This window comes from Curcuma longa, chromosome 15 (assembly GCF_044706935.1).
Source record: "Curcuma longa cultivar G26 ecotype Majalengka, Jawa Barat chromosome 15, ITB_CL_G26_1.1, whole genome shotgun sequence".
Classification (NCBI taxonomy): Eukaryota; Viridiplantae; Streptophyta; class Magnoliopsida; order Zingiberales; family Zingiberaceae; genus Curcuma; species Curcuma longa.
Window position 1 is genome coordinate 4123732 of NC_133875.1, and position 68906 is coordinate 4192637.

The window sequence follows — 68906 nt, forward strand, 5'->3', positions numbered from 1 at the left end:
AGCAGAGCTCTGCAGTGGAGCTGTGACACAGCTGGACTGGGACCCAGGACTCATGGACAAGCTCAAGGGCTGCAGATTCCCATACCCAATTGCTCCGACAGGGTCAGATCCAAGAGCAGTTTCCTCGCAATACCCATTGCTGCCGCCATTGTAGTGCCTATCCACCCAAGACTTGAGGCTGGAAATTCCTTCACCATTGGTTGACCCTTCCTCCATTGCAACATCATACATATCATGGCATAACCCTTCATGCATTGGTTGGAAATAAAATTGATGTTGCCTGTGGAGAAGGCCCAGAGAATGGTTTCTGTTGGCTTGGCTATCAGATTCTTTGCTGCAGTCCAAGCTTAAGGCCATTGCTGCCGCGCTATCGTTGTTCACGAACTGGTGATGGATTCCCATGTGTGGTGCACCGCCAAGGAAGTCTTCTAGCATAGGTGACGGAGATGGCGCCATTCCTGCAACTGCAGTATCGAAATGTGCATTAGAACAATGAGGAACATGTTTGAAATGGAAGATATAAGCAGCTAACCTTGCTGCTGCGATCTGCTAAGAGCTTCTATGATGCAGAGTGATCCATCGGACTTCAACGGCATCACAGATAACTGAGGGTAAAGTATTGCTTCATTATCAGCTCCTTCCATGCCGTAGCAAATACCGGAGTTGGTGGCCTGTGGAGAATGGAAGATGCTGCATGGCACTGCAGTCGTAGTGGCAAATGAGGGTAGAGTTTGTTGGTGATGATGATTTATATGATCTTGGCAATGGTGTGGATCGGAAGATGCATCCATGTTTATGGGAGAGGAAAGGGAGAAGCCCAACCAGTTGTCGTTCATGGATTTCATGTTCCTAATTATTAGCACTACTAGAAACTCTAGGAATACTCCCTAAAATGAAGCTAAAAGAATTAAGATGTAGCATATGGTTATACCATTCATGGAGGACAAACAAGATCATATGAGCTAACCAAAAAATAAAAAAAAACAAAGAAAGAAAAAAAAAACTGAGAAGCTTTGCACAACAAATGTTCTTATCTCTTGCCCTTATCCAAAGCTTTGTTGAAGCACTTTCAAAGCGCTGAAGATTTATGGTGAGGTTGGCATTTCGAAAGAGATGCGCTCTTTCCTTGTCTAATATCTCGTGCAAGCTATCAAATATCGAGCTAGGTGGTGGGGAGACAACCAAACAAGGCTGCTGGTTTCAGTGAACAGGCCATGAGATAGAGTTGACAGAAACGACGACTGTGCAAGTAGTCACTTCGCAACAGTACTTTCTGTACTATAATGCAGGGCAATCCAAGGAGATTGGATTTAATATTTGTCCTCTATTTGTTCCTATCCAAGCATTTAATATATATATATATATATATATCCGTGAATTGAATTGCATTGTAATAGACATTGAAAAAAGTATTAAACACATATCAAACTAACAGGCATAAAGTAGGATCCTTGGTGGGTAGGAGAGAAATTAACTTTGCTATAAACTTGCATGTTCATATATATATATATATATGATATTCCGTGGATTGCATTGTAATAGACATGAAAAAGGTATTAAACAAATATCAAACTAACAGGCATAAAGTAGAAGCCTTGGTGGGTAGGGAGAGAAATTGACTTTGCTATAAACTTGCATGTTCATATTAACTTCTTGTCCTTTTTAGGATTGAAGCACTCAACAATTACTTAAATACGGTAGTAAGAAATGTCTGCAAGATAAATATGATATTGCATCACAAAAATTTGAGCTCCTTTTGTTTAGATGTTAATTCCTACCGAGCTCGTTGCTAGTTCAACTGATGTAAGGGAGAATCAAATCAATAAACCCAGCATATTCAGATTAATCAAATCCGATTCTAAAAAATGGAAAAAGAGACCAAGCTCGACCTCTTTTTTTTTTAATCTTTAAATTGATTTGAATGATATAGGTGGACCAGTGAAGGCTATGAATTTATGGCAATCTTACTGTTTGATGGACCTCCACCTTCTAGTAAAGCTTGACTCAAATCAAATGATAAAGTGCTTGTTTTATTTATGACGGTCCTACAAACATCATTCCATCGTTGCTTTTGTATAGGCTGGAGAATATATTAGAGAGATACCTTGTATTAAAGCAGATTCGTTAATGCATGCATAATCACCTATGCTTCAAATTAAGGGACAATTTCAATGCAGAATGATTTGTCAAGAGTCCCTGAAAAGCATAAAGGCAATCAGGTGATGTGAGGTGGGAAGGGTGGTTGAAAGGCAATATGGGAGAAGGAGAGATGCCCCAACCTACAAGCACCCACAAACATGTATCCTTATACCCGTCTGCTTTCTGATTATTGCAATGATGATTCATGGGGGTATCACCAACTGGCAACTACGTAACATGCGAGGGAATCATTCACCTAGACTGCTAAAACAAAAGTAATAAGTGAAAACAAATATAAGAAAAACATCAATAAATTTAGAGTTCTGAAACTTTTGAAGGATGGACCTGAATATTGAATACATTTATACAAGGCTGTATAGAAGAAATATAAGTTACCTGTGATTATATCTAAAAAGACGTATAAGGAATGAATTCCACCCGCAAGTCCGTTTGCAAACTGCTACCGGTAATCCTGCATTCCTGCTGCAAAAGCACTTGCGTCTACATGAATTTGTATCATCTCTCAGAGATGGAAAGTGCCTATGCTTAGGGAGCAGGAAATCGTAAATAAGCTAGAGTTTATATATTAACAAGGACAAAATAATGAAAAGCTATTGCAGCTAAAACAAAACAAACCTTCATACTGGAGCATTCCATCAATAGAATACAATAGATTATTCCAGCGTTGATTGCATTCTGATTATTCCATACATAATGAACATCACAATTACTCGCCCCACCAGCTAGCTCAACCAATAATAATGTATTTCAAACGTATTTCCCAGTTAGAATGCAATAGATAGCACACCAACAAGTTCAGCAAACCTGAGGTCACTTACTTTCTGGAGTGTAAAGTTGGATGTTTAACTCATTATGATTTACTATGGAAAAATGTGGCATTCTAACAGATGGATTGGAAGCAGCAATATACTTTTGTTAATTGTAGTGATAATTGCAGGTTTAAAACAAGATGATACTGCATTTTAATTCTGTGAAAATAATTTTACATAATGAAGCTTAAGGGTATATTACGTGAATAAAGAATAAAGATAGATTCTAGCTAGGGAAGAATTACAGACTAATGGGGATAGAATTATCAATTCATACCATCAAGTATAATAAGTTTCATGAAAAGTTGGCAACCAGCTACAAAAACATAATGGACAGTCTATGGAATATGAATATTTAAATGCATACATTACCTTCCACACATGTCATATGTGTTTCATATACCAAAACAACAACTAAAGTAGAAAGTATCTGTAGACATATTTGTGATAGTGTGATATATATATATATATATTCTTCCTTGGCTCACAAAGGAATATTTATGCTTCTCTTTTGTCATATCCTTTAATTTAGAAAAAGATACAAGGCATAACCTTTTGGCATGCCCTTTCACAAAAGATGCCAAATATGATCTCTATCCACAAATTAAATGCAACACCAAATTGTGTCGCAAGTTCAACACTCTAACTCAAAGGACGACCATTCACACTAAAATATAATATTTTGATCCAAGAGGCAGACAACAAATGCACGAAACTCCATGAAACTTTGTCAATCTATAGCGCTGGTTATTCTCTTTTAATCAATCTCACTTCTTCAAACCACAAATCCAAGAAATTAAAAGTCTTTCATGAGTCATCTGTAGACAAATTTGTATCTTGATGTATCTTCTTTCATTTTATTATTCGGAAATAGACAGATGCTTACAGATAGTAATTCTTATTTTACCATTTTTATAAAATTTTAAAGAAAATTCCTAACGTTCTCTTCTCTACAACAATTTTCTGAGTTATTTTTTAATTGTCGAACACTTCGACCCATAACCCACGGCTGGTTATAGCACACTTTTATATTAAAAAAGAAAGAAAAACCAGTTCTTTCAACTTAAGGAGTACGCAGACCTTTAGAAATTTCTTTCTATTTCTACCATTTATCAATTTCTACATGACTTTGATAATTGATCCAACATATCTAAAACTCATTGCAATAATTTGCTATCCATCCATCTCAACTAATTATGACTTCTTTTCTTACTGTTTCAACATATTTAAAATTATATTTATACTCTAATTAATTAACATAATATTATTATTTAAGACTAGTTAATTCATGTGGTAATTAAAAATAACAATTAGAACAAACAAATTGCAGTTATAAGAAAAAACATTTAATGCACTCTCAATCGCTCTAATATTAGTAACTAAATTATCATTTATTTGTATCCTTCATCACATTAGCATAGTAAATAACAATCTAAAGAGTAAGTGGCAAATATTTCTTCTTTTTCTACTACTATTCTTGTCTCTATATTTTCTTTTATCTGTTTCATTATCCATTGATCTTCCAGACAATAAAATCATAACTATTTTTTTAATTACAATTTATTCTTCATTCTATCACCTTTACCTAAGGTATTTTTAAAACACTTGATCCCATTAAATTAAAGCAACATTATGTCCTTTTTATTCTCATGCTTCCCTACACAAATTAAATACCTTCCACAAATTAATTTGAATCCATGGATTCGCTCCTTGCTAAATATTTCTTGTAAAGAATTTAATACTAAACCAGTTCATAAATTCAAGTTTTGATCTATAAAAGGCTCTCTCTCACTTTGTTAAAGTATTAGGTACGTCAACTTTTGGCACTGTTCCAGTGCATGCGTAAACCAGTGGGGCACTGAGAGAGTCTTCTAGCATTCACTTTAGGGTGGTACAACATTCTTTAGCTTTCTGTCTGCAAAATAATAAAGAAGGAAAGAAAGGCAGATATCCATTTTTTTCATTTCGAATAATAGAAACAACAGTGACCTGAGTTCACAAGTCCGTCCTTTTCCATAGTACCCCGTGGCTATGGTCCTAAGGTTATGAGAATAGATACAGTTGGTAAGATTAACAAGAGGAGAAATAATGAAACTCAAGTGAAACAACTGAGTTTAGCAGAAAGAGTAAGACGAATGTAATGCCTCTTTTATATGAAACAAATGAAATAAGTAGGGATATACCCGATCAGGGAGTTGCATGTGTGGTACCCACTTCACTTCAAATCTATCTGACTCGAGTCCTGAAGCCAAATATATAAGAAATGTGATTCTGGAAAAAAAATAAATAAAGGTGATCGCCTTTGTCATTGTGGCAACTTGACCACACTAAGCAAACTACTTGACAAGTCATATGTCTGGTACTTGATAAGGCTATTCAAAAGATCAGTATAATTTGCTGCAAAGAATAAGTTTTATAGAAAAGTTGCTAACGTAGATCCTCCAGTACTTAGCAAAGGACATGAAGAAACAGAGGACATAAAGAACACAAAACAAAATTGCAACATTTTGATATGAGAAACTACAGCATAGCTTAGATAAAAGGAATGCCAAGATACTCATTCAGCCAATCATACATTGTCCTCGGTAAATTTCAAGGAGATTTCGGGAAAGGAGTCAGAACCAAAACTTTCAATGATGATTACAAATAACTAATCTAGGGATTGGACAATTTTTCAATTAAACTGAATTCGATGTTAAGTTAATGTCAGACGGTGTCATTAAGATCACTTTAAACTCGAAAGGTAAAGTAAATCAATAAGCTGTCGATTGAAAAGAGCTGTTTTTAGACTGAATAAAGACTACAGCTACTAAGTTAATGCAACTCTTTCGGCATCTTATTTACCACTCCAACTCCATGTTTTTTCATAAAGAATCTTCGTAGTCCATGTTACAGAAACTATATTGATGTAAAATTGAAAAGAGTGAAAGCCCACGTCATGAAGGTTTCTGCCATTTTTCATAATATCGTCAATTATGTTTGGTGCTTGTCTTTCACCAGAGAAGCACAAAATCCAAGCCAAATCCAAGCAAGATCCGCTACATAACAGTTCAGGTAGCCTAAAGGTAAAGTAGCAAGGATCCCTATTTGGCAGCTGGCGAACGAGAGCAACCAGGGCAGTACACAACACCACAGTTGCGTAAGCTACAGAGATAGAGAGCTGCTGCAGCGCGCAGCTGAAGAATTCCACTTTACTGAGAGGCTCCAACTCTCGATTAAAGTCGCCATTAAAGTCTCTCCCTCCTCCTCCCTTGTGTCACTCCTGCCGAGCCACGAGTTTATTTTTTCTCTTTACTATTTTCTTGTCATCTCCCTTTCTCTCTCTCTTTCTTTGCATCTTTGCCTGACTAGTTGAAGGGTCAACATCCAAACCCCAATCATCCGTCCTAATCTTCTCCCTTCCTGCTTGTCTTGAGGAAAGATGTTAAATAAATAAACCACGATGGATTCATTATCCTAATGTCCTTGTTCCCCTGCTCACTCTCCTGCTTCCACTAACAGGTGGAGGATGGAAAAGAGGAGACAGTGGAGGACCTCAAGGAGAGCCCCCACTACTGATGACACCGACATCATGGAAAATGACTGGTGCGACGGAGAAAGCACAGCTAAGGGAAAAAAAGCCAATTGCTAGGGAGGGAAGGGTGCAGCATTAGGACAAATCACATAAATAACTACGCCTAGTAGCAGCCTACAGCACCAGAGGAGGACTCTTTCCATCCATGGTAGGGTCCTTGTCAAAGTGAAGAACCAAGTGGATGGTGAAGGGCATGTTGCAACATTCCCATCTGTAGGCATGTGATTAAAGAAGCCTGGAACTCGGTCAGTGGCTTCAATGCTAAAGTTGTCTTAAAGGGCCAAAGCTGTCTCCTGTTAAAGCTGAAAAGAATACTGTTTTGCTACTTTCCCTTGCTTTTATATATGCATTCTCGGAGGAGAAAATAGGTGATTGATGCAGGAAATGTTAAAGCCAAGTGGGATAGTCATTACAACAAAAAGTAAAATCCGTCACTATAACTCTCGATCATATGTAAAGAGATAAATAGAAAAACTAAAATTGACCACTATCTGTGTTGGGGTTGCATGCGGGCGTTATTGACTCAGCTTTTTTGGTCACCAATCAATTAGATTGCATGGATCATTAAAAGATGGAAACTTTTGATTATATTAGTAAGTAAAGGTATCCCATGGTTTTGAATGGCCTAGTGAAAGTTCATCGTGCATGGGGCCGAAGCCTAAGCATGCTTGCATGGATGCCCTTTCTCTGTTGATGTTTGAATTATGTGATAGAACACAAAGAATAAGGTAGCAAAATTATTCTGATGGATACCTGAATAGTGAATACTTCACCAGTGTGTCCGATGCTTTCTGGCGACCTTGCAGAGAGTTGGAAGATCATGCATAATGCATGCAAGATAAGGTACTGCAGAGACCTAGCCTGCTGTAGCTGGAAGCAACAGCAGCAGCAGCAACTGATACAGATGCCCTGGCAAGAATTTATTGAGTAAAGACAGCAAACAAACGGCGTTCGTTTGGGGTTGTATGTAACAAAATGGCATGCTTGTGTCTGGAATTATATACATGTAATGAGTAAAGAAATACAACGAGACAACTTTTTTGAAATATAATAATACCATCAGGCATAACTCAAATCGTAGTGGTGGACTGCATAATTGTAAGAGGTTTTCTGACTCTTGATCATTGCAGCAGCTCAAAGAGAGGTCCAAAAAGATCAAAAATAGACCTCAAAATCCTTACCTCATATTCCTCAAAGCTTGTCGTTTAAATTTTTTTTAATGTCCTAGAACAAAGAGATTTTGGTCATCACAAAGAAATACACAAACCAGACCCATCATGGCTGTACAATTTTTAAATATCTACTTAAGCAATATAGATCTATACTCTATACTGCTCCAACCAAAAAATATCGGATAATCTACAGACCATAGTCTGAGCGCAAAAATGCCTTTGAAAGGTCTAAAAGACCCAAAACTGAAGGAAAAAAATAGTAAACCACAGATAAAAGGATCCATATTCTCAGAAAAAATGCTTTCCTAAAAGATCCATGATGCTTGAAACGGTATTAGTAGCATAATAGCATTAAAGCAACAGCAACAAGTGGAACTTAACATAATTTCCTGACCACTACACAAAATGGAGCACTATTTTGATGGGAAAAATTCGTAGAGCAAACGATGGTCTTGCAACTATTGTTGAAGCGTGAAGTACCTATGGATAAGAAGAAGACATGTAACTAATAGTAGCCAATATAATGTCACAGGCTCAGTCAAACAGTCATGCATGTATCCACCAAATATGAAATTCTGATAAACAAAAAATCTACGTTTCCCAACGAGTCTGAGACTTCCAATTTTGATCTGGATCTGGGTATATAATATTTTGAATGATTTTGACATCGAATGAGTTCACGAATCAAAAAGGAAAATGTTTTTTTTCCAATAACTAATCAAGTACTATAATTCAATAATCTTCATTGTTCATACAAAAAAACCTTATACAATCTACACACAACTGTCTAAGAAACAAAAAAAAAACATTGGCAAGATCTGAACTATTCGAAGATTTTTATTATTATTTTTGATAATTTTTATTTTTAATAATTTTCAAATTTTTTAATATTTTATAGTAGTTTTGAAATTTTTTATTTTTATTTTATATTTTAAGATTTTTAAATCCATTTAGGATTTTTAAAATTTCGAATCTGTTGAAAAAAAAAAACCACAGAAAAAGGGAGTCATATTAAGCGATGACAAGTGTATATATTCTTTCCTGTAATAATAAGTCTCTTAGTTATCTTCTAGCTATAATATGTTAATATGTAACTTAATGTTAATTAATAATGATATTTATTCATTTAAGAAATTTGAATACTTGTGACGAAATTGGGTACTGTTTAGGTAAACGGATGAATAAAAACATGGTAAATATGAATTGAATACCTATTTAATCAAACAGGTAAAAATTCAATAAGTATGGTAAATCACAGATATCCGCTGCCATGCCTAGCCATATTCTCAAAAAATATTCAAATTTACCTAAAAGATTCATGATAAAGTACAAGAAAAGTAGCATAAGTAGTTGAAAAATAACATAACTTACTGACACTAACGCACGGTGGAGCCCTATTTTGATATGAAAAAATAGCGCCTCACCTAAACTATAAGCTAATAATTATAGCAAAATACGATCTTACTACTGTTTTGTGGTCTTACATGGATGGCTGAAGTATGTAAAGAAGAAAAAAAAGAAAACAAATGCTGGTACTACTGTTTTGTGGTCTTAAAGTAGCCAGTATCACAGGCTCGATGTCATGCATATAACCACTAAAAATGAGATTCCGAGAGACAACACAGAATCCTACCAACAGGCTTGAGGCATTACAATTAGGACTTCTCCCATGCCGGTTCAACGGGTAGTGTCTCCAGTTAGAAACTTGAGGAATTTCAGGCCTCTGTAAAATATGCTTCCCGGTCCACAACTCCATCTTAAGTTGCATAGAAACCATGGTGACAGACTAAACACTAACAATTCAACATGACAACAACATTCCAGAACCAACTTACAGATGCTCGAGTTTCTTCTTTCCTGATCGGTCATTTCTTGATTTCATCCTAAGCCCTGCAAGGTTTGACAACCAGAAACGTGCTTTGATGATAACAATTAACCAGCCACAAAAAAACCCTCAAATTTAAATGCCCTAAAAACAATATATGAGAGAAATGCCCATCAATATGATGTAAAACTGTAAGGTCAGACCTAGTGCTCCTTGCACCAACATATGAAACCAATTCTCCCCTACCAAACAGTGACGGCATTACACATTTAGTTTTGCAAATTCACAGGAGAAAAGACAGTTAAGTTATTATTACATATTTCAGATTGACCCTTCAGGTTTGGCCACTCACTTACATTGCAAAATTAAAATGCATAGAAAATATCAAATGATAGAGCTAAGACAGAGCACAATGTTGACAGTAAGGAAAAAAAGATTTTCAGCAATTCTCTCATCGCAACTAACTCACAAGCTCTTCTAGTGAAAATTTGTTATCTGTGTGATTGCTATTGCACTTAAGCTTAACAGGAATAGAGGAAGGACTCTTCTACATATCTCTATTTAGCATGGCTATTTGGTGTCTAATGCCAACAAATAACAAAAGAATCTGAAGGTATCTCGGAGGCCCAAGGGATCTCGATAAATTCATGAAGGCTTACATGATGCATTCTTCATCTATTCTTTTATAGCAAAGAATATTCATTTCACAATCTATCCTTAGGGTGTCGGGTCCTACTTGGTTTCTTGTAAATCAAGTCTAGTCTTGTTCAATCAAAGCAAACCTCTTCCTAGATTACATACATATCTCATCAAAATCAGCTCCTAAAGTGTGATTTTCTTGCTCCTATTGTTGGACCTTCGTTTAAAAATAGTAAGGATACCAAGACAAAGCAGGCAATGATATTTTGAATTAGATCCATTTCTGCATCAAGTAACATAAAAGGCAGCAGACAATGTGAATATTAGAAACCACAAGAGAGGCAGTAAACATAAACATAAAAGATCATTTAACTAGTTGTCACAGATCACAGAAAACCATTTGTCTATCAAATCCAAAATGAAGCTACTTCTCGAACATATTTATTCATTCTTTTATTAGGAAGGTCTCAAATTATGAGGCAAAAAATAGGTAGTGCTAAAGTAGTAGAATGATGGCTAAGATAGTGGAACATCAACATGAGAATGATGACCAAGATAGGGCAATTCTGTGTTCCATAGATTAGTTGAAACTGCTTCTAGGAAACAAATCACATGAGCATTTTGTTTTGTACAAGGAGGTTCAGTATCTTGGTTCATGAGCATATGGGTGAGCAAATCCATACAACAGCAAGTTATATAATTTTGTGAAAGGTGTAAAAAAGGGTGGTTTTTCAAACATCTATTAAGTTTAAGATAAACAATATAACCAATGAAACGTGGAAAAAAGACTGAGGAATACAAGTACACAGCATAACCTAACAGATTGATCCCATCAAAGCTCCAGAAAGGTGTGCTCAAAGGTAACTTTGCTCCATTCCACCCAGAAATGATTGATATACTGAAATTTTGCTTCATGCCATTCAGAATGAAGAGTGATTGATATATTGACATGAACTCTTAGAAGTCAGGGCGTGACGATCTCTGCTGATCAACCATGACATCTACTTAGAATATGCCTATGCAACTAAAGATAGGAATCATAGGATTCCTTCACCTCCAAAGAAATCTTGTTAATTGCTTGAACCCTCCACATCCTCATAGTATGATCCCAATTACGTAGCAAAGTCTACACAGTCTCCGCAGCCTCCACCTAAGGTGACATTTTACAAAGGATGATAATCTTCATCAATCTCAGGCGCATTGGCAGACACTACGCATCTCAAATTTTATGCAAATTTTTAGGTCATTTCTGTTCTAAGTGCCTTTTACAAAGAAGGTTCGGAATGAAGCATAAACAATTTTCTATTCCGCCGTTTCTGCCTCTGCAGAGTGAAGAAACCATCCTGTATTAGACCAGAGTGACCAGAATCCAACTCTAGTGGGATTACTTGTTCCATCTGAAAGGATTTTTTACCTTACGCTTATCCAATCTAAATGTATCCAAATTCCATATTTAACGGTGCTTCCTTTAGAACTCATTCCATACAATCGAACCGTATCCATTTCAACCATGGCGATTACTCCAACCAAACACACTTAAAACAAAGATCTACCGAAACAAAAACAGAAATAAACATCAGATAGAAAATGAGGAGCGGATCGAGAGAAGCCAAGAGTAGGAGAAGCAAGAAAACCCTTGATTCGAAGAGAACCAAACGCCGGCGACGAGCGACGGTGTTTTCCGCCGCGAGGAGGTGTGCAATTCGAGTTCAGTTTTGCAATAAAGCCCTTGGAATCCTCTTATTACGCCAAGTTCTGCCTGCCTTCTACTGGGCCAATCTGGGCCTGATGTTTTAGGCCGCTGCCATTCACTATGAGCCCATCGGTGAGTCAACTGCGTCTTATTAACACAATTCACTAAAAGTGCACGCACCAAAAGGTCCTATTTATGCATGCCCTCTCCACTGACCACTCCACCTTCCAAATCCATCCTATTCTTCTCTTCTCTCTCTCTCTCTCTCTCTCTGCGTCTCCCTTGCTCCATCCATCGACTCCGATCCTTCATCTTCCATCTCCACGAGGCATGGCAAAGCATCACGCAACCACCTTCCTCCTCTCCCTTCTGCTCCTCTCTGTCTCTCTCAGTTGCCATGCAGCAAGGCATGAACCAGCTGCTGCAGATCATCTGCCGACCACTCAGCCAAAGGTACGCTAATTCTATACGATATATATAGTCCAGATAATTAAACTATTATTTTTTTAAGTTAATTATTTGAGTTTGATCTTTTTATATATTTTCTATTGAACTCAGAGCCTAGATGAAGGCAGCAGTGGCATCGATGAAAGCTTCTGCGGAAGAGAAGAAGAAGAGTGCTTGATGAGGAGAACTCTTGTGGCTCACACCGACTACATTTATACCCAAGGCAACAACAACTAATTAACTAATTAACATGTGCTAACAAATTTTACATGTCTAACTAATTAAGGAGATAGATATTGATTAATTAATTATGTAATCACTGCTACTGTCTGTCCTATGATTAATATTAGAAATTAATCTCATCGAAATATATATGCCTCGCTACGTTTGTTCTTATCTGTTGTGTGAATTATTTAATTTCTGTATATATATATAAGTAATATAAATCAAGAAATAACAAAGCAATGAAAATTAAAGGATCATCTTCAATAGTATAATGTGATGCTTCTAATTAATATTATGCGATGCTATCTATTGATTACAGCACATTTCTGGAGGTCTATATCATCTTGAGTTGCTTAATTTAAAGTAATTGTATGATCTTTTACAGAATTTTCCTCTTAAAAAAGGAAACGTCGACGGAGTTGACTTTTCAATCTCCGGCAGGTCAAGGACATAAAATTAAGTGGGCACGTGCATTCGTAAATCAATAAGAGGATCCAATTTCTACGTCCTTTCTTCCCTTCCAAGACATTAAAAAAGAACTAATTAAAATGGTCAACAGCAGATATTTACTCCTTTTACTCGTGGCACTGATTTAATTGGAAAACACAACAAAATCTTCATTAATGGCTCGTGAGCATGCCGATCGAGTCCTAGATTGCAGCAATCTCACCTTAAGTCAAAGATGAGAGGAAGAAGTTGGAATCGAAGAACTAAACTAGTGTTTTAAAAAAAACTTCTGTTTGAGTTTAAATAGATCTAATAGTTATAAAAATTAGATCAATAACCCAAACCAGTCTTGGTTTTCATTTTATTTTTACTTACTCAGTCAATACGAAGTCCCAGTTTACTTGGTATTTGATGAAGGATGCATGCCTTCACCATCTACATTAATCTAATAAAATATTTAAGTCTTCTATTTTAAGATTCCCGCAGAACAGATATGTGAACAAGACACCCAACTTTTGTCTAGAGTCCACTATAATAATCGACTAAAGCTAAAAGGAGGCTCACGGGATAGATGCTAATAATTTAATCTTGCAAACAGTAAGTATATGGTGCCATGATATGAAGTAGTATGGAATTCCTTTCATCCTGATCCTGTAATCCCACGAAGCTGCAGGATGCAAAGTGCATTAATTAACAATGCACGAGAGAAAAGCCATCGAGGAATGGATAATTGCATTAATGAATGATCGATGTATTAATTAGTTGGTACCCATGCAGCTAGCTGTGTAGTGGCGATGGTGGATCTCCAATGGCAACCAGAGGAAGCAATTTGCTTTCTGGAAAGTAGCATGTTGAGTTGACCTTGTTCTTCTGGCAGATCATATCGATCTTGGTGGAGTACGCACGACAGAGCCAGCTGCAATTAAATAAAAAAATGCGTCTCGATCGCAAGTGGGCAAGTGAGCAAGAATAAAAAAAATTCTAAGTGGCGAGCAAAAGAAGCATGCATCTTGTTTTAAAGAACTACGACACTGCTCATAAGGACTACTCAAGACAATAAAAAATAAAGAACCAAGAATGATAAGAATGATAATTTCAATAGATAGATGGTTAATTTGTACTATTGTATACCTACATATGACACACAATCATTCGCGATGGCACTGACGATTTTCCATATTTCTCTTATATTGCCAAACGTTATTGCTAATACTAATAGAATACTTCGGCATTGCATCGACAGTCCATCCTCTTTAAACAAACTGAGTAAAAACTCCCCCTCAAATATGTAGCACGAAAATATATGGAAATGCCAACAAAGAGAATTAGACAAAAAGACGGTGGTGAACACGATTATGGCAGCTATCCCGACAAAGACGGCGGTGAACACAATCACTGCAACGTGAAGCGATGAAAAAGAAAGGCTGTGGATCGATAAATTTGGACTATCGATCGATCAGGAGGGATTCAGCTGCATAAGCTTTGACAAGGCGAGGATGAGGAGGAAGAAAAGGGAAGGAAGGAAGGCGAGAAGGTGTCCAAGTCTGGAGGCGAAAACATGCACAAATTAACCAAAGCCACACAATTTTACACTACAAGATTCTCCAGTTACAACATTTGCTAATAAGCAAGCAAAAACAGTGTAAAGGCCTGCCAGTGTCACTGCAAAGGCCACAAAATTAGCTAATCGTCTTATCAACTACTTCAACTACCTAATATCCTAGTTGAGCAACAATGCCTGCAAAATACCAGATCAGGTAAAATCATGTTCAGGTTTTGTTCCGCTTTCTTAACCTGCTCGCAATGCTATCAGTGACTGGATTTACATCTTTGGGCGAGTTGTTTACTATCTTAGCCGCGGCATTTTGGGCATTGTTCTCAGGTGAGCTAATTACACCAGCTTCAGCTTCAGTAGAAGACTCGTTTTCATTAGCAATCTTACCATTTTCCATCTCGCTCTTCTTTATATCCAGATCATCGTTTGTGTCGTCGGCTAACACCTCGCCATTATCAATGCAGGAAGAATCTTCTGCAGAAGGTGAGTCGGAAGAATTTAGATCACCAGAACTTGGCTGCTGACGTCGTGTCTGAATAAGATAATGTGCTACGGACTTGTATCCCAAATTGACAACCTGTACTTAAAACAAATTATCAACTTTCCAATGGCATTTAAACTGTTTAAGAAACTTCAACTACATATTTGAATCCTTGAAAATGTTAAAAGCTACTAGACATCAATGGTTTTTCTTGATGCCTGCAGTTTGCTCTAAAAGAACAAAAGTTTTTGCCCCAAAGTTTGTGTTTGCAAACCACTATCACAATACTCCCAAACACATTTTTGTTAACATTACAAAAAAGAACATCTATTGCACAAACAAACTATATTTACTTTTATTTTTCATTACAAAATGTGACAAATTGGCATCATCAACTTTGGAAGAAAAATGTAAATTGGAGCAGACTTGAGGCGATCGATAACATTTACCTTTTTATATAGCATGCCAGTGGGGGCCCATCCTTTCTTGATTCTACACAAGCTACAATTGCAGATGCCTCGACATACTGGACAAATCCAATTGGGATTCTTGTTGGCTTCCAGAACATTTTCACCATATCTAGAGATGGACAAGTAGAACTTAGAACTGATTAACATATGAACATAAATGGGAGGCATAGGCCTTGTTTGGTAAAACTTTTCTATTTTAAGTTTGGAGTTTTTAAAAATAAAACCATTGAAAGTTAGAGACCAAAAAATAAATATGTATTCTACATTTCCATTTAGCTTTTCCATTTTATTTTTTAAAAATAAAACTAAAAACAGAAAAATTTCCTTGAACAAAGAAGGCCTTGAGTATGGAAGTGTTGCAACTACTACGAACTATGATAGGATGGCCAACCATCAACTAATTGGTACACGGTAAGAAGTTGATATCATTCAACCAGAATGGTGTAGCACCTAGAGTGACAAAGATCACATCATGAAACATGGAACAAAGTAAGAAGTTGAAATCATTCGTCCAGAATAGTGTAGCACCTAGAGTAAGATCACATCATTAAACATGAAAACTTAAAAATGATACCTAGAAGAGTATTCTTCCAAGGCAAAAGAATAAACAGGAAAAAATAAATTACTAGAAGCTTAAAACTTTCCACTTCATTTTATAGATAAAAAATACCTCATAAACAAACAATCTCCACAGAATTGTCCTTCAACTAGCTGACACTCAATACAGTGTGTACGGTGACCAAGAGTTTTTTGCCTGCAAAAATCTCATACCACAATCTGTGACTTTAAATGATAATTTGAAATGCATTCTCAATGTTAAATATGCAACTTCATCGTATTGCAATAGAATGAGTATCACCTAATGTTAAATGCACAGCTACTGGTAAAAGATCAACTCCACTTTGAAATCATCCATGGAAGTGTGAACAATTAATATGATTGTACTTGTTTGTTTTGGGATTAGAGTGACTGAAGTAATAAGAGTTCGACCTCAAAATGTATTTGGACAAACAGAGCCTATCTAGAATATATAGAACTCCAGCAATTAGGCGTAATTTCATTAAACTAGACAAAGAAAAGGATTAGGCAGAGCTAATGATAACTGTGCACAAATTCATAACTAGTATGTCTACTTAAGATATAGATGGGAGAAAGCAATTATTGGCGAAATGAAAATGACCGTTGGAGTATGCTAATTAATCAAAAGGCAGTTCCTTCTTCCTGAAATTACAATTATGAATATAACTAACTTTGTTGTGGGTGGATGTGTTAGTTAACTACCGAGTGACTTAAATCATGCAACCCAATCAAATTCTGCATGAAGCAAAAGAAATAGAGGAGTGACAGAAATCCTTGATTACCTGCACTGGTGGCACGTTTTCCCTTTTACACAGTCATATATGCGTTTTCCATCTGTACCAAATCCATCCACAAACAGTGTCCAATCCGTCACATATGTGCCTAGTAACTTCTCATGCTCATCTGTATAAACCTCTTCCTTTGCACCTACTTCAATTGAGATCGAGTGATTCTTCCTAGCATTCACCTCTTTGCTCGGATTGATTTCCACATAGCTAACTGGGGCTACATTTTGCAACCTAGTTGATAACAAATTATCAAAGGCAACCAATACATAAATAGCAATTAAGTCTCTAAAGTTCAGACATATGTTCCGAACAAAGGTCCAAATTATTAACAAAACAAGAATAGCAACACAAACTACACAAATCTAATTCTTCCAAGTATAAATCCCGAACTGTGCACAAAACAAGAATTTCTGGAGGACGGTGTTCTATTAGAATCTAAACAATCAAAATAGTTACGGACAATGCAGACAAAAACCTCGAGATTCAAAATACAGAAGAATAATCTGTACGAACTGGGTCGGAGAGTAGGAAAAAAAAACGTAGATTCGTCCAGAGGAATAACAAAGGGAAGAAAAAAAGGAAGCACCTTGAGGACCGCCTTTTAGGCGCCGATGAATGTAGCAGTTTCTTCCCGCCAGTGTTGCAGGCAACGTCTTCCCTCTTCCTCCGACGTTGGGGGGAGGGACCGGGCGGGAGATGAGATTTGAGTTGGAGGGAAAGGTCGAGTATGCCGAAACTTCTCAACCTCTCCATGTTCTCCTTGATCCTCTCTCCCCGCAGCCTCTCGTAGTCCGCCGGACTGGCGGCATTCGCCGTCGGAACCGCCGCCTGACGGAGAGGAGGGGAGGGGCTGCGCAGCCGCCCATCCATCTCCTCTTTCACGGAGCTCACCGGCGCCGCTACAGTCAGCGCCATGCGTCGGGTGGTCACCATCGCTCTTCTCTCTCCACCTCTCGCTCGCTCGCTCGGCGTCGGCGATCGCCCTCAACTTGACCTAGAGAAGCGGCTATCTATCAAGGGCCAACGGTCGAAAGACGGGGGAAAATCGGGAAAGGAAACACGGAAAGGACGGAACGACTTCTCCCACCTCACCTCAAGTGCTTAGCACGTGCCCTTTTTGTAATTGGCCGCCACAATAATCATGATCATATGAACAGTGGACCACGTGGCAAAATCTGGACCTTCGTAGTCTTCTGATGGTATGTTGCATAAGGCGGGAACAGAAATTTAACATCCACACCCCCTAAATTTCCGAAAATATCAAGAAATAACCAAAATATCATATTGTTAACAAAATATATATTCTCTCTCTCTCTTCGCTTAGAATATATGATTATATTATAATCATGTTTATGGAAATTGTACTCTAACGAATTTTTTATTAAAATAATTATTTTAATAAATTATTTTATTAATATATATATATATATTAAATTTAAAAAAAAAATTAATGAATCATATTTATTAATATAATAAATTATTTTGTTAAAATAATTATTTTAATGAATTATTTAATTACAAATATATAAATTTATTTTAAATTTAAAAATTATAAATAAATTATATTTATTTTTTATATATTATCATCATTAATATTATTAATTTAATTTAATTTAGTTTAAAAATTAATTGAATAAAGGGTAATATAGTAAATATAAAATTGATTATATTTTATTCTCTTCAAATAAATAAATTGAATCAAATAATATTAGATTATGTTTATTATTCTATAACCTTGATTATTGATTATGTAATTATCTGATAATTAGATAATTAAGATTATATATAATAACTTAAATCAAACGCATTTTTAAAACTTGATGAAGAGTTAACAACTGTGTTTTAATTTGAACACATCCCGTCCACTCGATTAATCCAACAGTTTGAACGACTATACGGTTTTATGGGTCGTGCTTGTTGAAATAGTGGGCCGATAGATCCGTATTTGGCCCATGATACAAAAGCCTAGTAAATTATATGTGAAGAGTGTTCAGGTAGTCTTCAATGTAGCCATGCATGCAGCAACCTCCTAATGCATATACCTTGACTAAGTAACTCTAGAAGGCAAGGCATAGGCTACAGTGCAGTGGATCATGAACAAAAATATTCTCTCGGTAAAAAATGACAAATACTCTGCCAACAATTCCAACTTAATTTATGCAATCTCTGAAATCATGTCACTGGCCACACTTTTCCTATCATACACAAAAACAGGCATGCATATCCCTAGCTTGTGAAAACAACTTGGAGTCACTAGCTAGCTCACTCTCTCCGCTTGATCCAAGGCCGGGGAGGCTAGCTATCTATGTTTCGCCTTGCTCGATATCGAATCAAATCAAATCAAAGCCGACATATCGGTTTCCAGTTGACTCAGAGACTTGCCTGGTTGGTTCTTAGTGCGCTAGCTATAGCGGCTTTCCACTAAACAGAAAATACAAAATAGGTCGAGGATGATGTGAAATGGAAGAAGCACAAGGTTGTTTAATTTGTAAGACTAATTAAGAACCCTAGTGCTAGCTATGATGGATACTTAATTGAGAACACTGGTGCATCCTCTTTTTCTTTCAATGATTGAATTTGATAAAGGTTGGTGGAGCCAAAGCATCAGATTTGATTGGACAAAACATGGGTTCGTTGAAAATATATATTAACGTGAAAAGCATTCATTATATCCATCCAAATATATTAATTCTTAAGCTCTAAGGCTTGTAAGAAAACTATCTTATATATGTGATAATTATGCGATCTATTTGAGCCACAAACTGTTGTATCATTCTTTTATTGTAATTAAGGAATAAATACTCTCTTAATTTGAAAGATAAATTGTTTTACCCAAAAAGCTTAGTGAGCTAGTAAAAAAGAAATAATTGTCTACAGATAAACTCAATTTTTGCATAACTAAGATAAAAAATATAGATCATTTTATATTTTCAAGTTAAACAATTTGTTCTAGCGAAGAGGATGCTTTAATAATAAATTAAACTCCTTCATAATAATAATGATAGACACGACTTTTTAAAATTCTTTGACGTATATTACAATTTGTTTAGAATTATATTAGAAGCTCCAAAATACTATTTAATTACAAGAAATAGAATTATCTAAAAATATGAAACTTGTCCTCGTTTGCCTTCTTCTATATAGCAACCTAATTGCCCTTGCTGCTGCAGATCTACAAGCTGCATCAAGTAAAGTCATCACACGCCTGCCATCATCAGATAGATATGTCGGCATTAGACCAAGTTTGCTACATCAACTGCAACTTCTGCAACGCCATTCTTGTGGTAAACAATATATCTTCTTCTACTTCATATTTAGCGTACTGCAACTGTAGTGTCTGTAATTGCGCCATCTCCCTCTCTATCGCTCTCGAAGAATAAATATTTAGAGGATTTTATTGATAGGATTAATTTGAACAATTTATCAGCTAATTATGTATAGGACAATTGCAACGTTTTAAAGAATTCTAAGACCAAGAAGACTATGATCGTCATGAAGATGAAGAAGAAGAAATACTAGCTTGTATGATTAATTTGGAGGAGGAGAAGAAATATATGAAGGATTTAGACAAGTGTATTTATAGGAACAGAAGAAGAAGAAGAAGAAGTAGGGATTGAATTATTAAAAGAAGAAGAAGAAGATTCGAAGAGGAATTTTATTTATGGGATTAATTAAAAGAAGATGAAGAAGAAGTAATCAATAGGAACAAATTACCGGAAAGCAGAAATATTTATAGGATTCATTTGTGTAATTTACCGGAAATTAAAATAATTTAGAAAACAAATGCATTTTTTTTGTTTAATAGTTATAGGATTAATTTGGGGCATTTGATCAGCTAATAATTTAACAAACAAATGCATAACTGCCTAATGATTCTATAAGAATACACGCATCAATCAAATAATATAATTTCTTAAATTGATAACAGAGCATATCAGGAGTGTACTCGAGATCCATAGGCTTCTAGTTCCTGCTGAAAACCCTAATTCATAGTACTGACATCATTAAGAACCCTAATTCAAGATCATGTATATGTATGCATGACATGAAAACACTCATTTTTATTCATTTGTATGTGAAATATATAGCTCACAGTAGGATCGTACTGAATAGCCCTAATTTTAAACCAGCTGATCTTTCATTGTCAGAGATGCAAGATGCACAACAATCTTCTGAAACCATATTCTTTCTTCTAAGGATCATCCTACCTTGTTATGTATAATCAATTAGCTAGCTGATAATTTTCCTTAATAATCAATTAAAGGACCACTGCATGCTTAGTTATATATAAACTTAATTAAGTTCTCTAAATGTAAATATTTATTGATATTGTGCAGGTTAATGTGGCAAACAACAATATGTTTAATGCTATGGCAGTAACATGTGGACTGTGTGCCAATGTGTCGTCACTCAATCTCCAAACTTTTATTGGAAAAAATGTAAGCCCAAGTACTACTTCAAAATATGAAGGTTAGAGCTAGCATTAATGCCTTGTCTTTTTTCTTCTCTTCTCTTTTCTCTTTATTTATATTTATGATTTATGCACCTAGAAATTAAATTTACAATTATTATCATATGTTCTTCTAATACATATTGTTTGATATTAAAATTCATTAAATGCAGAGCCAAAACCTTGAAGCTCAATTTGTCCACATGGATTGCGGTTCTTCGTCTAAACGTGCCAAGCTGTCTGTAATTAACCCAATGGACTGCGTTCCTCGTCCAGTGCAACTCATTCAATATCGTAAGCTTAATCTCTTACCTGTGTTATCACTAATACACTGAATCTGATTAGAACTCTAAAGTTAACTTGATGAAGTGCTCTTAAACACAGTATTAAACATACATAATTTGTGATTAAATTCTGAGAAATAGTAGTATTAAGCTGTTTGCAATGACCATTTGCATGATGCTCTTAGTTTAAACGAGAATATCTTAATGTAAGAATTTTGTAATAGATTGTTTTTATCTAATCTTCTCCTTGAATTAAGCTGCATCTACAGATCAAAAGCGACGCGTTCCTTCTGCATATAACAGGTTCATAAAGTAAGCGATTCCAATATCAATTAAAGGTTAATTAATTGATAATTAATTACTTTATTTAATTTTTTAAAGATTGTACTTACTTTTGGCATTAATTATTAAAATAACAAATAGCATATATTTGACATTTAATTTCTCTTCGGGAAAATAGGGAGGAAATCCTGCGTCTGAAGATGGAAAATCCCAAGATTAGTCACAAGGAAGCCTTCAGTGCAGCTGCAAAAAACGTAATGAATTAATTACGTATAATTATTATTTTTTAAATCATTTATTTATTTATATGCAAAACTAACAAATGTTATTTATCAATATTAATTATGCAGTGGGCAGGCTTCCCTGAGACCCATTTGGGGCTCTCCATCAAAGGCAAAAAACAAGTTTAATCAATTAATTAGCCACCTTCATGGTCAATTAATATAATGAATTAAATAAATGCAACTGCTTAGCTTTAACAGTATGATTAATCTCTACGTAATGTGCCTTCAAATTATGCTCCAAGCTACTATTAATTATTAGCATTCAGTAGACCATTTTAATATAAATGTTTAAGTAATTGGAAGTGTGTTGGCCTTCATGCATGCATTTGCTGGATTATATTCTCTAAAATACAGATAATATTGTTCATATCTTTATCTTGTGTGTGTATATACATACAGATATTAGGCACGCATGCAAACATGTATGAATAAATCATATAATTAACAAATATCTGATATCTTAATCATTTTTGTTTTACAAATAAATAACTAAATGGACATTTCAAATAAATATATAATGATGATTTTAAATTTAATATTATGGAATGCCATGTCAAGTATAAAGAATGAAGTCAACCTTATTACACTACCACAAGAGTGGAAAACTCATTGTTAAGTGCAAATGTTTACCTTAAAGAATGAAGATATACAGAAAGAAGACCCACAAAAGAAATAATAAAAGAGATAAATTATGTTCTAATTAATTTCCTCCATCCTCGACTTCCTATAACCCTTTGTTTGAGGGAGGTAAGAGAAGGGGAACTTTGAACTTTGTTTGAGGGAGGTAAAAGAAAAGAAAGATAGGGATGGACTCATGAAAACGAAGATTTTTTTAGAAGAAGGAATCCAAAATATTTTTTGTTCCAAGTTTATCTATGTTTAAAAATAAAATCAATATCTAATATACTTTAATACGTATATTTATATGAATGAACTTTTTCCTCTTCTCAAATACAGAAAAATATAAATATTTTTCTTGTCCTCCCTTTCTCATTAATAACCCTCCCTTCATCCAGTCCAGACAAAACGTTTGTCTTCACTCCAATCAAAATATCATAGTCCACCAAACATTCAACAACGCCGAAAGAAACTAATTAAATCGGCTCATTCTTAATTAATTCTTCTCCAAACAACTTTAATTAACTTGTTCATGCAGTGTCGACGTCGATAACGACAACAAATATCATATATAGTCCAAATTAAATGCATGTTGATCAATGAATAATCATCGATTACAACAACCTTATCTCAATTATGAGGCGCCCAGAATTGAATTAAATCGATCGAGATGAGATGATCGATGAGCTATAGCCGAATATCCAATCGAGATTCAACACATTTCATTGATATTTTTGACCAGAAAACTACTTCAAATCCCACACGAAACCGCTTGCCACCTCGTCCACAGGGCCATTGGCCATGACCCATTCGTCCGCATGCGACTGCTGGATTTCCACTGCCGAACCCCACTCCCCATAATAACTCTACGTGTTCGCACCCGAGGCATGACAAGTCTGAGTCCCATCGCCGACCCTTGCCGGCTCAAATCATTCGACCACAAAATTATGGGGCCCAATGAATTGTTTATGCATCCTTACATGACACCTATTTCCCCTTTTTTAATTTTAATTTTAATTTTTATCCAATTAAATTAATCATGATAATTAATTAATAAATAAACTTTATTGGTGTACATATTTAGCATGTAAGCTTGCCCAACCCACGTCTATTTATATACCCACAATGGCATCAATACATCATATATAATTCTTCATCATCTTGCTAATCCAATTATTCCAAGTTCTGGATGCGATCATGTTTGCTTGGTATGTAATCTAATCCTCAAATTATAGATTCTACATTCTTATTCTTAATCATATTCATAATTTTAGGGTTAATTCTCCTATATATCCAAACTCATTTGGAGCTAGGAATAGGATGATGATGATGGGTTAATTGTAATTTAAAAGCGGCATCATTAATTATTCATGGCTTAATGATCTCCAATATTCTTTATACGAAGTTTATTGAATAGATGAGATGATATGATTTCAAAATTTGATGACTAGTGTGTAAATAAATCAAACTAATTGTTGAATTAGCTAGTAGCTGCAAAAAAAAAAAAAAAAACTTTTGAGCGGTGATTTACTAATTTTCAAACTATAGAGAGCATTTTGTTAAAAAAATAAATTGATGGATCAAAATGAAAGTTTTCCCTTAATTAACGACATTACAACAACCCGTTGGGACTACAAAAGACAATTAGTTGACACACGTACTAATTTCCCGGAATCTTTTCCGGATTACTTGGAAACGACCACCGCATAACTTGTTGACATTTCTACCCTTCTCTTAACAACTAATTTACACTTTCTGTTGCAATATAAATTCATATTAGGGGTAGTATCGTCATAACGCATGCCCCGTTCCGTTGCCCTCCGTCCCGTTTCTGACACACTTCCGGTTCTCGCTCGCACCTTTTTTTGAGACAGCGAGCGAGGGCGAATGAGATTGGAGATCGAAGAAAAGGATCGCGATCGAGTCCGAGGAGTGGGAAGCGTGAGACAATTCGAGGGATTTGACCTCGGATTCTTCTTCAATCCTTCAGCTAGCTTTCTCAAATTGCTTCGTCTTTTGGTTCGTTTCATTTTGTCCTTCCTTGTGGCATCTCCTTTTGAATCGTGTCTGTCGATCTTTTGCTGCCGTGCATCTTATTGATTTTGATGGTCGAGGGAGTTTTTTTTCTCTCCCTGCATCTGTCTGTCTTTGCTTTGCGGATGGGGGATTCGTGATTTGCGTTTTTGTTTTTTCTTTTCTTTTAGGGTTACTAATTTGAACGTATGATGGAAGACGGATGTCTTTGATTCTCTTGCTTTTATTTTAGATGTATTAGCGTTTTCTTAAAAAAAAAAATCTTGTTATTGGACTTCCGAAGACTATTCTTTTCTCCGCATTTTATGGTTTGCTTGTGGAATTGTGTTTGAGCGTGCATATTGAGCAGTAGAATCAAGTTTTCATATCGGGGTTAAATTAATTCATATTTGGTTTTGAGTTTCCCTTTTAGCCATGATCATACAGATAATACTGATAGAAGTTTGTATAAGGTAGTCGGATTAATGCTAGTTTCTATATTCCAATCATGTTTCAGAATTATGACTACACATGTTTCTTAATCGATTATCCCTTGGCATTATGGATCCAATTTGATAGTTGATAGTTTTAACTAACATATGTGCACATTTATGGGTGTGACTAAGAAGTAAGAACAAGAGTTTTAGGAAGAAGAGAAATCAAACAGTCATATTAAGTTCTAGTTATTCAATCAATTTTTGAAGTCTCATGCAATGTAGTAATTGAATCTTTTATCCTTTCATTTTCTGCATGCCAACACTTTGGTAACGTCAAGGAACACAAGGAAGTAAAATCAGGATTATGATAGTTTTTAATGGATAGAAACAGTTTCAATCTTTCTGGCATTGCTTTCTATTCCCTTTAAGGAGGGTTATATTGGTGTCATCCAAAGGTTGCTCCTTTGCATCTTTTAGACTAGTTAGGTCACTAGAACAATCCCTTTTTGGTCCAACAGTATAGCTGCATAGGGTGATCCCATGTCTCTGTCTTGATCATTATCATTTATGAGTTGTGCATTGGTTTCAACCATAACCAGTCATAACTGCTAGTAATTTAAGTTGAGTACATGGATCATTTTTGCCATTGAGATCTATATAATGTTAAAGTTCATTGGTCAATCATTTATCCCAAAAGCTCCAGTTGTTGGGGAACATACCAATCTATACATTTATATCCTTGATACTTCCCCTTCATGTGTGGGTGGATTCACTTGGTTGCCCTTAATACATGAATTAATGATAAAATAGCAGTCTCGTAGATAAGATTTGAACTTGGTACCATGTTAATGATGATTTATTGATCATTTATCCCAAAATCTTGAATTGGTATGAAAGGCAATTAATTTATACCTTTGGTGATATTTGTAAAGATCATTTATATTTCTTAAGTGTGTTGAGAATGATAGTGAGAGTTTCCATTCCTAGTAAACAAGCATACGTCACAAGGCAAATAGATTTAAAAAGATGAACCAAGCATATTACTAGTGGATTCATAGTATGCTATGAAAACCCAAGCATAGATACTTCCTGTTGGCCTTTTCCTTGTGGACTCTTATTTACTTAATGGATTGGTACTTTATTTTTTTTCTTTAAATATGACCCACATGACAGATTTAGATAACTTCTTGTTCTACTTTGATTCATGAAAAGATAAAGCAGTAGATCCAGATACTATATGCATGAGAACCATTTTCATGAGGATTGTTAGATTGGATGATATCTAACCATTTTGTTGATATTATCCTGGAGCAACAGCTCCACAACCAAACTAGCCAACCTTCACAAAGTACAGTTTCACATTTAATTGTTATTCTTATTACAGAATGCCATCCTACTATTTGTTTCTTGATATACTATTTTTTTATTCAATGTGCAGAACATTTTAATAGGTACTGGCTAAAATTTGTGCAGGTCATGTGATGATGAAATTTACTTTTGGTCTGTCTGAGCATAGTTAAAATATAATTAAAGTGGGGATTTTTCTTCAGTAATCCAACAAGATGACCAACTTTTTGCTGGGAAAGAAGCAAACATTTGCAAGCTCATCCTGCACTGTTCAGCCTATAATTATGGATGAACCATCCTCTCCTCCACCTATGAACCTCAAGTCTCTCAAGCCAAAGGAACAGGTTCGACCTCAGTCTGCAGTGAATTCACCACATGGAAAATCTTCATTTATGCTTCCAAACAGTGACATCGACAAACTATTAGAGTGCTCTGTCTGCAGAAACACAATGTTTCCACCAATTCAGCAGGTTTGTTGAGTATCAGCAGGAGTACTATTTTTGCACCGAAATTTTTTACTTACTCTTCAAAAAAACAGATCAACCAACACTGTATTTTACTTCAAAATGTACTGCAAGGATGCTAATCTGTCTAGCGTTCATAGTTTATGCTAATTTGAGGATTCTTGGTTTCAAGTATGGATTGCTTATTCATATCCTATTTTTTGAGCAACCAGATCCAGTTTAGTTTTTAATCTCTGATTACAGTAAATGTTAGACACTACAAAACATAAGAGATTAGTATTGCTAAGATATGATCAGTCATAGAACTCAGTTATAGGGTAAGAAGATCTATGGGACTGATCTCAAATAGTTGGATCAAACAGTTTGTTGCAGTATATGCTTGTACTATTTTTTTGTGTAATTTTAAATTTAATTTCTATGACAAGTTTTATTTCTTGCATATTGTGCATGGGCAGACTTATAATGGAGAAGTTGCCTCACTTATATCATTAATCTACATGTGCTGAACACAATGAGTGTGTTTTTATTTCTGATCATATGTTATTTAGAATTCATACCGATATGCTTACCTTTGGTTTACGTTCTTTCAGTGTCCAAGTGGGCACACTTTGTGCTTTTCCTGCAAAAACAAAGTGAACAAGTGCTCCATCTGCCGAAAGGAAATTGGCCAAATTCGTTGTTTAGCACTGGAAAAACTTGCTGCTTCACTCCATTTACCTTGTTCATACCATCATCTTGGTTGCACAGATATGATGCCCTATTACAGCAAGTTGCAGCACGAAACACGTTGCGTTTACCGGCCTTATGCATGCCCTCATCCTGGTTCAGATTGTCCCTTCACCGGAGACATTCATCAACTTCTGTCACATCTGAGACAATGCCACAAATTGGATCTTCAAGCAGGAAGCACTTTCAATCACCGTTATGTGAAACAGGATCCTCATTCTGTTGACAATTGCTCATGGACTCTAACTGTAAGCAAAGCCTTTCCTGAGACATACTGCATTTTTTCTGTGGTTACTTAGGAAGTTACTTGTTAATACACATGGATTATTTCTTGTCTTTTTGACACATTTTGATTGTTATCTCTTTCCATTTGATCATTGCTCCCAGCTATTCAACTGCTTCGACTGCTACTTTTGCCTTCATTTCGAAGCGTTTGTGCTCGGTTGCGAGCCAGTTTATATGGCCTTCATCCGTTTCTTGGGCGAAGAGTCTGAGGCAAGGAAGTTCAACTATTGCCTTGAAATCGGAGGCCAGGGGCGCAAGATGAAATGGCAGGGTGTGCCTCGAAGCATCAGGACTCACCACAGGATGGTGCGAGACAGCCACGATGGGCTCATAGTTCACCGGAACATCGCCCTTTATTTCTCCGGCAGCGATCAGAAGGTGCTGAAGCTGAGAGTTTTGGGCAGGATTTGGAAGGAGACTGGAGGAATATGAATATATACGATCAGATATGGGGTTATGAAAAGCATCTCATCTGCTGTACAGGGTTCAATTTTTTCAGTCCCACTGGGAGTTGCAGTCCGGGATCTGATCGAGCCCATCGGTGTATTTAATCCTGTGGACTGGTGTAGTTTTGCAGAAATATGTTCACTGCAACGCTAAAATCTTAGCATATAATTGCAGGTCGATTTGGCAAATCATATGCCGGTGAATGGTTTTTTTAGACCATGAATTGAAAATCAAACTAAGTGGGTTGGCTCAAGCAGTTTGATGATGAAACATTGCTCAAGTTCAAGTCTGAATATGAATACACTTCTTTGGGCTTTGGAGAGTAATAGCAGAAGAAAATATCTGAACTCGAGGTGTCATGAATGAGGCTGATAAATGTAGTGTGTGCAATTATAGTGAATCATGTACCTGTGTGAATTTATTGAAAAATCTTTCGGAACTCCATCCATGTGTACATTTCCATTTGAATTAAGATATTTTTTTATCTTCAATTAGTAAAATTTTGTGTAAAAAGTTCGATTTTTGATTGATCAAAGATGGGCGAGAGATGTTCTAGTGATAATAGTGAAAATTGGAAATATGTTTGGTGATTTTAAGAATAAAAGCGCTACTCTGATTTTGCTCAATATTTATATATATTATGTGTGTATTGAATGGATTTGATAAAGAAATAAAATTAAACTAAATTCTTTTGCTAGTAAACGGAGGCTACCCACTCGGTCAAACACGGGCATGGGCCCCGCTACCTACAGGACGAATGACTCGACGTCATCAAATCCAGGTTGAAGAAGCTTCGTACCGTCGTCTTCCGCTTTGCAAGGTGGTTCTTCTTCTTGCTTTATATATTCCGCTTCTTCCAGAAACCGAAAGGGAACACCAAAAGGGTACGGAGATGGAGGAAACGCCCCGACACGCGGCGCCCCTGCCCGAGCGCCGGAGGCCTCCGATCGCGTCAGCGACACCGCGCAGGGGAGACCGGTTACGGGCAGGCGCCGGGGAGACCGCGGCGGAGTGCGCGGCGGTTCTCTGTTGCTTTCCCTGCTGCCTGGCGAGCCTGGTCGTCGTTTCTGCCGTCAAGCTTCCGTCCGCGATCGTCCAGCGCGCGCGGCGGAGACGGAGAAGACAGGTCCGCCTGAAGGAGAAGAGAACAAAAGCCAACGAGTACAAAGTCGGCGCTTTTCACGACGACGAGAACAACATCCTCGGCGGGTTCATCTTGGAGGCGGCGGAGTCTTTACCGGCGAATACGACGTCGGAGGAGGTGGTGAAGCTGGAGAAGGACATGATCGCGAAGTTCTACGGCGCCGGGTTCTGGCGGAGTCCTTCGCAGAGGGAGACGTAAAAAAAAGCTCAAAAAAGACAAACTTTGCCTCTGATCGTTCGAAAACAAAGGAGAAGACCATCAAGATAGAATTTCCAATTGACGATGTCCTGCTTTTGGATCAATTCCACTTGAACCACTTGAATTTGAGATTCCTCTCGTTGTGGATGATAGAGGAACTGGAACTTGGGGGAGGAATCAAGTCTTTGTTCTTGATTAATACAAATATATATTTTATTTGGATGCCTTGGTGCTGATCCTTTTGTCTATTGACCAGTTGCCAAGTGCTTCTGCAGGTCTAAGCTGATGGAATTCGATCACTTCCAATCTGCTTGTCTTTATTCCTGTATTGCCTAATTTTTAATGGTTTTAACATAATTAAATCTAAGGCATGAGGCATCCATCAACTCAATCAAACGAGGCATAGCTTAAACGCATTAACATAAATCAAACAACAGAATATATAAACGATTTACATGGTCTAACAGATATTGTCGTGCAGCATTAGCTACTAATTGGAAACAATAAAATTTGCAGTTGCAGCAAAAGATCCGAATCATACCTTTCAAGCAGCACACAACCTCTGTATTCACAAATGGCCACAAAATTAATATACTTACGAGCAAGAAGCGTTCGGCAACTACTTACCCAAGCACAGAAACTTGCTGGGGCACTACTTCAGATTCAGCGAGGTTGGCCACTGCCTTATCTCCCTCAGTTTTGTCCTCAGGAGATGATGCGACTGCGTGGTTGTCCATCTGAAATACCTCGACCATAGGCTTTGGGTTCGATGCATGTTTGTCTGCAGTGCTAGATTTTACGTCGGGCTTTGTGGTAGTTGACTTGAGAGATGGAAACTTGGCCAGTGTCTTCGGCTTTGGGTTTTTGGGAGCCGTGGCATTTGCATTCCCCTTGCTGGTTGTGGAGATGTCATTCGATTTGGCTGAGTTCTCACTTGAGTTGATAGCTTCCAAAGAAGTGTCAGTGGCTGTAGCAGATGATTTGCGACGCCCAAGTTTAGGCGACCTGGGCCGAGTGGGAGGGATCTGTAGATGAGCAAGGTTAACGACACAAGTATACACCCGGAACAAACTGCTTAATTGAAGCATAGCCATTATTCTTGGTCATGTAGAACTAGCTATGTAGAACTAAAGGTCTAAGGAGACATTTTGTCAATTTGCTAGATCCATGATTAAGGAAAGCTGCTGCAGATATATTCCCTCTATTTCTAGTGAAGGTTTATGAATGAGCTTACAAATGTGTAATGAAGGTTGTGAAAGCTAAGATGGTAACTTTACCTTCTTCAGTTCGACTTTTGGAGGACTAGGTTCTTGATAAAAGCTTGGCATTGGAGTAGCTTTGAAGTTCAAGCTCTTCCTCAATCGTCTGATCTCAGCCTCTTGATTTTCCTGTAAGTTAGATATTTTTCCTAACTTTAATTTGACATTCCCTCTGTAGGACAGCATACATTTCAAACACAAAGAGCACCTGAGATTTTGCATCCAAGTTGGTCTTTTCAAGTTCTTTTGCATGATTCTTCTCTTCAAGCTTCATGAAAAACTGGGAAAACAATAAAACATTAGTTAAATTTGTATTTATACTCTATAAAATATGTCAAAAAATAAAATCCATATGTTCACCTCTTTGCGTTTCTCAGCACGCTCATCCAACCTAAAATTAAAACCACAACCAGTACTCTTTCTTCCACGTGGTGTTGTACTTCTGGAATAAGCATAACAAAATCCTCAAACAAAGTCTAAGGAGGTAAAAACATGAAGAATATTGGATAAGCATGAAATTACGAGGCATTGGAGTGGGCATCGTCGTCGTTTTTGGTTGACAACGAGCTATCTGAGAGTTTTTCCTTGGTATCAGAGGACCTGCATCAGATGAACATAAACCTCATTTCGAAAGAATAGATAACATTTTACATGGTTAAGCCATTTTTAAGAAAATATGCACTGTCTTCAATTGTGCATCAGGTTCTTGGACAAGTATAGTATGCAAATGTTGCAACACTTGCACTAACAGGAAAGGATATGTTCATTTTATTTAGATGTGGATTTATCTATCCTCTGATGTTTTCTAATTTATTTCCTGAAGTGTATCCAAAGTTGTCCCAAATAACAGACTATCCAATGATTAAGAAACTAGGGAAGACCATAACTAATAATGGATAAAAATAGTTCCTAAGCACTTGGATGACGGAATGCATTTCTCACAGAAGGTACTTACTTTCCATCTTCCATAGAAGTACCATTCGTAGCAGATTTGTCACTAATAATCACCTCTCCTGAGCCTTTGTTCACAGCCTGGAGTGAGCAAAACTAGTGTTAAAGGTTTGCCCAAAGTAAATCACAGCAAATGATCACCCATGCAGGATTACTAAAATAATCTTGTTCTCATATTGTAGAAAAAGAAAAGTAAAACCACCGATGTCTAGACTTACCAATGTTTTCTGAACACTTGATGCGGTAGTCTTAGCAGTAAGGTGCCCTGCAAATTTGCAAGATCAACCAAGCAAAACACAATTCATTCCTAAATGAACGGAGTAGGAGAAGATCAAACCATTTGTTTTGGATGATGCAATTCTAGTCTGCCTTGTTAAAGTGGTGGTGTTAAGTGACCCTTTAGATGGAAAGGACGAGCTCTGTGAAAGAGCCTTCCTTTTCTCGTTCAGTTCACCTACAGAACCATTCAGAAGTCCCAAATTTTTCTTTGTCTTCTTGAATTGATTACATTCGTCAGATCCACCTTTCTGCACAAGAAATTGTCGAAATCACATCTTCTACAGAACATAATTCTCCATGTTTGTGGAAATAGACAACAGGAAACGACCAATTACCTTGATGAGATTTGATGATGCGTTGTTCTCTCTAGCAGATTCAGAAACTTCGTGGCTGTCTCTAGAAAACTCAGGGACTTCGACTTTTGAGGTGTCCTCGGAGCCACTGCTTGCATGAACAGCATCAGCACCGTTTTCGACAATTTCATTCTCCTTATTTATCTGAGAACTAAATCCATTGGCTTCTGGAGATGTTTCCGGAGTTCCTTTACTAAGCTCCATTTCAACTCCATCACCAGATTCCATCTCCGCAAGGTATTCTGCCACACCACAGCAACTGTGACTTTGCAAAATTTCATTACAAGATCATACTTTTATGCAATAATTGTATGAAAATTTACATATCCTGAATTAAACAATGGTAATCTGGTCCAATTCTACTTCAGCCTCAATTCCGTCGCCCCACATATCTCCCTAAACATAAATAAGAGAAACGAACTTTGATCTGTGGCTAATTCAACTGAATAACCAACATTATCAAGCAGCGATACCCAAAACTAGAGATCCAAATTCGAAAAATCTCATCTGACACTGACCGATCCGCACTGTCACCAATCAAGCGAACCACACTAGAGATCATCATTAATAATAGGAATAGAAAGAGATCGCATCGTACCTAACTGATTGCGCGAAGAGAAAAAAAGGGGATCCGAAGGAACGCAAACTGATCCGCGAGAGAATAGAAGCGATCCGCCCTTAACGTTGCGAGATCGAAGCGCCCGGGAATTCAAGTCCGAACTCTCTTAAACCGACGCCCGCTCGAAGAACGACATGTCCCCTCACCGCGACACCTAAATCTCCGTCCTCTCCACACAGCCCTAGCTTCTCCGACGGCGATCTCTACTCGGATTCGTAGCCACTACTTCCTCGCTCTCCTATCGTTCCATAGCAGAAAAGCTCGGCCATTTTTTCGTAGTACATGTAGACCCAGCGTTATTTACTAAAATGCCACCATAGTTTACTATAATAGCCCCCTTTCTTTACCGAAAGAACGTGGGAGACGGAGGGGTGTCTTGGTCTATTAAGCCTTCGGGAGGTAGAACGTGGGCGGTCGCTGACGTGGCGTCGCTCGAGCAGCGCTACTGGAACGAGAACTCCCTCCCCGGGGTACCCGATGAAATTTCTGTGCTGGAGATCAATCGGACGGCGGCCTTATGGTTCGTGTAGCCGATCGTGCGGTCGTGAAGTGCAGAGCAAGGAGACGCGACGCACTCGGTGGTGCGGCGTCGGGGGGAGAGGAAGTTTACGAGTGAGCTGGAGGCAACGTGGGTGGGCGGGTGGGCGGGTCAGATCGGACGGCTGCGGTCGTGCAATGGGAAGATCTGAGCCGTGCGATGGGCCCCAATCATGGCGCCGCTCCCAGCAGGCCGGTGATGCGTTGCCGTCTGTGCTGGCGACGGGTGAGGATCCGATGCTCTGGTAGGAACAGGCAACGCCCTAATTTCGTCTCAGATCTCCACCAGCATCATGATTGGCAGCACGTGCAGGGTCCTCAAGGCCAGGTGAACTTTTATCCAATAGGCAACGCCCTAAGTGACGTAGATATCTCGCGTTAAACTTACGAAGTCGTCGTACTGCGAGGTTAGGTGCGACGTCTCGTCGTATTCCCTTCACAAATAGGAACACTAATCTTCTTCATTGACCTGAAGAGGTGAGGTGCTTTTAGGGGGAAAACATTTTACATACACAGAAGGATTCTTGAAACCTAATTAATTAAACGATTTAAAAATTGTCTATCATTTGATTTTACTTAAATCGTGACCATTAAAACAGTGTGGTACAAACTAAATATGTTAAATAAATTAAAATATGTTTTTAGTACGAAAGAGGCTTTGTGAAAGTCAATTAAACAATTTAAAAAGGTTATATTCTATTTGATTTTGATCATATCATACACATTCTTATCAAATCACATCTCAATCACATTTGAATTTTGCGAGTAATTTAAACCCAAAAGCTATCAGGAAACAATTTATGATTGTAGCATCGCATGATTCAATGAAACAATCAAGAGAGCGTGACTTGGTCAGGACCATACAGAACGGTCTTAATGATTTAGCCCGACACGATCCGATCAAGTGACATATAAGACATAGGTGATAATGCATACATAATGATTGCGAATTGCGATATGAAAGGGGATGCTAATACAGATCAGAAAGATGGAGCACAAATCAAAGGGCCCTCTATGCGACCTTTTTCGACCATCCGATTTAGTCATATTTCATCCGAGCCGCTGATGGTAAGTAATTGTCAATGGCTGGGATAAAATTCCAGTTAAACCGGACGGTACTATTGTGTACCTCTAACGATAGAGCTGCCAACGTGAGTAATATGTGCTGTGCTACAAGAATGGGTGCGTACAATAATAAGTTTGAATACAAATATACAACAGGATGGAGGTTGAAACTAGATCTTTCTTCTTGCCGAGTCTCAATGAAAAGAATACATTTCTGAAAGCAAACCTGAGAACGAGAACCGCAAGATGGATAGTGTTAGGTTGTGAGCACCCGATGCTTAGGACTCAGTCCTGAGCCCTGCGCTTTTGTGAGGAACCTCTTGTGCCTCAAACGGGGAGAAGACTTTTCCAGCAGTAGTACTAATCCAGCATTGTTGGATGATAACCCAAACGTAAATCTAGTAGAATAGAAAACGATATGTTAAGCGTTTATTGGCTTGAAATGGAAATTAGCAGATTAGTAGGTCAATTAGATGATGGGAACTTACTTGACGCGAGATGACCTTTTCCTCCACAAAACAATTGAGATGACATTCTGTAAAAAGAACAGAAATCAAAAGAAGAGAAGGCATGACACATGTTATTGAGAAATTAGGATTACCTGCAAGTGACACTAGGACATCTAGCATTTCCAGGTGAAATAAGAATGCAATAACTCGGAACCAATTTAACTTGTCGCTCGTGGAAATGAAGTGTTTCAGATGGCACTTTTTCAGCCACATAGTTCACAAACAATTCTTGCTTGTTTGCTTGTATTTTTAACATAGAAACATGGCACCGTCACCAGTATCTAAGTTGAAGCTAAGGCGCTATACATCCATTAACCATAGATGGATAAGTGAGATGGCCTATTAAGTCTATATACTAGAAAAGTTTCTCTCTTTTGAGAGAGATCATTTTGGGAAGAAATGGACTTCACTCTAATTTAATATGGTAGCCAAATTAGGAGTACCTCAGAGACATACATTGTCGAGTGTAGTGATCCAATATGTTCATAAATTAAAAAAGTTTCCCTATGCCAAGTGACTAATCAATTTAGGATGAAACAATTCCACCTAATTCAACATGATATGAAAGGTAGGCCAGTATGTATGATTCATGCATTGACAAATATGATAATTCATTATATTAAATGAGTTTTCCTCTCTCAAGTAACTAATATTTTGAGATGCAATGAGCTTCGCCAATATATTAGAAGTGTTTCTTCTCTTAATTGGCACACATTATTTTGGGATGAAACGAAGTCTGCCCTAATTTAATATGGTCTCAAATTTAGGCCAGTACCTCTAAGTCATGATACAGGAAACATGTTAAAACTAGGTTACATGATGCAATTATATCTATATTACAAGGATTTCACTGTCTCAATTGATTGATCATTTAGGGATTGAATTGTGCTATATTCTAAATCAAGATACTTGATGCATAAGCTAAAGTCTTACAACAAGCTCTCTGTTTCGCACACAAACACTCCTTCTCGGACAGAGGAAATGAGAATAAGGAACCAGGAAAAGTATTGTGAATTTTTTTTTCTACAGGATCAAGATAATTATCTGGTCAATAATTTAAGTTGGATTCTTGTAGAACTATTCATCAATTCGGTCATTTCCATTATATATAATCAAAAGATCTCATACTTGTAACCGTTTTGCCAAGTAATAGATATGAAAGGTTTTGCCAAGTAAAAGGCATGCAATTTTTTTCTCATCCCATCAAAAAAGAAGTAATAAACTGTTTAGCACAATAAACTGAAAAAAAAGGAAAAATTGGTATGATCAATCCTGTGCAAAATTTTGACTACTAGAAGCAGTTCCTTAGGAAAGACTCCCTTGTCTGAAGGGGTTTATTTCAAATGTAACCTATGGTACTAGTCTATTTTCAGTTTTGATGTCTCTAGAAAATAGGCTTTCTTCAGTGAATCAAATGTAGCCTTATTGTCTAATTTTTTCCCAATAAATATACCTGCATTGCACTTGAAAGTAGAAGTTTAAAAAGATAAACTAGCACCTTAACCGTTGACATAAGTGAAGGAGACTTCTTGATGGAAGACGACCTCTTCACCACCTTTCTTTCAGTTGCCACTTCTTTGCACATTTGTTGTGCGATCTCTTTCAGAAGTGTAATTTGAGCTTTGTCCGTGCCTATGGAGATCAAACTCTGCCGCATCGACTCCCTATCCGCCTCGAGGAACTGCAGCCTCGACTGAAGTCTCTTAAATTCCGCTTCTTGCGTTTCATCCTCGATTCCTCTTTTTCCATTGAGCTCCCTCGGCGTGCTCACGTAGTCCTCTGTCGCTCCGTGCACAGCGTCCACGGTGTAGACTCTGTCGCTAATGTCGTCTCTCGCGCCGCAGTCGGATGCGTCGTCAGCTGGGAATTCAAGGCCAGAGCTGAAGCTTCCGTAAGAGAAGCTCCTGAGATGTCTCGACCACCGACGCGGGGACTGCCTCACCACGATGCCTTTGTCCTTGAAACTGCGAAAGCTGCCGCTTCGCACCCGCTCGAACTGGTGAATGCGCGGGCGAAACGGCCCACGGGGTGAATCAGCGGCGCGGGGGGTCTCTCCAGAGTGGTACTTGTCGAGGTCAGCGGCGGAATCATCGGCGCACCGCAATGCCGGATAGTCACAAGGGAAGGCATCGAATTGGGAGCCGGCAGCATCGCGGGTGGGTGTTGCGGTGGCCGTGTCAGGGGTCTGCGGCTCAGAGGGAGGCGCGTCGCCGTCGTCGACGCCGATGCCGTAGCTGAGGAGGCGATGGCGGTATGCCTGGACCTCACAGGTTAGGGCTTCCACGGTCTGCTCGCGCTTGAAGAGGAGATCCTGGAGGGCGGTGATCTCCTGTTGGTCATGGGCCATCTTCTCATCGGCGAGGCGGCGGAACTGGCGCGCCTCCATCTGCGCCTCCGCCTTCTCGCGTTGGAGCCGGATAATCATTGACATCGCCTCGGTGGCAGCAGACGATGAGGCGTTCCGCTCCTCCTCCAGCTCTAAGAGGAGCTTCTCAACGGACTGCTTGTGGCTGGCGAGGGCCTCCCTCAGGGCCGTCGCTTCGTTCTCGATGTCAACCCTAGCAAATCCATTCTCGCCGCCACCGTCTTCTCCGGTGAAGCAAGAGAGGCAACGGGCACCTGAGTCCCTCTCGTGCAGCTTCCGCTTGAGGCAGCGATGCCACGAGACGGTGAGCGGGATGGAGCATCGGAATACGTCAACATCAACGCTTCCTCCGTCTGGAATCGTCATGGATTCGGAGGGGGTGTTGAGGCGATCACAGAGGGCGATTGCGGGGCGCCGCCGCCGCATGAATTCTGGGACGATGAAGAAGGAATCCTCCTCCGCCGAAGCCGAGGAGGTTCGAAACAGGGGCCAGCGATAAAATCGGAAAGTTAGGTTTTGAGATGGAAATTTGGTAGAGCAGCGGTGGAGATGGGAAGGGAAGGGGAGGAGGAGGAGCAAGAGGTTCAGAAGAATAAGTTACGGAGATGACAACGAGGCGCCTAAATTAAGAATTGAATTTTGAGAATTAATAAAAAAAATTAAATTCACTGTATGCCCTGTTAATTTTTTAAAAGTATTATAGAGGCCATAATCAATTTTTGTAAATTAAACTTTTGATTTTGAAATGATAGTTCAATCTTAATTTAAATTTTTTATATTTATTTAATTAGTTAATAAGTTTAATATTATAATTTTTTATTATTTATAACAAAATTAATGAATTAATTTAAGTTAATTTAATTTATTTAATGAATTGTTCAAATATATTTATTTGACTTATATTAAATAAATACAAATAAATTTTTATTAAATTTATCATTAAACAAAATAGTGCATGTGAACTGAATATATATTCATGTACAACATTAAATATTGATTGAACCTGTTTAAATATTTTAAAAATTATGTTTAAATATTTTTTAAGCAACAATATTTATTTATTTAAAAAAAATATCGACGAATATTTACAATGTGCTTCAATGGCTAATGGCTTTGGGTTTTGGAATCGGTTTAACCATACAACACCTGTTTTATCTAATATTTACATAAAAGAAACCGATGCAAATAAAACTACCTACCGTCCAGGGGCCCAAATGAAAATATCACCATATCCAAGTTCATTTTATATTAAAGACATATACTAGCAAATCATTAATATCCCATCGCTGCCATTCCCCACGCCACTTCGCCGCACGTTTCAATTCCGAGATCCATCCATCCAATTCCGCTTCTGTTCTTTTCAAGCAATCCCCCACTCCACTTCTTCGATTCTGCCACACAAACCGAATTGAAACAGACCATCGATCGAGCTTCCATGGATCACTTCCTCCGCCACCATCGTCGCCGCCTCATGCTCTTCCTCATCCTGGCCGGAGTTCTTTGTAAGTACATCATCAACGACAACAGCATGCAACAACTCTATATTTCTTCATCGAATTCTTGATTATTCTGACCTCCTAAATCGCCCCGCGCGCGCGCAGTGGTCGGGACGATGGCGAAAGAAAGGAGAAACCTCGCCGCCGCCGGCGTCCTACCTTCTTCCCGAAAGAGGCTGCTGCTCGCCGGTTCCTCCCCTCCGGCGTGCCGCGGCCGGTGCGGGGGCTGTGCTCCGTGCCGCGCGGTGCTCGTCGTGATTCACCCCGGCAGCGTTCCGCCGGAGAACTACTACCCGCAGGCCTGGCGATGCGAGTGCCACAACAAGCTCTTCCAACCGTAAACACCAACCTCTCTTCTTCAATCACTCAGTTTTTCCATTTATTTCAAAAAAAAAAAAAAATCAAGAATTTATTTCTTTCTCCCTTTATTGTTGTTCTTGTATCTATTAATTAAACAGTTCTAGGAATTATTAGCACAGTGGTGTTATGATCATCATCAAGAAGTCACTTTCTTATCACTAGTTAAACAGTTCTGTATTTGTTATCCTTGTTTGTATAGCCTTTTGTTAATTATCGAACACAAACTCTTCTTGTTTGTATAGCCTTTTGTTTGCCTCCTTCATGGCTTCACTATTGAAGTATGCACGTACGTCGAATTGTCATATTGATTCGACAAGTTCAGGACCCACAAAGAACATGGAGTGCCCCAAGGCCCCCAACATTTTGAGACAAATAGTCAACCTGGTGGACTTTGATGTGCATGGTGATGTAATATAGGACCATTCTTTCTGAGGGGACCGGGGTTGGCATGATCATGCATGGCAGAGGAGGACAAGCAAACTCGAAAGCAAAGCATGCATCATAGTCGACTCCACTCGTGCCCATGCATAAAGATGAAATCACTTATTTCATGCTCACCAGTTGACATCGATCGGGCAAACTGGTTTCAGTTCAGCAAACATCATTTGGCATGGTCCAACTCTGTCTAGTCATATTCTATATTGAGGTTAGAGTCGATTGACGTACGTTGCTCGAGAGGCCTAACTCGACTTGTGCCACTCGCCTCACTTGACGTTGCTCGAGGCCTAACATTGGCTGCAACATAATTTGCACATAGGGAAGATCCTTCCTTCTTTCTCTCACATTTTTTTCCTCTAATTAATTCAGCTTCATGTTTCTTTGAACAAAATTTTGGCTTTTAGCACTTTTTGGCCTAATATAGTCAATTTATGGTGTTGGCCTTCTGAATTAAGGGCAATTTTAGGATGAAAGTATGATTCAAAGGAGATTTGATCAAAGCTAGCAAATATATTCAAGTATATATGATTTGAACAACTAGTAATAATAAAAGCGATTGAAGGTATGAATAGGTTAGGACCTCAGCCAAGGATTAAAGTGGTGTAGTGAGGTGGTCTCTATATATTGCCTCTAACTCCTACTCTACCTTTTGCACTATGCCATGAATATTGAATAGCATAGGCGAGTGGCTACATCAAGGGAACAAGAGCTCTTTCTCTTCTCTTCTCTTCTCTTCTCTCTTAACCTCAGCTTTTGGCATTTGGTGGTTTTTCTGCATGTGATCCACGCGAGATGCTAATGAAGATGGTCCCAAATTTGTGCATCGGAGCATGACAGAGAAGAGTTACTTTTGCAGTCATGGAGAGGAGCCCTTTTTGTGGAAACTGAACTGAACCACTCCCACTCTGCTATATATGACTGTGTTTCTCTAATCTTCAATTTTTTTATCAGAGAGATGGAGGACAGGAGGAGACAGTGGAGGTATTCTAAAATATTCCTAAACTTCATGACATGATCAAATTTCACTGTGCAAATTAACAAAGCCAAGCGACTGATCTGATCCCTGTGCCTACTTTATTGCCGTGCACATGCATGGGCTAGCGAGGGCGATTAAAAGCGGCATATATATGTATTATTCTCTCTAAAGCTCTCGTTTAAAGCACTTTAGTTTAGGGGGAGAGAAAGGCTGCATGTGAACAGAACAGATAAAGTCTTGATGGCTAATAAATGTTTAGAAAGTTTATCCCTGACCTCATCCTCTCCGTTCCTACTGCTGCTACTTGTTGGAAAAGTATCGCACCCGTATTCATTAACTAAGTCGAGATTGAAGAACATGATGCATGACAATTGACAACCTACTGTAGCAGCATCAGACAGGTTGTGCGTCTCTCTCACTGTACGTGGTTTAGAAGACGATCGACAAACTAAATAATTAGTTAGGTGATAGAGAAATATATATATACCCTTGTAACACAATTATTTGAGACGCCTCGAACCCATCATGACTGAGAGGTATAAATCTAATTTAATGCCCTATTAATATATAGTCAACTCTTCTACTATATAGAGTATAGACATAGTGGACGAACACTCTCCAGCAAAATATTTAAGAACTGATCAACTTATTCACACTAAATGACTTAACTACCTCTCAGAAATTGGATGGAGTCGAACTCGAAGACTTTGTTTTTTCTTAAAAACTCTTCAGAGATTCCTGGAGGTTCATGGCTAGCTGTTCATATATGATAGATAAATTAAGTTGGAGAAAAGCTAGAGAAAAAACAAACTGGAAGAGTATTTATTTTTCCTCCTAAAAAATATAATAAATCAGAGACAGTGATGCTGAGGTTCTTCCGGACATTTGGTCAAATTATAAAGAAGTAGGATTTTGCAGTGGCATCATGTGACTGCCAACCGATCCTTTCAAATAATTGAAAAATATAAGTTTTTGTGGTGCTCGATGATCCCACTTCGCTTCCATTAATTATAATTCTAATTCTTTTGGCCACTTGGAGCATCAGTGGGGTGTATTAATGAGACAAGGCAATGGTTCAATAGTCGTTAATAGGGTTAGCTCAAAGGTCCCCTTCTTCATTATGGATCATGCAGCTTTATGCAATTGTGGTATAGAGTATAATTTCACCTACTGATTTGAGTTTTCCCAAGAGATCGAAACAAAGAAGAACTAACTAGCAGGAGTCTGGATCTTTCATCATCTCGATGGCATCAAAGCTTCATTAGAACATTGAACCTTTTCTATCAGAGTCAACACCAAATGCCCACCGACGCATGCAGTAGATGCAGCAGCAGCAGCTCCATCCCTGCAATCCACCATGCCATGGTTAATCATCATTTACCTTTTTGCTTGCTTTTGGAAAACGGTTACGTTCCACAGTTAATAATGAATCACTAAAGTTGGACAAAGTGACAGTCCCCCACCTACCTTTTCCTCCCCATCAAAGTGCCATCAGTAGAGGAATCGGATTCAAATAGTGAAAAAGGAGTGACACCCTGCTGAAGCTTTGATCTCTGAGAAGCCAGTGATGGCGATGAACTTTGCGTGAGATCGATGCTGACAACCCAACTCGCAATCGCTGGCCACCCACCACGTTCCCTGCTGCTTCCTTCACATGGTCCTCTGCCTCAATCCTTGATCCTCCTCCTCAGTTCACTGTTCATCGATCCATTGCTCGCTTGCTTCAGCTCTGCAGCAAGGAACCTGAAGAAACTCTTTTACATTTGCCAGTAAAGAATTCAAGGATTGCGATTGAGTAAACAAAGAGGCAAGCTGGTAGCTAGATGAGTGCTGCTGAAAGGCGAGAATTGAGTAGAATGGAATGGATAAACGAAAAAAAGAAAGAACACAATAATTTTAGCTGTCTTTTAATTTTTTATGATGATTAATGAACATAATAAAATCTTAGCATACTAATTAATGTAAATTTGAATTTAAAAGTTGATATACAAATACCTAGCTATATTATAAAATCTTACAATTGGATTTGGCTTTTAATGTTTTATACGAGCTTAAAATGAAGGTGATAATTAATTTTGTTTGATTTAATTTAATTTGATTTATCAAATTCTGAATTGTCGATCCCACACTTGGAAACATATATAAGAAGTGTCTCCATATTCATACCTTGTCTCCCCCAGCTTTTTCCCACATGCCAGCGACTGTTGACTCCTCGTGGTAGGAGAGAGAATGGGGAAGGCCGGCAAGTGGCTGAGGAGCTTGTTGACCGGCAAGAAGGATGAGAAGAAGGAGGCCTTCACGTCGCCATTGCCGCCGCCGGAACCGGAACCGGCCACCAAGGAGAAGAAGCGATGGAGCTTCCGGAGATCGGCTGCAGCTGGTCGGAGCTCGAGTTCGTCGGAGCTCACCATAACTGCGCCGGTTCACCGGCTGTCGGAGGCCGATATCGAGCAGAGGAGGCACGCGATGGCGATCGCCGTGGCCACGGCTGCCGCGGCGGACGCTGCGGTGGCGGCTGCGCAGGCGGCCGCGGCGGTGATACGCCTGAGCGCAGCTTCCGCCCACCAAAAACCCACCGCAGCGGAGGAAGAAGCCGCCGCCACCAGGATTCAATCTGCTTTCCGAGGATACCTGGTTCTGCTCTCATCTCGTCTTAAGTCTGCTTTCCGTTCGATTTCCCTGCTCCAACACAGATCACTCTCATTCGAATCCCAAATTTTGATTTTTACAACGAAATCACTGCAATCTGCAAAGAACAGACTGAATCCTGTCTCTGCTCTCATCTCCTCATCAGCTTCCTCCTTGTTTTCCCTGTTCCAACACAAATATCACTGCTGCCATTCAACTGTCAATCCCAAAATTTGATATTTAGAACAAAATTAGCGAAATCTTCGAGAAACACACTGAAATCCTTATCTTGAGAGTACGGTAAAATGAATCATACTGTTCAATAATCCAACTCTTGCTTCAGGCTCGGAAAGGCATCAGTGCAAAGAGCATTGATACTTATCTCTTCATCAGTTTCTTCTTCGATTTCTCTGTTCCAAGATAAAGATTACTGTCATTTGACTGTGACACCAAAATTTCGATTTTTAGAACAAACTTAGCCAAATCTGCGAGGAATACACAATCTTATTGTGCCTTAATCCAACTCTTTTTCAGGCACGGAAAGCTCTGTGCGCATTGAGAGGCCTGGTGAAGCTACAGGCTCTGGTGAGAGGCCATCTGGTCCGGAAGCAAGCTGCCACCACTCTTCGTTGCATGGAGGCTCTAATAGCAGCTCAAGGACGAGCTCGAGCACAAAGACTCCGAGCAACAGAAGATTACCGCGACATCCGGAGAAGATCACCAAAGCACCCAAGATCTAGGCATTCACATGTAAGTCCAGTTCATGTTTTGAGCAAAAACAGCACTGAATCCTTGCTAACAAAGCAAAATGCAGGACATGGATCGAGGTACAGAGGAGTGCATTAAGATTGTAGAGATGGACCTTGGCGTGTCAAGAAGCAGCACAAAGAGTGACAACAGGCTCTCAGGTTACTACGGCCATGGTCGGACTCCTTCCAACAGAGATCAGCACCACCCACAGTTCTCGCCGGCTCCGTCTGCCTTGACGGAGATGAGCCCCAGGGCTCAGAGTGGGCACTTCGAGGACTTCTCATTTGCAACAGCACAGAGCAGTCCGCATTACTTCTCTGCTCTATCAGTGCCTTATCCAAGGCATTCCTATGACTGCTCTTCCTTCCCCAACTACATGGCCAACACCAAGTCCTCGATAGCCAAGGTGCGGTCGCAGAGTGCCCCGCGACAGAGAGTGGATATCGGCCGGTGGAGGCCGCCGCCGGTGGAAGGAAGGAACACTCTAAGGAGTGTGAAGATGCAGCGATCGTCCTCCCATATCAACACCACAGCCAATGGATCTCTGTATCAGTATCCTTGGTCAGTGAAGTTGGATAAGTCGAACATGTCGCTTAAAGACAGTGAGTGCGGTTCGACGAGCACAGTGCTGACGAATGCCAACTAGTGCAAATCACTAGCAGGATTTGAGGGTATACAATCGTCGATCACACACAATGTTCTTTGTGCTCAAACCTGTGTCTGCAACGATACAATGTTGTACTTTCAGGTTCAGAGAAACAAGCACTGACGAGTTCTCTAACAAGTTTACTTGCAACATGTACCATCACTGCAATGTAAATGTGATCGAGTTTATATGATCTAATGATTCAACTGTGCTTCATTTGTGTTCTTGTAGTCGTTGGTTGTGTTTTGCAAAGAAGACCTTTTAACTACTCAAGCAGCCATGCATATTGAGTCAGTCAAGAAGAAACTTGTATCTTGAATGGAAATGGTATGGTATGATGCCAAACTTGTGAACTTTTCACTGCGTTATCGCGATCCTCATTCATAGATGTCGTTCTTGTTCTTTATTACTGAAAGATTTCATAACAAAGAAAGCTGAATTAGTCTGAAAAAATTGCTCCGATACTTCTCAGAAAAAAGATGCTACTGGCAAACATTCAGGTCCTTGAAATAAAACTATCTTTATCTATATATATAACTTTTTAATCTCAATATTCAAACAAGCAAAAAGTGAATGCAAGAATACCTACTGTAATTGTAATATATTAAAGATCAAGGCATCTTGAGTGCCTGGTTCTCCCTATCAGCAACTGTAATCTCTTCTACTTACTGTGAAGAAGAGCAGGAAACATGCTTATTGAGAAATCCATGGATTGATGTATGCCTCTATGCTTAATCCAACACTAATTTAGATGAATCCAATTTGACTTGATTTGAACTCGACCCAAGGGCCCATAAGAATTTGTCGTAAAAACACTGTAAAATTAATCTACATCTAAGTCCAAATGAATGCACTAGTTTTAAAGGTAGAATTGATTGGTCCATGGAACAGTGTCACCACCTTGAGCTGCTCAACGAGTGCAACCCACTGAACAACAAAGCACATGTTCTGCTTGTTCTTTCGTCTGTTCTTTGGTCGCCATTTGTGTGTTTACCCGGTCCACATCCACCGAAAAAACAAGGAGAAAAGGAGAAGAAAATGCTCAATTGTGACATCCATTGATGTCTTCTCTTCATCTAGTTGCCACAAATTTGAGTAGAAGCATGAAGGCCACAAAATGTTATTGTCAGTTTATATTGAATGTTTTGCTTTTTAGATTGAAGCATGAAGGCATGCTATTCATGCTCAATGTTACTTGGTTCACCTCCAATTAACTTTGAGTCCACACAATTCATAATGAATGTTTTGAGAATATAATGGATTATTGATTAGTATAAATGTATAATGGTTATTTTTATAAATAATTTAAAGTCATAAATTATTATATCATGGGGTGGGGTAGAAGTAAGATATTGTAATTAACTTTTATTAATAAGAATTTAAGAATGAACGAAAACCAAAAAAGAATTAGAGATAATTTTGAGTAAATTATTATGAACATAAATAATCAAACAAATGAATAACAAGAAGTCTTCACTTGGCTTTATAAGTATCATCTCTCTACTACCCACACACAATTATTGCTCCATAGTTGGCGTACTATAGTTGATTCTCAAAGTCAGACCTTAATTGGTTATGGCTCCCCACCATGAATCACATTTCCCTCCTTTTCTTGAGGAAGTGGAGAAAGTGGAGAGTAGTCCGATCCTAATTACTTTAGTTAACAAAGCCAAATAGAAATCAACTTAAATACGATTAAATTATAGATTATATCTTATCATTTTGTAGTAAATCAATCAAATTTGTGTGAGTATTTATCTTTGCCACTTGACTTCCTTTTATGTGGACTAGAAAAGCTATCAAGAGAATATTTTTATTTTTATTAGTTAAAGCCTTTAAACTTAATTTTTAATTGATGAATTTCTACTCATTAGAATTTATATATATATATATATATATCATGCCCCTTATTCTTTTGAGATGCATGGCGAACTTATCTTGATTCATCTAGTGAAGGATGCATTATCATTCCATCAACTTTCACATGTTTGGCATTTTAAACACTTACTGATTATCACTAATTAGTACCATTTTAAACACTTCATCTAGTCATCTATAACTGGCCAGATTCTCCCAATCATCTCAGTTCATATATCACCAACTCCATTATCGCACCAAATTACACTAAACTTTTTTTCAAACTAAAAGTCAAATTAACCTTCCTTCACTCACTTTATTGGTGGATTATGGATATATATGAGCAGGAAAAGTTGCATTCATGAGATTAAAGTCAATTCTACTTTCCCTGTGTAATTTATAATTATGTCAAATGGGCAATAATTTATAGTGGCAAGTGTAATAGATGTATCTGAGGCAGGTACCAACTAACATATATATATTATATATATATATTGTCACTTCATTAATCTTTATGATCAGAATGAAAAATTATAATATGATGTTATTTTATTTTATAAATAAAATTATTAAATAAAAGAATAGAAGGCTCGATCAAATTATATTATTTGCACCTTCTAGAAACTTGCCTTTTTAATAAAATAATTTTGTCTTAAGTCAGGTAGTTTAATCTGTCAAATTAATTAAAGGATAAAGATGAAAAATTAATACAAGTAGATCCTCATTTTCTCCCTTAAACCTTTATAATAATCTATTGTTTGAGAAGTCTTCCTACGTGACAATTATTTAAGTTTAATTAAGTCAAAAGATGTGCTTATTAAAACCTTTATTTGCTCAATTTTTAAATTATGTTTGAAAAATATACAGTAGCTTTTTGTAAGGTGCAATCTAATTAATTGTCTAATGAGTCAAAATATAATGAATCGAATATATTTGACTCGGGTTTATGATGTCGTTGAGTTTGAGTCGAATTAGGTTGGATTAGATTAGATTGGATTGCGTTTGAAACACGTGGCCGCGTTTCTCTACTTTTGGTCAAAATTGTTGTCCTGCGTGTCTTCAAATGGTCAACGAGTTGGGCAAAAAGCATATCAAATTAAAGCACACCGTATATTTTCCACTCATCTGCCACGCGGCGCCATCTCCACCCAAATGCAAGATCTCTCCGTACAATTCGCGTTGGGCGTGGCATGCTGCTGTCCACACGCCTAAGATTCGGCCCCACCTCTGTGGGCCGCCACCATTTCTGCTCCACTAATCCGATTTGCGTTTGCGAAATTTATTTTGCGAGATTTTTTTTTATTTCAGTAAAATTTAAACTAGAAGTGCTCAAAACACAAACAATTCAAATTTGATTTCTTTTCCTTTTCTTTTAAAAATTCAAATTTAATGTATTTAACAATTTTAATGAAAGTTTTTAGAAGTATCTAATATAATTCAAAATATTTTCTCACGTGCAAGCCTACAACCCATTTCCAATCGTCCGGGGCCCACCTCCCACTTCGTTTTGGTTCCCTCCTCCGCCCTTCCCTATATATACCCACCCACTTCCTCACTGCTCCTCATCCCCTGCATCACGTGCTCTCCTCTCCTCTCCCCTCGCCATGGGAATAACAGAGCATCCCGGCGCCGTCTTCCCCTCCGCCACGGCCACGACCTCCCCGGAATTCCCGCGCCGGGTGCCTGTTCCCCCACATCGGCCTTTTGCAGAGGCACTGGGGGCCAACTTGAAAGAAACTTTCTTCCCCGACGACCCCCTGCGGCAGTTGCGGCAGGCGCGCGGACCGCGGAGGCGCCTGCTGGCCGTTTTAGCCTACCTCTTCCCGGTCCTAAATTGGGCCCCCGGATACGACTTGTCCCTCTTCCGGTCCGACCTCGTCGCCGGAATCACCATCGCCAGCCTCGCCATCCCGCAGGGGATCAGCTACGCTAAGCTCGCCAACCTGCCGCCGGTGATGGGCTTGTGTGAGTGCTAATTAATCGCCGGATCGATTAGTTAATTGCTAATGATTAATTAAGACTAAGCTGGGATGATTAAGGGGGTAATCCATGGAATAGATTCGAGCTTCGTGCCGCCGCTGGTGTACGCGATGATGGGGAGCTCGAAGGACCTGGCAGTGGGGACGGTAGCGGTGGCCTCTCTGCTCACCGCGTCGATGCTCGGGAAGGAGGTCTCGCCGGCGCAGTACCCGACGTTGTATATGCACTTGGCCTTCACCGCCACCTTCTTCGCTGGCGTCTTCCAAGCTTCCCTCGGCCTCTTGAGGTACGTATATATAATTTAGTTACTCTATACAATTGCGACCATTAATTATTGCTGCATTTATTAATTTTTGACAAAATAATATAATTTTCAGGTTAGGGTTCATAGTGGACTTCCTTTCCCATGCAACCATTGTAGGGTTCATGGCGGGAGCTGCCACAGTGGTATGCCTTCAACAGCTCAAGGGCATGCTTGGCCTCCCACACTTCACCACAGCCACTGACCTCGTCTCTGTCATGGAATCTGTCTTTTCACAAACCCACCAGGTTCATTTCTAAATTAACTAAAACTCCATTATAATGACATATATATAATTTTCAGTGAGTATATTGTATGGATTCACTGTTACAGATTCTTTCTCTCTTTTTTTCTTTTTTTTTTAAGAAATATAAAATAGTGTAATTATTGGAGGTGGTTGTGATGACTCTTTTTGTGATTTTTGTCGTATGTTTTCAATTAATTACAGTGGAGGTGGGAAAGTGTGGTTCTTGGCAGCTGCTTCCTCTTCTTCCTCCTCCTCACACGTTATCTCGTAAGTAATCTCCTTTTAGTTAAATAATGATTCATTTGGAGAATAATTATTATTCCCTAGCTTGTTTATCTCCTTTTTTGTTGGAGAAATTAGTTAATAATTGCATTAGTATTTAGAATCTAGGGCAACTAATCCCCCAAGGACACAGACATAATTAAATTAGTTTAGGCACAAAAGGAATATATAATTTCTTTATATATTATATATAAAGTATTATTCTATGCTAAAGTTTCCTATATATATCTAATTAAAGCGATTTGAGTGTGCTAAAATTTTCTATATATACTCTTTGTATTTTCTAATCAAAGTTAGAAAACATGAGTTATTCCCTTTAAGAAATGCAAAAATTTTTAAAAAAAGCTTTTCTACTACCAAGCAGAGCAAGAAAGGCCAAAAGTTCTTTTGGATATCGGCGGCAGCACCATTGACTTCAGTAATACTTGGAAGCCTTCTTGTGTATCTCACTCATGCAGAAAACCATGGTGTCCAAGTGGTAAGTTTTATTTATTCATTATTGATATTTATTCATTTTGATTTTTTGTTCATAATTAATTATATATAATCTTGTAGATCGGGTATCTGAAGAAGGGAATAAATCCACTGTCAGTAAGCAACTTAGTGTTCACAGGGCCATATATGATGGTAGCTCTAAAGACTGGCTTCATCACCGGCATCATTGCTCTGGCGGTATATAATTAATTAATCTTTTAACGTTTTCATGATCTTAATTATCTATCTATACAGTCGACTTCGACTAGTTAGAACCGACATAACTAATTATCTCATGCTAATTAAATAAATAAATAAAATTAAGCCTAAAATTTAATCTATACCCATCCTAATTTCACAGGAAGGGATAGCCGTGGGAAGGAGTTTTGCCATGTTCAAGAACTATCATATTGATGGAAACAATGAGATGATTGCATTTGGTACGATGAACGTTGTTGGATCTTTGACATCGTGCTATCTAACGACCGGTAAATATATTAATTATAATTACTCGATCGATCGTCATTATAATTACGTACGCATTCATCTAATATTGATCGATCGATCGATGTTTTTTAAACTCTTCATCAGGTCCATTCTCGAGGTCAGCAGTGAATTACAATGCCGGTTGTAAAACCGCAATGTCGAACGTAGTGATGGCTATCGCGGTGATGATCACTTTGTTGTTCTTAACGCCTTTGTTCCACTACACTCCTTTGGTCGTCCTCTCCGCCATTATCATCGCCGCCATGGTCGGCCTTATCAACTACGAGGCAGCCATTCACTTGTGGCAAGTGGACAAGATCGACTTTTGTGTTTGCATTGGGGCTTACTTAGGGGTTGTCCTTGGAAGCGTGGAGATTGGACTAGTCCTTGCAGTAAGTACACAGTGATTTAATTACTTTAACGAATCATGCAAAACCAAGCATGGATTATAATATTGTTAATCATTAAACCAATTTGAATTATATATATATATATATATATGCAGGTTGTGATATCCCTTCTTAGGGTTCTATTATTTGTTGCAAGGCCAAGGACGACTGCCCTTGGAAATCTTCCAAACTCCATGACCTACAGACGAATGGATCAGTATTCGATGGCACAGAGCGTCGCCGGCGTGCTCATCCTTCGGGTAGATGCCCCGATATACTTTGCTAATGCAAGCTATTTGAGGGAGAGGTGACTAATTAATTAATGATTTATTTCTTTCTTTCTTTCTCTTTTCTTCCTATAATTATAATATAATATAATCTCTTAATTTCTAGCCAATTAATAAACATGTATTCAATAGGATATCAAGGTGGATTGATGAAGAGGAGGAGAAGTTACAATCCAACGGAGAGACAAACTTACAATATGTGATATTAGACTTGGGTGGTCAGTTTCTAATTCTTCATTTTCCAAAACTATAACAAATTAAAAATACAAAACCTGCAAGTGAACTAGAGAGAAATTAACTCTGCCTACATGTATTTTGGCAGCTGTTGGAAGTATCGACACGAGCGGAATTGGCTTGCTGGAAGAGCTGAAGAAGAGTTTGGAAAGAAGATGCCTTCAGATGGTGCTTGCAAACCCCGGTAGCGAGGTGATGAAGAAGCTGGACAAGTCGAAGGTGCTCGAAGCGATCGGGCAGCAGTGGATCTTCCTCACTGTGGCCGAGGCTGTTGCTGCATGCAATTTTATGCTGCATGCATGCAAACCACCTTCTGCTTGTGCTAATGCCACTACAGATGCTACCACTGACCACCAAGTAATAATGCATGATGATAATATTGTATGAGCTAGCTAGCTAACTAGCTAGCTAGGGAATAAATATTATTGTTGATATATATAATCGATCGATAGATTATGAATGTAGCTAGCTAGATTTGATGATCATGCAATCTCTTATATATGGGTTGTTGGAGGTTACCTCATTAATTTCTTCATTTGCATGATATATTCTCCTTTCCCTCTTCCTCTTCTGATCACAACCTCTTCTTCCATGGATATAGTGAGCCTCCCCTTCCATATACAGACACATGCATACAAGGGATTACCTACATTTCATGTCCCATAAGTTGATTATAGAGTGTGTCACTTGTATTATTTAGACCTATTTTCAAGATTATTCATTTGTAGATCATATATAAAAACTAAATAGTAAAATTACATCATCAATATATATACTATTAGAATCTAAAGAGAGAGACCTCAATCTAACCCAACACACTTTGATGAGGACCTCTTATTCGAATATAGATATATATATAATTAAGAGTACACATGGTGTTTGTTCATTTGGCACACCATAAATTAATCAAATATAAACAAAATGACAAATAGAATGTTGTTTTTAAAGGTCATTGGGAATGGAATTATTCAAAGTTGGAAGTTTTTTTGCAAAAATAAATAAAATTTTGAAAAGTTGAAAGGATGCTTTTCCCTACTATTATGCTCTCTTCTCTTCTATCAACTAGCTCGCGGCCCACGAACGATCCCTGTTACATACAACTATTTATCGTCAACCCGTTACGTGGAGTATATATAACGTTCGTTATTTATTCCAAAGTACACCGGCACGATCCCTAATAATAATAATAGTACACGTGGGCGATTCTACAGTGTACACGTGCAGAGTTCATCTGGACCCTTGACTCATAGACTACAGAGACCATATCGATACTTTGCCCTCCACGTCACTGAAAATTACGATCACGTCGTTCGTTTTGAACAAATCTTAACCGTTGATCGGTTCCTGGAAACAAAGAATGTTATAATTATTTATTCTTTACAAAAAAATGGATAAAAAGTTCCGTTTCGGTCGTGGAGGGCGGATCGGGTTGCTTTCTCCGGCCGGCGAGGCCTCTGATGTCGGAATCGAGACGAAGGACGTGATTCCCTGTGATTTCTAGAAGTCCCTACCACGAGCTCCGTCGCGATCTGCGACCGCCATGGCGGCTCCCTTCTTCGCCACCCCTTTCCAGCCCTATGTCTACCAGGTGCGCCTCTGGTCCTCCATCTCCCGCTCTAGCGGGTTCCATTACGTGTTGAGTTTCGTTCGAGATTCTGTTATGGGACTTGCTGCCGATCCCAAAGCACTTGCTGTTATTTTAGGGATCTTGACCGTATTTCCGTCGTTTTGTGTTTGCTGAGACGGAAAGCTAGTTTGCTGTGCAAAGTCAACGCCTTGGAATCATTAGCTATCCGTTTATCTACTTAGTATCCGTAGTCATCTTATGTGACATGTTCACTTGGTATTTTACTGCCAACTCATGTTTGTTTTAGTTGGATATATACATTCTAAAATGGTATGCCACTAAATTATTCAATGGCAAAGAGTCAATTCAATTTTAAGCATAAGTTTTGGGGATTTTTTTTTTTGGCAGAGATCTTTTTTAGTTGTTAAATGAATGTGGTTACATTATATTTTTATGCCTACAAAATCATCATGTATTAATTCTGACCAAAAACCATCATGTAATAACTAAACTCCTAGGTAAAGATTCTTATAAATAGAGCTTAAAATTTGACTTTTTGTTCTTGGCCTTCCATAAGAACATTGGCTCCATACTGTCTATAAGTAGATGTAGCATGACTGGGATCCTTCCTATACAGTTGAATTTGCTCTAAAACAACTTGAGCATCAGTATGAAGCTATGTCTACTGCTCATTGTTTTTATCCTCGCAATAGTCAATTTTTAGGCTTGTAATTGTGGAGAACAAAACTATTCAATCAAACAAACTTGAAGCCTTTCAATATGAAAATTATGTGATTAGAAAAAACCTATGCAATCAATCCTTGCAACAAGTTCTGGTTTACTTGTAGTTTGAATTTTTTATTTTTTATATCCAATCTCATCTTGAGCAATTATATGCTCAATGGGATTGACAAGTCTATTAGTTTTCATGACAGAATTGATGTAGTTTAAACTTTGGATATCCACTGAAATCAAAGTTCGCTTAAGTTTTCAGAGAAAGACACCCTGACAGCTGTACATGCAATTTTGCTTTTAATGCTTCTTATGTTAGGTAATCTTTGTTAATCTGTGACAATGCATCTTATTTTGCAACATACTTTGGTGACTTTAGCTTTTCTTGCATGACTCACAGCAAATATGCTATAGAATGCAAATGATGATAGTTGTTCATTTAACAAAATTTATTTTAAATTTACTCATTATTACAGAGTCAAGAATCAGCAGTCACAGCTTTTCAGATATTGGGCGGGGAGTCTCAGATTGTTCAGGTAGTCTATTCTTGATGTTTTAGTTTATGGTTTTCTCGATAGTTTTCCTTGTGGTGTATGACTGTAAGGCATGTTTCCACCTTTTATAAACCCTGGTTTCATTTACTGTAATTGGTGCATGTTTTATCTATAGCTTTTATAAATCTTGATTCTTTTTATTATAATTCAATCTGCAGATAATGTTGAGATCACAAGAAAAGCTTATTGCAAAGCCTGGTAAGTGCTTGTGTTATTTAAGTTTTTTAGGAAACTATTGGAGTTGCTTGTCTAATTAAATTTTCTCATGGTCTCTCTTTGTTCTATTTTCAAAGTAATTCAGGTAGTTTGAAGGCACAAATCATGTACGTGTAATCATTTTTTTCCATCTTAAAGAAAATCTTTTGAATGATCATTAACATGCTTTAGAGTCATTCAACCTGTTCATACATTTTTTTATCTTGGCACTATTAACATAATTCATTTTTTCTCTTGTCTTATCATTTTACTTTCATTAACATTCTCATTAAGTAAACAATCACTTTTTTTTCAAGCTTTTCTTTCTTTCTCTTTCTTTTTTTGACATTTTGTAGTGTTGCTTAGGTACAATTTGCTACATGTCTGGGTCAATTCAAATGGAGAACAATTACATTCCTGAAAATGAAGCTGGATTATGGCATTGGTTCTTTGGCAAAAGTGTGACAAGCATAGTTCTTTCAAATCCTGGTCCAGAAGATGGATTTGTTGGAATAGCAGCACCATCTCCTGCAAGAATACTTCCGGTTAGTTGCACACTACTTCATGTAAACAAAATTTTTGAAGATGAAATTAGTAAATTAGCTCCTTCACACTTCAACTTTACATTGCGAGACTCAAAGAGATGTTGGCTTCTTTACTTGAACATGTTTTTCTTCCTGATTTTGATATCTATTGTTTGTTATGTTAAAGCAGACCTTACATCTTTGCTAGACTTTTAGTTGGTCATGTAAGCCTCTCCCAGTACAATCATGATACCATGCTTTTGTTCTTACTTAAAATCAGTTTTATAGGGTTCATTTTAAAAGCATTTGATAATGTGAACCTGCTCTGTACTTTCTAGTTCACTTCCTCTGTGCCCAGTTATACAAGTCCAGAACTAGGGGTGTCCATTGTTCACATGGAACTAGACCGAACCAAATTAAATCAAACCAGATTGTTTTATATTGATTTATTAGAAGCTGAGCCAAAGCGAATAAGCATTTAAATTGAATTGAAACCGAACATATATTGTTGGTTTGTTTCAGGCTGAACCAAATTTGAGTTGAAACCTTATAATTTTCTCTTTTTTATTAAAATAAAAAAAATATAGACAAACAATAATTAATATAATCAAACGAAGCTGAATCTGGCCGATTTAGTCAAGAAACCAAACCGAATCAAAATTTTGATTTGGTTTTTTGATTTGAAAGGAATAATGAACACCCTAATTCTTTTTCTGCAAAGGTGGAATCCGCCACCCCAATGGCCCCACACGGTCGGCTTCACGACCATCTGTGAGGAGGTAAATCGAGAAACTGCAGTTGGCCACGACGAAGGAGGGTATTGTCTCGGCTTCGCCGAGATTCGAACCCTTGCCCTCAATGAACACCCTAATTCAAATCATAGTAACTAACGGGTCCAATGATTTTCTTCCTCTTTACTTAACATTGTAATGAGCACTGCAGCACTGCAACCTGGATCAGCCAGATGTTAGGTAAAGGTTTTAACTTGGCAAAACCAAACTATGTTAGCTTGTTCCATTTTATATGCTTAAAAAAACTTATACCATAGTAATCTCAGGTAAATGTATCCTAATATCTGTCAGTCATCTCTCATAGTCCACTGGGGGTTCATGATATTACTGATCCATGTAATAGATAAACCGTATGACAATATGCATTGGACAGACATGTCTTTCACTCCTATTCTTTTCCTTGTTTCAAATATACACATTAGTTCATTTTTTTCTTGCATTTCTAATTAGGATGTTGATCTTTCAGTGTCCTGAATGAGTCTTGCTTCTACAATTTTGATTTTATAACTTCAAATTCTCTTCACAGATTGACTTGTCAAATTTTGGTGGTGAACTACTTTGTCAGGTATAGCCAGTAACAGATCTTGGTTCTCTTAGTTCTCGAAATCACTGATAATGTTGAACACTTCCATGCCAACTATAAACTAATTTAGTTATATATGATCTACTTGTTTCCTTTAATATTCAGGTGCTAGTTTCAGAATTACCTTAGTCAACCAAAGATATTATATTGATCGAATTTGACTTGTTCGCTAACTGAACTCTGAGCTTATTTCAATATTACTTAACACAGGAAACATTTCAAAAGCTTTAGCCTGCATCTGTTTGCTTATGAACTAAGATGTGACATATTAAATATTCTGTCAATTTTATAGCCAGATGCCTTCCTTTGCTCTGCCAATGATGTTAGACTTTCCAGTAATGTTGATCAAAGACCTCGCAATATTGAGGTTGGTGCAGAGGTGAGATTTTTCTCTTTTTGGCGCTATCTAAACACACGACTCATAATGCCTTTGTATTTCTGTATGATTGTATTGTTAACTAATTTATCTCTCTTTGTGATTGTCAATCTTGTTTTTGTCTGTTATAGGTGATCCTCAAACAGAAGCTAGTAGGACAGGGCCTTGTGTTTCTTGTGGGATGTGGATCTGGTATTTGTCCTTTTAATCACTTCTCATTTATATTAGTTAGAAAAAGGGCACAAAAATGTTTCTCATGGTTGTGTAAGCCAATATTCCTTTAAATATTCTCTAAAAAATGTGTTCCATGGTATATAATGCAGTTCGATGCACATTTGACTACTATGCCTGTAGTATGCAGAATATGTAGTTATTATTATAAATTTGTTTTTCATGCTATGATTCTCAAACATAGCAGCTGAGAAATGTAGCATTATCCATCATAAAGTTCCACCATTATCTTTGTGGTTCCATATAGCAGTACATGATTCTTTTTACTGGTGTTTCTGCTTGCAAACATCTTGTGTTCCATATATAATAGAAATATGTTTCAAGTCTTTCTTCCATTTAGATCCTTATCAATTATGTGGTTTCGCTTTGCTAGTTGTGCAGAAAATTCTTGCTCCAGGAGAAGCATTCATAGTTGATGTTAGCAGCATCATTGCTATGTCAAGCGCTATCACTTTTCAGTTGAAGCCCTCCGTTGCAATGCGGAGGGCTGTGTTTGGGGTATGTGCTTTCCTGCTTCTATACATGAGGTGGTGTGTCCAATGGTTTTCGATATTGCTAATTAATTGCAATGTGTAAGTACATATCAAATTTGTTCATTGAATACAAAAAGCTACATATGGAAGAGATTACATGATGTTTGTTAGTGATTGTCACCATTTTGGAGATACTTTCGGTGAGGATTTTGTGATGTTAATATTTGTGGCTTCTAAGTCAGCATTGTGTTTTTGCAGGGTGATAACCAGTTGATGACCACTCTAACAGGTCCTGGAGTTGTTTTTATTCAGAGTATGCCTTTCCCTCGGCTTTCTCAACGGATTGCAAGGTTGCCTTTCTACATACTTTTATCAGCATTTATGATCTCTCTAATCATTTCATCAGACTCAAATAAAATTTAGCGAGAAAACAAATTTAACTGAAAAAGGGTCACCGTGTTTAGGACATCTCATTTTATTTTCACTGGTCCTGGGACTTGAAGCAACCCATATGATCAGTTCACAACAGATTAACTTTAGCCTGCCAAATTTATTAATTAATCACAGACCACGATATAGGTGCTTAGCAGGATGAGTACAATTGTTGTGTGAGTTCGGCCTATGAGATTTGGTTTGGCCCAAATTAAACTCTCTTTTGTCAGAGTCTGGGTTACAGTGTGGTTCTGCCTGAAGTGGGTCTGGTCTTAGTCGCGCCTGCTCGAGTTGGGAATTGTTCAAGTTCAAAAGCAACTCGGAAGAATTGACTGCCCGAGCAATTTTTAGTGGAGCATATGCCTTACTTTTGTATCTTTCCTCTCATCTGACACTGAAAAGATCAATAGAATCGGGTCACCGAATTTGGGACTCACCTCATTTTGTTTTTACTGGTTTGGGACTTGAAACAACCAATAAAATCATGACTTATGATGTCTCATGTTTTGTGATTTCACAGAGCAGTCGCATCTCCAAGCTTGAGGGATAACCCAAAGTTCTTCATGCAGATCGCGCTCATCTTCTTCCTTGCCTATGTCATGATTGTGTCTTCATTAATCTTGACAGATGTTTAGCTTTTGAGATCTGATATCTGCAAATATCTGACATCGATAGGATTTTTACCATCTCAATTTGTTTCTGTAGATGTAGATGTGACAATAGTTTGATTCAGTTGTGCTAAGGATTTTTTACCCCCTCCTTTAAATGCGAGAAATAGGTGCACCATTACTGTCTAATTGATTTGCCCATGGTTTATATATTGGTGCAGTGGAAGCAATAAAAATTGTAGTCATTTTAACTATGTAATCTATGCATTTATTTTCCTTTAACCGTGGTTTCAGATCACAATCATTAACTCTCAAATTGATTTTCCTATCTTAGCTTACATATGAATCTTTGCATCAAACCATTAACACATTTTGTTGTAATGTGAGCTTTATTTAAATTTGTATTATAAAGTAGGGAAAATCTATTAAGTGATTTCATTAATAAAACAACGATCCTAATCAATTCGATGAAACGACTAAATTTTTTGTGATTTACACTTAATAAGGCATGTTTTTAGAAACACAAATGATGTGGGAACTGAAGCTTTTCATAAAAATTAACACATTTTGGACAATAAAGTAGTGAGTATTTTTTTTAAAATCGAATTGAATCGATTTTTTGATCAAATTTTTAAATATAAATCAAACTTATACAAATATTGATTAATTTAATTTTTGATTGAATTAATTAAAATAATTAATTTTTGATCGAATTAATTGAAAAAATTATTTTTTTGGTATTATGAAAGATTTATTAATTAATTAAGGATTTATAAGGAATTTATAAATTATTTTTTAAAATTAATTTGATTTATTAATTTAATGAATAAGAAATTTTAAAATTAAAATTAAATTGTATTAATCAATTTTTTTTTAAAAAAATTTAAATTTCTGAAATAATTGAATTGCATTTTTAAATTCAATCGGTTCGATCCATTTATTTATTTTAATCAAACTTTTACTTATTAATTTGAATTAAAAGATTAAAAAAAAGAAGAATATATATTTACATTTAATTAGAAAATAAAAAAAAAGAATAATATGTATTTACATTTTAAAACAAGAAAATCAAATAATTTTGTTAAGAAATTTGATATTGTATGAATGCTATTATTCCACACTAATAATCTTAAGTTAAAACGTCCTTTATCCACGACAAAGTCTAGTTTCTTAAAGATACATCTTATTTGATCACATAAAGATAATATCAAGAAATTAAAATATTAATAAGTTAATAATGGCATGAAACCTCATCTTACTTAGGCTAATTCTTTTCTTTTGATTTTAATTATTTTTTTCTTAGTTGATAACATTGTCCTATAACGATTTGAAATTTCTTTTTAATTAATTAATTAGTAACTTTCATCCTATTAAAATTAAAAGCATTGAATTAAATCTATTTTCAAAAAATTAAAGAAACAGAGTACCTATTACTCTATTGAAATATTAACAAGTTCCTAAAAACTATCCTAATCTAACAATACTCGTTTAAAAGCAAAGCCAAAAAAAAAAAAATCTAACTTATAATTAGCTTTTATTATGCAAACATGAAATAAATGAATATGTTATCAATTTATTTTGATCTAGATCTATCTATTATGTGTCTCTGTAGCTAGTATTGGGTAAATCTCATACAATAACTGTCCTAGTTCTACCCTATCTTTTATTTCATTTCTTTTGGAACAATCATAAATTTTTTTTTTGATTATGGGTCTACTACCGGAAATGTGTAATCTCAGCATTTAATATGTATTCTCTGAATAATCTAATTTTTCAAACCATGCATTGCTTTCGAGCTGTTTGAAACACATAATTTCCACACTGATGATTTGCCCATGGTTTATATATTGGTGCAGTGGAAACAATAAAAATTGTAGTCATTTTTACTATTTAATTTATGAATTTATTCCCCTTTAATTGTGGTTTCAGATCGCAATCATTTACTCTTGAATTGATTTTCCTATCTCAGCTTACCTATATATTAATCTTTGCGTCAAACCATTAACACTCATTTTGTTATAATGTAAGCTCCATTTAAATTTGTATTATAAAGTAGGGAAAATCTATTAAGTGATTTCATTAATAAAACAATGATTCTAATTAATTGGATGAGGATGAAATTTTTTATGATTTTACACTTAATTTATGGATTAGGGTTGTGTATTCGAATTAAATTAATTTTTTTTGAACTAATTGAATTGATAGAATTTTTAAATACAAATCGATAAAATATCGGTTAATTTAATTTTCGATCAAATTAATCGAAATAATTAATTTTCGATCGAATTAATCAAAAAAATTAATTTTTTATTATGAAAAATTTATTAATTAAAATAAATTTATTTATTTAGAAAGTTATAAATTATTTTTTATTTTAATTAATTTGATTTATTTAGTTTAATCGAATAAAAAATTTTAAAATAAAAACTAAATCGAATTAATCAATTTTTTTTTAAAGAAATTAAAATTTCAAAATAACCAAAATACCCGGTAGGATCTTGCGAAAGGTCCAAAGCATTTGACGCGAGCATTCTCAGCAATTCGAATTTCTGATCCCTTGAACAACTTGCATGTATTTCTGAAAACGCAGCAACCTTGACCATCCCTTGCTAGCTCCACACAGTTAATAACCGCAGCTTCAAAAAGTTGCTGAACAAATTGAAACTAATTCAATTTAACTACTAACGTGTTCAAATATGATCAGTAGTTTAATCCCCTTTCAATTAAAAAAAAAAAGGGTTAAAAGTAGGAGGAGGTTGCACAACACTTGCCTCTCCTGTATTCTATTGGAAGCTTGAAGCAGCACTCTGCGACATGACTACCAGCTATCCTTTATCAATGCCACTACATGAGGTTTCAGAGCTACTACAATCATGTGATATTGTTCGGTACGTTTGAGTTTTTCGATAATCTTCTGAACAACACGAGTCCTGCACTCGGCATCAAAAAGAAAAAGTATAACAGACCGTCAAGGAAGAACAAAAAGGCTATCAATATTTAATTACACAAGTCAAATTACAAGATATATACGTACGCATGATGATTGCAGCAGAGTTTTAAGAGTCCAAATCCAGTACTTGAAATTTTCTCAACTATTAGTGTTAATTACTCTTCATATATTACATTTCCTTACCAACCAGAGAACTCCATAAGGAATTGGTTATAAGCCCAACAAAGTCATCGATCAATTATCAAACATCTCATTATCCTCCTGACTTCCTTCTCGGAAAACCAAACCGTCTAGAGCGTTTTCAGATATACGTAATTCTCTAAACCTATTGTCAAACGAATCATGCATATACTTATCCTCAAAATTACCTGTGAATATATTTCCTCTTCTTGTTAAAATCATTAACACTCATTTTGTTGTAATGTGAGCTGTATTATAAAGTAGGGAAAATCTATTAAGTGATTTCATTAGTAAAACAACGATGATAATCAATTCGATGAAACGACAAAATTTTTTCTGATTTATAATTTACACTTAATAAGGCATGTTTTTAGAAACACAAATAATGTGGGAACTGAAGCTTTTCTTAAAAATTAACACATTTTGGATTATAAAGTAGTGAGTATTAATTTAAAATAGAAGTGAATCGATTTTTTGATCGAATTTTTAAATACAAATCAAACTTATACAAATATTGGTTAATTTAATTTCGATAGAATTAATCGAAATAATTAATTAAGGATTTATAAGGCATTTATAAATTATTTTTTATTTTAATTAATTTGATTTATTCGATTTAATCGAATAAAAAATTTTAAAATTAAAATCAAATTGAATTAATTGATTTTTTAAAAAAATTAAATTTCTGAAACAACCGAATTAAAATTTTAAATTTAATCGGTTCGGTCGATTTATTTGTTTTAATCGAACTTTTGCTCACTAATTTGAATTAGAAAATTAAAAAAAAAAGAAGAATATGTAGTTACATTTTAAAACAAGAAAATCAAATAATTTTGTTAAGAAATTTAATATTGTATGTATGCTATTATTCCACACTAATAATCTTTAGTAAATAATATTAATTTCTAATAATTGAAATTTAAATTGGTGATTGTTCAAGACTTCAGCATATATATGCTTCTATTTTTTTATTTATTTTAAAATGTACTACTATACATTTAAAAATTAAAGATGCTTTACTATCAACCCAATTCTATTCACTAATTAAAATTATATATTGCAACATATTCATTATAATTAAATTGCAACCATATACAGGCAAGTGGAAATTAAAAAAAAATTGTCAGAAAACAACAAACTATTTATTTGCACAAACAACACTCAAAGTTGATACAAAATCTGAAACATCTCCTCTACCGGACTATTTGCACTCTCCACTCCAGGAAGATAAAAAGAAGTGTATCAATGAAAAATAATGCACAAATACTACTTTTTACGGTTTATGCTCGCAAGAACTTTTTTTCCATAAGGATTAGAACCAAGTTCTGGAGCAACAAGCTTGATAGCCTCACGAAAAGCAGCTAGTAGCGCACCCTGTTCGGTAAGAAAACAATTAAATTATCAGATAATATTCTTCAGATTAAGGTTTAAGACAAGGGGAAAAATGACAATCAGTTTAAGTTTGAGTATCAAATGGACGGCAAGGACCAACCGTGCATTGCTTTCGAGCTGTTTGAATCACATAATTCCCATACTGATGCTGAGAGATAAGGAGAAGAGTATGAGGATCTCCGATCAGCTCCATGATGATGCTGGCCTGTCTCTTACCTGTTGCAGCTATGAGACATTTCTCCACCACATGGCTGGCAACTTTTTGCAACGACAAGGATGCGTAATATCCCTCCAACTGATCGAGGATTGCATCGGTTGCCCATGAAATTTCTTGATCCAGAATATGTTGCACCACATAGTTTCTGCTCGGTAGTGTAGCCAAAGTTATATACATGAAGAAGAATATAATGATGATGGAAGAAAATTACCGTCTCAGTCTATACATTTCAAAGAACAGGCAGAAGTAAAGTATATGTACCCGGAAGGATCTTGCGAAAGGTCCAAAGCATTTGACGCGAGCATTCTTAACAATTCGAATTTCAGATCCCCTTGAACAACTTCCATGTATTTCTGAAGAACGCAGCAACCTTGACCATCCTTTGCTAGCTCCACACAGTTAATAACCGCAGCTTCAAAAAGTTGCTGAAGATGTCAAATATGATCAGTAGTTTAATCCCCTTTCAATTTTTTTTTCAAAAAAGTTAAAAGTAGGAGGCTGCACAGCACTTGCCTCTCTGTATTCTGGTGGAAACTTGAAGCAGCACTCTGCGACATGACTACCATTGCTATCCTTTATCAGCGCCACTACATGAGGTTTCAGAGCTACTACAATCATGTGATATTGTTCGGTACGTTTGAGTTTTTCGATAATCTTCTGAACAACACGAGTCCTGCAGAAAAAGTACAACAGATCGTCAAGGAAGAACAAAAAAGACTATCAATATTTAATTACACAAGTCAAATCACAAGATATATACGTACGCATGATGATTGCAGCAGAGTTTTAAGAGTCCGAATCCAGACGTCGAAATTTTCTTAACTATTAGTGTTAGTCGCTCTTCATTACATTTCCTTACCATCTTATGGGCGAGAGAACTCCATAAGGAATTGGTTATAAGCCCAACAAAATCATCGATCAACTTATCAAACATCTCATTATCCTCTTCGTGACTTCCTTCTTGGAAAACCAAACCGTCTGGAGCGTTTTCAGATATACGTAATTCTCTAAAGCTCTTGTCAAACGAATCATGCATATACCTATCCTCAAAATTACCTGTGAATATATTTCCTCTTTTTGTAAAAACCAAGTTTGAGCAGTGGTCGTAAGCAGGTGAAGACTCAAGTCGCCTGGCGATCAAAGAGCTGTTTGGTAGGTGACAGTCTTCACGACGGCTTCCGAGCACTGAAGAATTATAATTTCTGTCAACCACATTGGCAGTAGCATAATGATTTGCATTCCCTTGTGCTGGTCCATAAGGAATGGAAGTAGGAGGATATGATCGACTGCCACGGACATGTTCTGGACTTTGGATTTGAAGATGTTGTGTATAGAGATGCTGAGGTTGACTTGTATACTTCTCCTCATCCTTGAAAGAGCAATGCCGGTACCAAGGTTCACCACCGGTCTCATCTGTATAGTACTGCTGGTTAAATCCACACTGCTGGTACCAACGTTCACGGAAGGCCGCATCCATATAGTACTGCTGCTGTGCTATTGGACGACAAACTCGAGCATTTACAGGCTCCAAAGAAGATCCATTGGCTTCATTTTGCTGCCGATCATCTCCTGCAATCAGTTTGCCTCTGGTCTCATCCGTATAGTACTGCTGGTTAAATTCACACTGTTGGTACCAAGGTTCACGGAAGGTCGCATCCATATAGTACTGCTGCTGTGATATTGGACGACAAACTCGAGCATTTACAGGCTCCAAAGAAGAGCCATTGGCTTCATGTTGCTGCTGATCATCTCCTGCAATCAGTTTGCCTCTTGTTCCATCCAGTGAGAAAACACGACTACACGAAGCTTGTTCCGAAATATGGCAATTTGGACTAGAAGCAATTCTATCACAGAGGTTCACCTCCTTGAATGCTGAAGTAAAAATCTCATCAAATGACAAGTCTAACATGGCTTGGTCCGCGCTAACCTTCTGCCTAAGCATCTCATCAAAATCATCTCTGTTTTGATTAACACTAGAAGAGGAGTCACCGTAATGGTTACTAAAATTATGCTGATAATCAAACAGAGAGTTTGGGAAGACCAAACTAGAACGAGGAGTTCTTAACAGGCTGCATGAGTTTCCTAGGAGTGAAGAAGGCCTTTCGAGCTTGTCAGCCTCATGGATGAATTCACTAGAAAAGGGATTTTCAGCCGTCATCTGTTTGTTTATTGTCAAGGACGTTATGGAGATTAGCATCGTGTTGACCACTGTCCCTTGATTCCATATTGAAGGATGAAGACTTCAAAATTGCAATGGTACTGTTTATCATAATGCAGAATTTCCATTAATTGTAAAAAAAGAAAAGTTAATAGAGTATATATTGCTGAATTCATTAATATATACGTTTGTAAGATCAATTCAGAGTAAACAAATAAATAAATCTAGCCCAATCCCTATCTAGTTTATTGTTGATCCCTCCGCAGGTTGGAAACAGGGTAGAACATGAAAGATACAAGGATGGATAACTACTATTCATATTATAAAGAGAGAAAAAAATTAGAAATTTATTTCAACAGAAACAATTAATGCTGAAAGAAAATTAGAATTCATCTCAATTTCTATTTTTAATTAGAATCATAACCTATCTTAATAAGGGAACAATCGAAAGTTAAAATCCCATATCAAAGCTATCTGAAAACCTCTAAAATCCCTAAACCCCCAATCGCACCAATTTCTCTTTTGAAAAAAAAAGGCGAAAATACAGAGAGAACGGAAAAAGAAACGAAAATAAAGAGAGAACGAGAATAAAGAGATACCTTAATCGATACACTCTTCGAACTAAACCTAGAACGAAGAAGGTAATGAAATCCTAACAAAGCAGCAACTTATCTCTGCAAACAAAACGAGCCCCAAAAAAGAGATTTTTACCGTTGATAAAGAAAGGGCTGCTGCGCTTCACCACTTGTCGCTTTTGAGAGAGCAAATAAGCGATTACCGCGGCGGATAGGAACGGAGGCGGCGACGGCGGCGGCGGTAGCTGCGGAGAAGCGAGAGAATAAATCGCCGACGGTCCCGTAAGGCTGCATTAAGAATCCGTATGATATATATGGTAGGCATGCATGGATGCAGGGCTAACTTTGTCCTTTCACATTGGTTGTTTGTAGTAAAAATAATTTTTCTTTTTTTTTTTTAAATCTAATTGATGAAAATTTGTAAAAAAAAAATTTGTCCGTGGATATTAATTTTTATTCTAATTCCCAAAAATAACTTTATATATATATATATATTGTCAATTAATCAAAACTTACCCTGGCCTTTCCCATTTAGCAATGCTAATTAAATAAGACAGTTTAATTAATCTCGTAGCTAGTTAATCATTAATTAACTAAAGAAAATTTTTATGACAATGTCATATTAATATATGCAACATTACACAGTTTATTATTTTTTTCCTTAAATCACGCATTCGTATTTTGTTTTTTTTAATTATTTTTAAGTTAAAACAAATTAAAAGTGATCATTAAGTAAGGCCATTTTTGCCAAAGCAACACATTGACTTATTCAAACTGAAAAAGTTAAAACGTCCTTTATACACAACAAAGTTTAAAGTTTCTTAAAGATACATCTTAATTACTTGATCACATATCCAAAAGATAATATAAAGAAATTAAAATATTAAGAAGTTAATAATGGAACCTCATCTTACTTAGGCTAATTCTTTTCTTTTGATTACTAATTATTTTTTCCTTAGTTGATAACCTTGTCCTATAACGATTTAAAATTTCTTTTTAATTAATTAATTAGTAACTTTCATTCTATTAAAATTAAAAGCATTGAATTAAATCTATTTTCAAAAAATTAAAGAAACAGAGTACCTATTACTCTATTAAAATATTAACAAATTCCTAAAAACTATCCTAATCTAACAATACTCGTTTAAAAGCAAAGCCAAAAAAAAATCTAACTTATAATTAGCTTTTATTATGCAAACATGAAACAAATGAATATGTTATCAATTTATTTCGATCTAGATGTTCATATTGATCTATCATGTGCCTCTGTATCTAGCATTGGCTTATAATAACTGTCCTAGTTCTACCCTATTTTTTATTTCATTTCTTTTGGAACAATCATAATTTTTTTTTGATTATGGGTCTACTACTGGAAATGCGTAATCTCAGCATTTAATGTGTATTCTTGAATAATCTAATTTTTTAATTATTCAACCATTTAATTTTATCAAATTCAACGTTAGCCAAATTAGTCAACATTTATTTGTTTTGATGCAATAACAAGATGTTATTTGTAACAAGTAGTTTTATTAGTTGGTTAATTGGTTAAATTTTCTTCATGAAATGAGTTAGATTGGTATTATTCTGGATACGTTAAAATATTTCTATTCAATCTTAATCCAATAGGAATAAGTATGAGTACCTTTTGGCAGAATTGAGAAATTTTATGGGTTGAATCATTAGTATTCTTTTATTCAAAGCACTTGGCATTCTTGACTCACCGGTGTATATTTATTCAAAGCACTTGTCACTTGAGTGATTAAAGGAAAAGACCTTATGATATATATATATATATATATATACAAAAATAAGGTTTTCACTACTTTGTTAATTAGTTTCTTAAGTAAATTGCATGTCTAATAGTCTCAACTTAATTTAAAAATTATACTAACAAAGTTACTGTATCTTTTTATTCGAATGATTATTGTAATTTATATTCCAATATTCACTCACCCAACCTACAATTTCAATTTAGTTCGACCTCAAATCCTAACTCAGTATCCATCAAGTTTGTTTAATTTATACATACACTGCAAAAAGGAGGGCCAAAAGAAGCTAAGGATTAATGATCGTCATCGTGGTCGGGGCATCCTCAGCTATCTGTAGAGGTTCCAGGTAGGAGAGGATGTCTCTCATGAGTGGCCTCGCCTTTGGGTTGCGGTTGAGGCAGTGGTGAGCTAACATCGCTATCTTTTGCACTGCTTTATCAGGGTAGTCTCCGCTCAGTCTCGGATCCACCATGCCCAGCACTTTCCTCTTTTGGGTAAGTAACGGAGCAGCCCAGTCAGCAAGCATCTGCTCACGGACTGGTCGCGACTTGTCCAGCGATTTTCGTCCAGTGAGCAACTCAAGAAGGACGATGCCGAAGCTGTAGACGTCGCTCATGGCAGTTAAATGCCCTGCATGGATTGCAAAACCTCCCTGTTAGAAGTTAGAACACTTGAATTATATATATGCATGCGGTTCTTGTATCTTTAGAGACATCGCATCAGTGTTTTGATAAATAAAGTAAACAAATCTGATTCATAAATAAATAAGTTAACCAGAATACTAGGACAATACTTTCTAATGATTCTGATACAACCTTGTTTCAAGAAGTTTGTGAAATTAGATTCTTTGCAACTTTTTGTTTTAGGAAAACAAGAATCCTTTTCAGCTAACTTAGTTTATGTTTGTCTAGCCACCCTAAATACTTACAATCTGACTATTGTTGTTGTTGAGAGAAACGGATCCATTGGGAAATTTATAGAAACTTCA

General features: G+C 37.0%; 11 protein-coding genes and 2 pseudogenes across 13 annotated transcripts in view; 7 read left to right on the forward strand and 6 right to left on the reverse strand.

The window, feature by feature from the left end:
* The window catches only part of LOC141846420 (AP2-like ethylene-responsive transcription factor ANT), a 2909-nt gene extending 2064 nt beyond the window's left edge, over nt 1-845 (reverse strand). Inside the window, exons 1-2 of the mRNA XM_074734464.1 lie at nt 533-845; nt 1-464 (exon numbers count right to left, since the gene is read on the reverse strand). The exon at nt 1-464 is cut by the window's left edge and continues 131 nt beyond it. Coding sequence (XP_074590565.1) covers nt 1-464; nt 533-845 — 777 coding nt within the window. The remainder of the gene's footprint in view (nt 465-532) is intronic.
* Nucleotides 846-14612: 13767 nt separating this feature from the next.
* Nucleotides 14613-17797, reverse strand: LOC141846826 (uncharacterized). Its single transcript, XM_074734887.1, has 5 exons — nt 17451-17797; nt 16859-17095; nt 16168-16251; nt 15477-15606; nt 14613-15123 (listed from the first exon to the last, which is right to left on the reverse strand). The coding sequence occupies exons 1-5, from the start codon at nt 17795-17797 to the stop codon at nt 14761-14763; spliced, it is 1161 nt and encodes a 386-aa protein (XP_074590988.1). The 3' UTR covers nt 14613-14760.
* A 2291-nt stretch (nt 17798-20088) lies between these two features.
* LOC141846559 (protein YABBY 1-like) lies at nt 20089-22290 on the forward strand (annotated as a pseudogene).
* Nucleotides 22291-23971: 1681 nt separating this feature from the next.
* Nucleotides 23972-28943, forward strand: LOC141846150 (E3 ubiquitin-protein ligase DIS1-like). 2 transcript variants are annotated; one of them, XM_074734148.1, is made up of 4 exons: nt 23972-23990; nt 26706-27049; nt 27634-28017; nt 28157-28943. In XM_074734148.1, the coding sequence occupies exons 2-4, from the start codon at nt 26795-26797 to the stop codon at nt 28484-28486; spliced, it is 969 nt and encodes a 322-aa protein (XP_074590249.1). In that variant the 5' UTR covers nt 23972-23990; nt 26706-26794; the 3' UTR covers nt 28487-28943. The 2 variants fall into 2 exon arrangements, with proteins under 2 accessions (XP_074590249.1, XP_074590248.1); XM_074734147.1 differs by lacking the exon at nt 23972-23990 and adding an exon at nt 24621-24801.
* Nucleotides 28944-29393: 450 nt separating this feature from the next.
* Nucleotides 29394-29843, forward strand: LOC141846560 (uncharacterized). Its single transcript, XM_074734596.1, has one exon. The coding sequence runs from the start codon at nt 29394-29396 to the stop codon at nt 29841-29843; it is 450 nt and encodes a 149-aa protein (XP_074590697.1).
* A 403-nt stretch (nt 29844-30246) lies between these two features.
* On the reverse strand, nt 30247-33562 carry LOC141846259 (uncharacterized). Of its 2 annotated transcripts, none has more exons than XM_074734269.1 (10): nt 33284-33562; nt 32668-32927; nt 32391-32580; nt 32272-32318; nt 32058-32134; nt 31625-31702; nt 31463-31544; nt 31311-31382; nt 31121-31231; nt 30247-30868 (listed from the first exon to the last, which is right to left on the reverse strand). In XM_074734269.1, exons 2-10 carry the CDS (start codon nt 32911-32913, stop codon nt 30467-30469), a joined length of 1305 nt encoding a protein of 434 aa, XP_074590370.1. In that variant the 5' UTR covers nt 32914-32927; nt 33284-33562; the 3' UTR covers nt 30247-30466. The 2 variants fall into 2 exon arrangements, with proteins under 2 accessions (XP_074590370.1, XP_074590371.1); XM_074734270.1 differs by having other exon boundaries at nt 32668-32944.
* Nucleotides 33563-35162: 1600 nt separating this feature from the next.
* Nucleotides 35163-38206, reverse strand: LOC141846258 (myosin-binding protein 7-like). Its single transcript, XM_074734268.1, has 3 exons — nt 36914-38206; nt 35395-35441; nt 35163-35304 (listed from the first exon to the last, which is right to left on the reverse strand). The coding sequence occupies exons 1-3, from the start codon at nt 38204-38206 to the stop codon at nt 35163-35165; spliced, it is 1482 nt and encodes a 493-aa protein (XP_074590369.1).
* An 874-nt stretch (nt 38207-39080) lies between these two features.
* On the forward strand, nt 39081-39826 carry LOC141846260 (uncharacterized). The gene is made up of 2 exons (XM_074734271.1): nt 39081-39282; nt 39382-39826. The coding sequence occupies exons 1-2, from the start codon at nt 39216-39218 to the stop codon at nt 39615-39617; spliced, it is 303 nt and encodes a 100-aa protein (XP_074590372.1). The 5' UTR covers nt 39081-39215; the 3' UTR covers nt 39618-39826.
* A 3428-nt stretch (nt 39827-43254) lies between these two features.
* On the forward strand, nt 43255-45253 carry LOC141846654 (protein IQ-DOMAIN 19-like). The gene is made up of 3 exons (XM_074734695.1): nt 43255-43684; nt 44213-44428; nt 44493-45253. The coding sequence occupies exons 1-3, from the start codon at nt 43280-43282 to the stop codon at nt 45072-45074; spliced, it is 1203 nt and encodes a 400-aa protein (XP_074590796.1). The 5' UTR covers nt 43255-43279; the 3' UTR covers nt 45075-45253.
* A 3259-nt stretch (nt 45254-48512) lies between these two features.
* LOC141846121 (sulfate transporter 3.1-like) lies at nt 48513-52110 on the forward strand. The gene is made up of 11 exons (XM_074734111.1): nt 48513-48896; nt 48990-49197; nt 49289-49460; nt 49661-49726; nt 50106-50219; nt 50297-50413; nt 50577-50703; nt 50807-51093; nt 51207-51397; nt 51510-51595; nt 51700-52110. The coding sequence occupies exons 1-11, from the start codon at nt 48536-48538 to the stop codon at nt 51996-51998; spliced, it is 2028 nt and encodes a 675-aa protein (XP_074590212.1). The 5' UTR covers nt 48513-48535; the 3' UTR covers nt 51999-52110.
* Nucleotides 52111-53021: 911 nt separating this feature from the next.
* On the forward strand, nt 53022-58959 carry LOC141846122 (uncharacterized). The gene is made up of 10 exons (XM_074734112.1): nt 53022-53199; nt 54387-54446; nt 54623-54662; nt 55026-55204; nt 56501-56539; nt 56850-56936; nt 57065-57125; nt 57538-57662; nt 57896-57987; nt 58590-58959. Exons 1-10 carry the CDS (start codon nt 53152-53154, stop codon nt 58702-58704), a joined length of 846 nt encoding a protein of 281 aa, XP_074590213.1. The 5' UTR covers nt 53022-53151; the 3' UTR covers nt 58705-58959.
* Nucleotides 58960-63073: 4114 nt separating this feature from the next.
* LOC141846561 (pumilio homolog 14-like) lies at nt 63074-66422 on the reverse strand (annotated as a pseudogene).
* Nucleotides 66423-68031: 1609 nt separating this feature from the next.
* Nucleotides 68032-68906, reverse strand: part of LOC141846055 (putative serine/threonine-protein kinase PBL16) — a 3922-nt gene continuing 3047 nt past the window's right edge. The window contains exon 6 of the mRNA XM_074734042.1: nt 68032-68548. Within this exon, the coding sequence (XP_074590143.1) occupies nt 68205-68548 (344 nt within the window). The 3' untranslated portion in view covers nt 68032-68204. The remainder of the gene's footprint in view (nt 68549-68906) is intronic.

Coding starts and splice junctions, on each gene's coding strand:
- LOC141846122 (XM_074734112.1), top strand. CDS start 53,152: ATGGCGGCTCCCTTCTTCGCCACCCCTTTCCAGCCCTATGTCTACCAG. Junction 54,447..54,622: donor GGGAGTCTCAGATTGTTCAG/GTAGTCTATTCT, acceptor TTCAATCTGCAG/ATAATGTTGAGATCACAAGA. Junction 54,663..55,025: donor AAAGCTTATTGCAAAGCCTG/GTAAGTGCTTGT, acceptor AGTGTTGCTTAG/GTACAATTTGCTACATGTCT.
- LOC141846654 (XM_074734695.1), top strand. CDS start 43,280: ATGGGGAAGGCCGGCAAGTGGCTGAGGAGCTTGTTGACCGGCAAGAAG. Junction 43,685..44,212: donor CTGCTTTCCGAGGATACCTG/GTTCTGCTCTCA, acceptor ACTCTTTTTCAG/GCACGGAAAGCTCTGTGCGC. Junction 44,429..44,492: donor CAAGATCTAGGCATTCACAT/GTAAGTCCAGTT, acceptor AGCAAAATGCAG/GACATGGATCGAGGTACAGA.
- LOC141846560 (XM_074734596.1), top strand. CDS start 29,394: ATGGAGGAAACGCCCCGACACGCGGCGCCCCTGCCCGAGCGCCGGAGG.
- LOC141846258 (XM_074734268.1), bottom strand. CDS start 38,206: ATGCGGCGGCGGCGCCCCGCAATCGCCCTCTGTGATCGCCTCAACACC. Junction 35,442..36,913: donor CACTTATGTCAACGGTTAAG/GTGCTAGTTTAT, acceptor TTCTTTTTACAG/AATGTCATCTCAATTGTTTT. Junction 35,305..35,394: donor AAAAGGTCATCTCGCGTCAA/GTAAGTTCCCAT, acceptor CTATTCTACTAG/ATTTACGTTTGGGTTATCAT.
- LOC141846121 (XM_074734111.1), top strand. CDS start 48,536: ATGGGAATAACAGAGCATCCCGGCGCCGTCTTCCCCTCCGCCACGGCC. Junction 49,727..50,105: donor TCCTCCTCACACGTTATCTC/GTAAGTAATCTC, acceptor ACTACCAAGCAG/AGCAAGAAAGGCCAAAAGTT. Junction 50,704..50,806: donor ATCGTGCTATCTAACGACCG/GTAAATATATTA, acceptor ACTCTTCATCAG/GTCCATTCTCGAGGTCAGCA.
- LOC141846259 (XM_074734269.1), bottom strand. CDS start 32,913: ATGGAATCTGGTGATGGAGTTGAAATGGAGCTTAGTAAAGGAACTCCG. Junction 32,581..32,667: donor CATCATCAAATCTCATCAAG/GTAATTGGTCGT, acceptor TTTCTTGTGCAG/AAAGGTGGATCTGACGAATG. Junction 31,545..31,624: donor GATGCCCACTCCAATGCCTC/GTAATTTCATGC, acceptor TGCTTATTCCAG/AAGTACAACACCACGTGGAA.
- LOC141846260 (XM_074734271.1), top strand. CDS start 39,216: ATGGATCACTTCCTCCGCCACCATCGTCGCCGCCTCATGCTCTTCCTC. Junction 39,283..39,381: donor CATCCTGGCCGGAGTTCTTT/GTAAGTACATCA, acceptor GCGCGCGCGCAG/TGGTCGGGACGATGGCGAAA.
- LOC141846150 (XM_074734148.1), top strand. CDS start 26,795: ATGACCAACTTTTTGCTGGGAAAGAAGCAAACATTTGCAAGCTCATCC. Junction 27,050..27,633: donor TGTTTCCACCAATTCAGCAG/GTTTGTTGAGTA, acceptor ACGTTCTTTCAG/TGTCCAAGTGGGCACACTTT. Junction 28,018..28,156: donor ATTGCTCATGGACTCTAACT/GTAAGCAAAGCC, acceptor CATTGCTCCCAG/CTATTCAACTGCTTCGACTG.
- LOC141846826 (XM_074734887.1), bottom strand. CDS start 17,797: ATGGTGACCACCCGACGCATGGCGCTGACTGTAGCGGCGCCGGTGAGC. Junction 17,096..17,450: donor CCTAAAAGGCGGTCCTCAAG/GTGCTTCCTTTT, acceptor GTTATCAACTAG/GTTGCAAAATGTAGCCCCAG. Junction 15,124..15,476: donor CTGGCATGCTATATAAAAAG/GTAAATGTTATC, acceptor TTTTAAGTACAG/GTTGTCAATTTGGGATACAA.